The sequence below is a fragment of the Rutidosis leptorrhynchoides genome, chromosome 8, assembly GCF_046630445.1.
Source record: "Rutidosis leptorrhynchoides isolate AG116_Rl617_1_P2 chromosome 8, CSIRO_AGI_Rlap_v1, whole genome shotgun sequence".
NCBI classification, from domain to species: Eukaryota; Viridiplantae; Streptophyta; class Magnoliopsida; order Asterales; family Asteraceae; genus Rutidosis; species Rutidosis leptorrhynchoides.
Genome location: NC_092340.1, coordinates 243,780,425 through 243,852,513, shown reverse-complemented (window position 1 = coordinate 243,852,513; position 72,089 = coordinate 243,780,425). Strand labels below are relative to the sequence as shown.

General features: G+C 35.2%; 2 protein-coding genes across 3 annotated transcripts; one reads left to right on the top strand and one right to left on the bottom strand.

Annotated features, from left to right (window-relative positions):
• The first annotated feature begins 41,685 nt into the window (after positions 1–41,685).
• LOC139863056 (uncharacterized) lies at positions 41,686–49,764 on the top strand. Its single transcript, XM_071851702.1, has 14 exons — positions 41,686–41,935; positions 42,580–42,638; positions 42,850–42,958; positions 43,135–43,241; positions 43,356–43,424; positions 44,407–44,964; positions 45,254–45,801; positions 46,192–46,256; positions 46,334–46,413; positions 47,662–47,766; positions 47,864–48,003; positions 48,076–48,204; positions 48,783–48,935; positions 49,455–49,764. The coding sequence occupies exons 1-14, from the start codon at positions 41,746–41,748 to the stop codon at positions 49,618–49,620; spliced, it is 2,478 nt and encodes an 825-aa protein (XP_071707803.1). The 5' UTR covers positions 41,686–41,745; the 3' UTR covers positions 49,621–49,764.
• An 806-nt stretch (positions 49,765–50,570) lies between these two features.
• Positions 50,571–53,648, bottom strand: LOC139863057 (calmodulin-binding receptor-like cytoplasmic kinase 2). 2 transcript variants are annotated; one of them, XM_071851703.1, is made up of 6 exons: positions 53,344–53,648; positions 52,471–52,715; positions 52,176–52,344; positions 51,637–51,726; positions 51,208–51,509; positions 50,571–51,117 (listed from the first exon to the last, which is right to left on the bottom strand). In XM_071851703.1, exons 1-6 carry the CDS (start codon positions 53,606–53,608, stop codon positions 50,911–50,913), a joined length of 1,278 nt encoding a protein of 425 aa, XP_071707804.1. In that variant the 5' UTR covers positions 53,609–53,648; the 3' UTR covers positions 50,571–50,910. The 2 variants fall into 2 exon arrangements, with proteins under 2 accessions (XP_071707804.1, XP_071707805.1); XM_071851704.1 differs by having other exon boundaries at positions 52,471–52,706.
• Positions 53,649–72,089: the final 18,441 nt, after the last annotated feature.

Genomic DNA, 72,089 nt, shown 5'->3' with positions numbered 1-72,089 from the left:
ACCGAGAAGATCATCCAAATTCAACAACGGTTGAAAACCGCCCAAAGTCGACAAAAGAGCTACGCTGACATTAAAAGAAAAGATATAGAATTTGAAATTGGAGAAATGGTCATGCATAAAGTTGCACCTTGGAAAGGCGTTGTTCGATTTGGTAAAAGAGGGAAATTAAATCCAAGGTATATTGTACCATTCAAGAATATTGATCGTGTCGGACCAGTAGCTTACCGACTTGAGTTACCTCAACAACTCGCAGCTGTACATAACACTTTTCACGTCTCGAATTTGAAGAAATGTTTTGCTAAAGAAGATCTCACTATTCCGTTAGAAGAAATCCAAATCAACGAAAAACTTCAATTCATCGAAGAACCCGTCGAAATAATAGACCGTGAGGTTAAAAGACTTAAGCAAAACAAGATACCAATTGTTAAGGTTCGAATGAATGCTCGTAGAGGACCCGAGTTCACCTGGGAACGAGAAGATCAGATGAAGAAGAAATACCCGCACCTATTTCCAGAAGATTCATCAACACCTTCTACAACTTAAAATTTCGGGAGGAAATTTATTTAACGGGTAGGTTCTGTAGTGACCCGAACTTTTCCATGATTATATATTAAATGAAAACTATATTTGCATCATTAAATGTTTCCAATATGTTAAGCAATCAAACTTGTTAAGACTTGATTAATTGAAATAGGTTTCATATAGACAATTGACCACCCAAGTTGACCGGTGATTCACGAACGTTAAAACTTGTAAAAACTATATGATGACATATATATGATTATATATATATTTAACATGATATTATGATAAGTAAGTATCTCATTAGGTATTTTAACAATGAGTTATATACATAAAATTGAGTTTATTGAATTAAGAAACTCGAAACGATATATATAACGATTATCGTTATAACAACGTCTTACTAAATACATATGAATCATATTAAGATATTGATACACTATGTTTAATCATGATAAATGATAAGTAAACATGTCATTAAATGTATTAACAATGAACTACATATGTAAAAACAAGACTACTAACTTAAGGATTTTGAAACGAGACATATATGTAACGATTATCGTTGTAACAACATTTAACTGTATATATCATACTAAGATATAGTAATATATCATAATATCATGATAATGTAATAATTTAACATCTCTTTAGATATAATAAACAATGGGTTAACAACATTTAACAAGATCGTTAACCTAAAGGTTTCAAAACAACATTTACATGTAACGACTAACGATGACTTAACGACTCAGTTAAAATGTTTATACATGTAGTGTTTTAATATGTATTCATACACTTTTGAAATACTTCAAGACACTTATCAAAATACTTCTACTTAACAAAAATTCTTACAATTACATCCTCATTCAGTTTCATCAACAATTCTACTCGTATGCACCTGTATTCGTACTCGTACAATACACAGCTTTTAGATGTATATACTATTGGTATATACACTCCAATGATCAACTCTTAGTAGCCTATGTGAGTCACCTAACACATGTGAGAATCAACATTTGGCAACTAGCATGAAATATCTCATAAAATTACAAAAATATTAGTAATCATTCATGACTTATTTACATGTAAACAAAATTACACATCCTTTATATCTAATCCATATACCAACGACCAAAAACACCTATAAACACTTTCATTCTTCAATTTTATTCATCTAATTAATCTCTCTCAAGTTCTATCTTCAAGTTCTAAGTGTTCTTCATAAATTCTGTAGGTTCTAGTTTCATAAAATCAAGAATACTTCCAAGTTTGCTAGCTTACTTCCAATCTTGTAAAGTGATCATCCAACCTCAAGAAATCTTTCTTATTTACAGTAATATATCTTTCTAATACAAGGTAATACTCATATTCAAACTTTGTTTCAATTTCAATAACTATAACAATCTTATTTCGAGTGATGATCTTACTTGAACTTATTTTCGTGTCATGATTCTACTTCAAGAACTTTCGAGCCATCCAAGGATCCTTTGAAGCTAGATCCATTTGTCTCTTTTCCAGTAGGTTTATCCACAAAACTTGAGGTAGTAATGATGTTCATAACATCATTCGATTCATACATATAAAGCTATCTTAGTCGAAGGTTTAAACTTGAAATCACTAGAACATAGTTTAGTTAATTCTAAACTTGTTCGCAAAAAAAAGTTAATCCTTTTAACTTTACTTTTAAAATCAACTAAACACATGTCCTATATCTATATGATATGCTAACTTAATGAATTAAAACCTGAAAACACGAAAAACACCGTAAAATCGGACTTACGCCGTCGTAGTAACACCGCGGGCTGTTTTGGGTTAGTTAATTAAAAACTATGATAAACTTTAATTTAAAAGTTGTTCTTCTGGGAAAATGATTTTTCTTATGAACATGAAACTATATCCAAAAATCATGGTTAAACTCAAAGTGAAACTATGTTTTCCAAAATGGTCATCTAGACGTCGTTCTTTCGACTGAAATGACTACCTTTACAAAAATGACTTGTAATCTGTATTTCTGACTATAAACTTATACTTTTTCTATTTAGATTCATAATCTTAAGTTCAATATGAAACCATAGCAACTTGAAACACTCAAAACGGATTTAAAACGAAGAAGTTATGGGTAAAACAAGATTGGATATTTTTGCTTGTTGTAGCTACGTGAAAATTGGTAACAAATCTATATTAATCATATCCTAGCTAACTTATACTATATTATACATGTATTCTAATATATTATAAAATCTTGGGATACCATAGACACGTATGCAAATGTTTTGACATATCATATCGACCCATGTATAAATATTATTTGGAACAACCATAGACACTCTATATGCAGTAATGTTGGAGTTAGCTATACAGGGTTGAGGTTGATTCCAAAAATATATATAATTTGAGTTGTGATCTAGCCTAAAACGTGAATACACTGGGTTGTGGATTGATTCAAGATAATATATATCGATTTATTTCTGTACATCTAATTGTGGACAACTAGTTGTAGGATACTAACGAGGACAGCTGACTTAATAAACTTAAAACATTAAAACGTATTAAAAATGTTGTAAGTATATTTTGAACATACTTTGATATATATGTACATATTTGTTATAGGTTCGTGAATCGATCAGTGGTCAAGTCTTACTTCTCGACGAAGTAAAAATCTGTGAAAGTGAGTTATAGTCCCACTTTTAAAATCTAATATTTTTGATGAGAATACATGCAGTTTTATAAATGTTTTACGAAATAGACACAAGTAAATGAAACTACATTATATGGTGAATGATCGAAGCTGAATATGCCCCTTTTGCTTGGTAACCTAAGAATTAGTAAACCGATCTACTAATTGACGCGAATCCTAAAGATAGATCTATTGGGCCTAACGAACCCCATCCAAAGTACCGGATGCTTTAGTACTTCGATGTTGTTTTTATCATGTCCGAAGGATTTCCCAGAATGATAGGGGATATTCTTATATGCATCTTTTTAATGTCGGTTACCAGGTGTTCACCATATGAATGATTTTTATCTCTATGTATGGGATGTATATTGAAATATGAAATCTTGTGGTCTATTATTATGATTTGATAATATATAGGTTAAACCTATAACTCACCAACATTTTTGTTGACGTTTTAAGCATGTTTATTCTCAGGTGATTATTAAGAGCTTCCGCTGTTGCATACTAAAATAAGGACAAGATTTGGAGTCCATGCTTGTATGATATTATGTATAAGCTGCATTCAAGAAACTTATTTTTGATGTAATATATTCTTATTGTAAACCATTATGTAATGGTCATGTGTAAACGGTATATTTTAGATTATCATTATTTGATAATCTGCGTAATGCTTTTTAAACCTTTATAGATAAAATAAAGGTTATGGTTGTTTTAAAAATGAATGCAGTCTTTGAAAAATGCCTCATATAGAGGTCAAAACTTCGCGACGAAATCAATTAATATGGAACGTTTATAATCAATATGAACGGGACATTTCACAAGGTAAAGGCAGAAGTTATCTGTGGTGAGAAGATTCTTCGTATACCTCGGGAAGATGGTGAGCCATTAATTGTTTACGGAGAGAGATGTAGCCCAAAGCTGAACCTTATTAGTTGTATGAAGGCACAAAAGGTCATGTGAGACACCGCTATTTTTTTTTAATACGTGATGGAAGCATTTATTTATTTATTACCAAATACACTTTATCAGTGTCACATGACAACATCACAAAATACATGTTTTGAATGGAAGAGACGTAATTACATTCGGTTTACAAAAGAACACAGTTCATATGATAAAAGACTCAATCAGAGTTAAACACTGTCAAACATAACATTAGCATGCCCGTCTTTTCCCAAAATCAATATCTACAAAGCTACAACCTGCAGGGAGGAGATGGAGGGGAATTAGCACGAAGCTAAGTGAGTACGACTAACTACATGCCATAGCATACAGAAGTGTTATACTAATCATGTCATATAGTCTAACATACAAACATCACCCAAGTGCCTTCTACAGAGACTCTGGCAGCTCGGCCAAACCATTAACCACCAGCTGATCGGACTGGGGCTTACCAGAAGTTCCTTCACCACCGTGTTGTATATACATAATCCACACGCGACGGACACGTCATTCACATATATATACACCACAATTGTCTAGGCTACCACAGAGGAACCCAACCCGCAGGTTGATCTCTCCTACCGAGGCTACCACATAATAGGGACGGACTGGGCTCCAGCAGACACGCATCAACTAACATGCAGTCATCACCACAGACTAACTAACAGTATCAGTAAGTATATCTAACAAGCATGGCAATCATAATATAACATGCTACTATATACTATATACTCCAGTTAGTCCCACTCACCGATTACCAGTAACTGAGAAGGTGTTCAGCTGTCTAATCACTGAACCTTCTCTTTCTCCTTTTCTCCTGAGAAAGACATATATAAAAGTTAGTTATAATGTCTCGATAATAACCCGACAACAAAACAATAACACTAAATACCAACACTTAAGCATTTAACAACTGGTCTATCAACCGTATGAGTAACACTCTCAATTGTACATTTGAGAACACTCAACCGTACGGGTGACAGATTACTCGTACGTTTGGTCTATGACCAAACATCCTACAGTGACTAATCTGATCCGTACGGTTCATCACACGAGTAACCATTGACTTGTACGAGTCACGTCTCAACCGTACGTACCATCATAATCAAATCATAAGTTTCCATCACCACTCACTCGCACGGTCCACCACACGATTGACTACCTCAACCGTACGAGTGAATGCTCACTCGTGTGAGTGATGAAGAGCTGTAGCAGCAACTATTTTTATGAGTTTCAACCCAAAATCACAATGTCAAACATCAATTCATACACTAAATTAATACCTACAATCATGTAATCACTATATGACAAGTCTACATCATAAGTTCAACCCATAACGACACTCAAAAGCGTGCACAAGAAGGCATACACTTAAAAATCTCTAATTATGACAAAAATTAAATTTGATCTAGCTTCTTAAAACCTTATCATTGCAAAGTAAACTTCAAGACGAGTCCAACGATAGTTTATTCATCAAAAACGGAGTTACGGTTTGAAAGTTACAGCCTTTTCAAGTTTACCAAAATCTGACCAGTGCTCACTCGCGCGGACAAGACCTCACTCGTGCGAGTGAGTCCTCAACCTCGTGGTTGAGCCTCAAACACGTGGTCACACGTACGGGTGACCTGTCAGAAGTGTGGGAGCTGTTAGAACATTCCAGCTCACTGATTTTTGCCATTTTGGCACAAAAACTCGATTTTTACAAGATTTAACACCAAAACCACTCCCAAAACATCATATAAACTATATAAAACATATTTCTAACATCAATTAGGCACAACAAACACTTAAGATTAGGATTCAAGCATCAAAATCTAACTTTTACTCAAGAACATAAAAACTTCATTTAAGCAAGAATCAAGACATGAATCAAAGTGATGCTTACCTTAAAATGATCACAAAATCACAAAGAATAAGAAGATGTGAATAATTTAAGCTCAAGATCAAAGATTAGATTTTAGGGTTTGAAGTAGGTGAAGGAGATGAAGTACGATGTGTGTTTGGGAATAATCTGGAAAGTGAGAGAAATGGCCAGCTCTAGACACTTAATTGTGGATAATTTCCACACTGTGCAACACACGGGTATTTATCAGTTATCTGATATCTTTCGTACATCATTTGGCAACCCAAACGAAGTCCAAATTAAATAAACAAACCTGTTCTATGACCCTTGTCACAAACTGGTCCTAACCACATTATTATTTAATAATAAATATTAACTTAAAATTAAAACATATATTTAATCAACACGAACTTAAGGGTAAATTAGTAATCTTACAGCTAGGCCCGAATGAGGATGTTACAAATCTACCCCCCTTAAGAAGATTCTGTTCTCGTAATCTGGTCAAGGTCAAATAACTGGGGATAGCGCGCCCTCATTAACTCCTCGATTTCCCATGTTAGGTTAGAACCTAAGCTGTGCCGCCACTCCACTAATACCATTGGAATCTGATTCTTTCTTAACTTGGTGACCTTTTTGTCCACTATTCGAATTGGCTCTTCTACTAATTTCTTAGTCAAATCAACTTTCAAATCTTTCAACGAAAGAATCTGACTTTCATCATCTACTTTGCACTTTCTCAGATAACACACATTGAACGTATTGTGAATTCCTGCTAACTCTGAAGGAAGATCTAAAACAACAGTTTGATCATTCAAAATTTCTTTGATCGAAAATGGTCCAATAAATCTCGGCGCTAGCTTACCACGTTTACCAAATCTGATTACCCCTTTCCACGGTGAAACTTTCAAATACACACGATCACCTACATTAAATATCACTAGACGTCTGTGCGGATCAGCATACATCTTTTGTCTATCTCTAGCTGCTTTTAACTTCTCACGTGCAATTTCAATCTTTTCTGCGGTTATCTGAATAATTTCGGGACCTGCAAATTGTTTCTCACCTGCTTCTAACCAACACGTCGGCGTTCTGCACTTGCGACCATACAACATTTCATACGGTGGCATACCGATACTCGAATGATACGAATTGTTGTAAGAAAACTCTATTAATGGAAGATGCGAATCCCAAGAACCACCATATTCTAAGACACATGCTCTCAACATGTCTTCTAATGTCTGAATCGTTCGTTCACTCTGACTGTCTGTCTGTGGATGATATGATGTACTCAGATTTACACGTGTACCCAAATTCTGTTGTAAACTGTTCCAGAAGCTCGATACAAACCTAGTATCTCTGTCAAAAACTATTGACAACAGTACACCATGTCGACTAACGATTTCTTTCAAGTACAACTCTGCCAAATCACTCAACGAAGCTGTTTCACAAGTAGCTAAGAAGTGAGCACTCTTAGTTAGACAATCCACTATCACCCAGATCATGTCGTGACCTTTCTGAGTTCGGGGTAACTTGGTTACAAAATCCATCGTTATATGATCCCATTTCCACTGAGGAATTTCTAACTGTCGTAAAGACCCATACGGCTTCTAATGTTCTTCTTTAACTTGCGCACATATATGATACTTTTCGACGAAACTTGCAACATCTGTCTTCATTGTCGACCACCAATACAGTGTTTTCAAATCTCTTTACATCTTTGTACTGCCTGGATGCACTGTCAGTCTAGATTTATGTGCTTATGTAAGGATTAAATCCCTCAAATCTCCGAGCAAAGGCACCCAAATACGATCATTATAGGTCTTTAATCCTCTAGAATCATTGCATAGGTCAAATTTTCTTTTAGTCATTTGCTCAGTCTTTAGATTTTCATCATTCAAAGCTGCTAACTGAACGGTTTTCAAATGATCGATCAAGTCTGAAACTATCTCAATTCTCAAAAATCTGACATTTTCGATGGTTTTCTTTCGACTCAGAGCATCCACGACCACATTTGCTTTACCCGGATGGTACTTAATCTCACAATCGTAGTCTTTAATTAATTCTAAACATCGACGTTGACGTATATTTAATTCTTTCTGATCTGTATAGATTTCACAATGTGTACCATACAAATAGTGTCTTCAAAGCTTCAAGGCAAACACAGCTGCAGTTAACTCTAAATCATGAGTAGGGTAATTTCGTTCATGATTCTTCAACTGTCATGAAGCATACGCTATAACTTTATTTTTTTGCATCAAAACACAACCAAGACCTGCACGTGACGCATCACAGTAGACCACAAAATCTTCTGTTCCCTCTGGTAAAGCTAAAACGGGCGCTTGACATAACAACTGTTTGAGAGTCAGAAGAGCATTTTCTTGTTCATCAGTCCATCGAAAGGCTACATCTTTTCTGGCTAACTTATTTAATGGGCCTGCTATTTTGGAAAAGTCTTTGATAAATCTGCGGTAATAACCTGCTAAACCCAGAAAACTCTTAATTTCTGTCCGCATTTTCGGCGAGTTCCAATTCATTACAGCTTCTATCTTAGACTGATCCACTTTGATACCCTGTTCACAAATCACATGACCCAGAAACTGTACTTCCCGCAGCCAAAATTCACATTTGGAGAACTTAACGTACAACTGTTCCTGTTTCAGAAGTTCTAACACTAACCTCAGATGTGTAGCATGATCCTTCTCGGTTTTCGAATATATCAAGATATCATCTATGAAGACAATTACAAACTTGTCAAAATACTGATGACACACCCTGTTCATTAAATCCATAAACACTGCTGGCGCGTTGGTTAACCCGAATGGCATAACTAAAACTTCATAATGACCATATCTATTTCTGAACGCTGTTTTCGGTATATCGTTCTCTGCAACACATACCTGATGATACCCTGAACGTAAATCAATCTTTGAAAAATAGGAAGCACCTTGTAACTGATCAAATAAATCATCTATTCTTGGTAACGGATACTTATTCTTGATTGTTCTCTTATTCAAATCGCGGTAATCTATACACATTCTAAGCGACCCATCTTTCTTTTTCACAAACAAAACAGGAGCACCCCACGGTGAAGAACTTGGTCGAATAAACCCTTTATCTAACAGTTCCTGAATCTGAGACATCATTTCTCAGATTTCTGATGGAGCTAATCTGTAAGGAGCTTTTGCAACAGGTGTAGCACCTGGAACTAAATCGATTTTATACTCTACTTTACGTACTGGAGGTAACCTTGGTAGATCATCTGGAAACACTTCTGGAAATTCTGACACAACAGGGATATCGGTCACATGTTTCTTTTCTTTCTTAACATCGATCACGTAGGCTAAGAATGAATCACACCCTTTCGATATTGACTACTGAGCTTTCATTAGGGAAATCATAAGAAAGTTAAATCCACTACGCTCTCCCCTAGCTATCACTCGGGATCCGTCGGCTAAATGGAAAGAAATCATCTTCTTATCACACTTAATATTAGCCCTATTAGCTCTTAACCAATTCATGCCTATGACTACATCAAAGCTAGGTATAGGCATCAACAAACAAGTTAAAGGGAAGGAATGGCTGTCGATTTCGATGGTAATTCCAGACACAGATAATGTGCATGGAACCATTTTACCATCAGCTACTTCTATTCCCAAAGGTGCATCTAACATCTTAACAGGCAACTTTAACTTATCACAGAAGCCTAAGGACATAAAAGAACGATTCGCTCCTGAATCAAACAACACACGAGCTGGCAAGGAATTAACCAAGAACATACCGGTAATGACATCATCGGTAGCGATTGCAGCGTCTACCGTCATCTGAAACGCCCTTGCTTCTGCTGTTAGAGGATTCTTTCTCTTCTGCCCAGCAGTAGAAGTAGAAGATCCCCCAGAAGTTGCTGACCTCGCCCCTGACCCTGCCCCAGAACCGGCTCTTAACGCAGATGGACAATTTGTAGATCTATGCCCCTCTTGATGGCAACTCCAACAAACATTAGACTTAAAAGAACAAGCTGTTGATTCATGATCTAACACTCCACATTTCAAACACCTTCTGGTCATTGGAGAACACGGACCGACATGGGTCGACTTACAAACATTACATCACCCAGACTGAGTTGAACCCGATCCACTAATACCAGACTTACTTTTCTGTTTAAACCCGCCTGAATTTTTACCACGAAAATCGGATTGCTTACTCGACTGCTGAGTCGACTGCCCACCCGATTGACTTTCTGATTTTCCCCTAAAAGATCCACCTCTCGAACTTTCTCTTTTTGCTGCCATTACATCACCCTCGGTAACCTTAGCCATCTCATGAGCCTGCGCCAAGGTTGTTGCAAATCTCGCAACTGTTCTATACTCTAGCTTAATCACCCGCATGAAGTGCTGAATTTTATCCTTCTCAGTCGGTACCCACTGTTGGACGAACCTCAACTTAGATGTAAAGTCTCTGAAAACCTCATCAATCGTCATACTTTTCGTCATCCTCATATTCAGAAACTAGGTTTTCAACCTTTCCATTTCATATTCAGAACAGTACTGCTCACAAACTTTAGCAGCAAATTGTTCCCAGGTTATTTGGCTAATATGTTCCTTGGGTAAATATGCTGTAATCGAGTCCCACCATTCCATTGCCTCACCTTTCAAAAGTCTACTAGCAAACAACACTCTAGACTCAGGCTCATAGAAACACGCTTCTAATGCTCTCTCCACTTCTCTCAGCGAATTAAGGGTCATTATAGGGTTTGTGTGACCATGATATTCTGGAGGTTTGCAATCAAGAAACTGTTTATCGGTACACTTCTTTTTCATCTCGGGAACTTGAAATGGGTACATCATTTGGTTTGGAAATGCCTGGTTAAACAGGAATGGCATTTGGAGGTTTTGATAGGTGGTTTGAGGAAACTGTGACTAAGAACTGCCACCAGCTTGGGTATAAACGTTTGAAGGAAAAGTTGTGTTTAACGCAGTGGTATTGGGGTTCCATTGCACCAGTTCTTGTTCTAATTCCTTAATTTTCTCTTGAGCTTCTAGTAATCGACTCTGAAGGTTTATAACTTCTTGTGAGGTTTCCTCTTCCGATGAAACATGTCCATCTTCCTCGGGAGCTCTGAAAATACCAGTTCCAGGGATAGTGGGGCCAGTATCGTTTGCTTCATTATCTGCCATTACTGCACTACCACAACACTCACACCAAAGCTTAGTATAAACTCTGTTAGTACCATCAACTAACACATAACCTGTCCTAATACTCACTTAACCCATCCCCGGCATGTTATGTTTGACATGACTCTACTAAGTTTGGGAACATGGCATTCAGATCATAATGCGCATGCTGCCAAACCAAGCTCTGATACCAACTTGAGACACCGCTATTTTTTTTAAATACGTGGCGGAAACATTTATTTATTTATTACCAAATACACTTTATCAGTGTCACATGATAACATCACAAAATACATGTTTTGAATGGAAGAGACGTAATTACATTCGGTTTACAAAAGAACACAGTTCATATGATAAAAGACTCCATCAGAGTTAAACACTGTCAAACATAACATTAGCATGCCCGTCTTCTCCCAAAATCAATATCTACAAAGCTACAACCCGCAGGGAGGAGATGGAGGGGAATTAGCACGAAGCTAAGAGAGTACGACTAACTACAGGCCATAGCATACAGAAGTGTTATACTAATCATGTCACATAGTCTAACACACAAACATCACCCAAGTGCCGTCTACAGAGACTCTGGCGGCTCGGCCAAACCATTAACCACCAGCTGATTGGACTAGGGCTTACCAGAAGTTCCTCCACCACCGTGTTGTATATACATAATCCACATGCGATGGACGCGTCATTCACATATATACACACCACGATTGTCTAGGCTACCACAGAGGAACCCAACCCGCAGGTTGATCTCTCCTACCGAGGCTACCATACAATAGGGACGCACTGGGCTCCAGCAGACAAGCATCAACTAACATGCAGTCATCACCACAGACTAACTAACAGTATCAGTAAGTATATCTAACAAGCATGGCAATCATAATATAACATGCTACTATATACTATATACTCCAGTTAGTCCCACTCACCGATTACCAGCAACTGAGAAGGTGTTCAGCTGTATAATCACTGAACCTTCTCTTTCTCCTTTTCTCCTGAGAAAGACATATACACAAGTTAGTTATAATGTCTCGATAATAACCCGACAACAAAACAATAACACTAAATACCAACACTTAAGCATTTAACAACTGGTCTGTCAACCGTATGAGTAACACTCTCAATCGTACATTTGAGAACACTCAACCATACGGGTGACAGATTACTCGTACGTTTGGTCTATGACCAAACATCCTACAGTGACTAATCTGATCCGTACGGTTCATCACACGAGTAACCAGTGACTCGTACGAGTCACATCTCAACCGTACATACCATCATAATCAAATCATAAGTTTCCATCACCACTCACTCGCACGGTCCACCACACGATTGACTACCTCAACCGTACGAGTGAAGGTTCACTCGTGCGAGTGATGAAGAACAGTAGCAGCAACTATTTATACGAGTTTCAACCCAAAAGAACAACGTCAAACATCAATTCATACACTAAATTAATACCTACAATCATGTAATCACTATATGATAAGTCTACATCATAAGTTCAACCCATAACGACACTCAAAAGCTTGCACAACAAGGCATACACTTAAAAAATCCCTAATTGTGACCAAAATAAATTTGATCTAGCTTCTTAAAACCTTATCATTATAAAGTAAACTTCAATACAAGTCCAATGATAGTTTATTCATCGAAAATGGAGTTACGGTTTGAAAGTTACAGCCTTTTCAAATTTACCAAAATCTGACAAGTGCTCACTCGCGCGGACAAGACCTCAATCGCGTGGTTGAGCCTCAAACGCGTGGTTGAGCCTCAAACGCGTGGTCACACGTACGGGTGACTTGTCAGAAGTGTGGGAGCTGTTAGAACATTCCAGCTCGCTGATTTTTGCCATTTTGGCCCAAAAACTCGATTTTTACAAGATTTAACACCAAAACCACTCCCAAAACATCATATAAACTATATAAAACATATTTATAACATCAATTAGGCACAACAAACACTTAAGATTAGGATTCAAGCATCAAAATCTAACTTTTACTCAAGAACACAAAAACCCCATTTAAGCAAGAATCAAGACATGAATCAAAGTGATGCTTACCTTAAAATGATCACAAAATCACAAAGAACAAGAAGATGTGAATAATTTAAGCTCTAGATCAAAGATTAGATTTTAGGGTTTGAAGTAGGTGAAGGAGATGAAGAACGGTGTGTATTTGGGAATAATCTGGAAAGTGAGAGAAATGGCCAGCTCTAGACACTTAGTTGTGGATAATTTCCACACTGTGCAACACACGGGTATTTATCAGTTATCTGATATCTTTCGTATATCATTTGGAAATCCAAACGAAGTCCAAATTAAATAAACAAACCTGTTCTGTGACCCTTGTCACAAACTGGTCCTAACCACATTATTATTTAATAATAAATATTAATTTAAAATTAAAACATATATTTAATCAACACGAACTTAAGGGTAAATTAGTAATCTTATAGCTAGACCCAATTGAGGATGTTACATCATGAGAAAAGGGCGTTTTGCTATTTTGGCGCATGTGAAGAAGTCAGAAACTAAGGAGACGAGCGTGAATGATGTACCGATTGTGAATGAATTTCCCGAAGTCTTTCCAGAAGAGTTTTCGGGATTACCCCCGTCGCGATCAGTGGAATTTCAGATCGATCTAGTGCCAGGAGCTGCATCTGTAGCTCACGCACCTTATCGACTTGCGACTTACGAACTGCAAGAGTTGCAGAGTCAAATACAGGAATTGCTAGACCGTGGATTTATTCGACCGAGTTCATCGCCTTGGGGCGCACCTGTTTTGTTCGTAAAGAAGAAGGACGGATCTTTTCGCATGTGTATCGATTATCGTGAACTGAACAGGTTGACGATTAAGAATCAGTATCCCCTTCCCAGGATTGACGATCTATTCGATCAGCTGCAAGGATCAAGCGTTTACTCCAAGATCGATTTGCGATCAGGTTATCACCAGTTGAGGGTGAAGGAGAGTGATGTACTTAAGACGGCGTTCCGAACTCGTTATGGTCACTATGAGTTTCTGGTGATGCCATTCGGTTTAACTAACGCACCTGCCATGTTTATGGATCTTATGAATCGCGTATGCAAGCCGTACCTAGACAAATTCATTATCGTCTTCATAGATGATATCTTGATCTATTCCAAAAGCGAAGAAGAACATGAGTAACATCTTCGACTCGTGCTTGAACTCTTGAGACAAGAGCAACTTTATGCAAAATTCTCCAAGTGTGAATTTTGGTTGAAGGAAGTTCAATTTCTTGGCCACGTTGTTAATAGCCAAGGTATCAAAGTCGATCCCGTGAAAATCGAAGCCATTAGCAAGTGGGAAACTCCCACTATTCCTACTCATATCCGCCAATTTTTAGGCATCGCCGGTTATTACCGTAGATTCATCCAAGGTTTCTCTCTGATTGCACGTCCTTTGACCGCGTTAACTCACAAGGGAAAGAAGTTCATTTGGGCAACCGAGCAAGAGTCGGCATTCCAAACCCTGAAGCAGAAGTTAACCACCGCACCTATCTTATCCCTTCCCGAAGGCAGTGATGACTTAGTTATATATTGCGACGCCTCGAAACATGGTTTTGGGTGTGTATTGATGCAACGGAAGAAAGTTATTGCTTACGCCTCTCGACAATTGATGATTCATAAGCGAAATTACACGACTCATGGTCTCGAACTTGGAGCTGTTGTCTTTGCACTCAAATTGTCGAGACACTATCTTTACGGAACTAAGAGTACTATCTTCACCGACCACAAAAGCCTCCAACACATATTCGATCAGAAGCAGCTGAACATGAGACAGCGACGGTGGATCGAGACGTTAAACGATTATGATTGCGAACTTCGTTACCATCCTGGCAAGGCAAATGTTGTAGCCGATGCCTTGAGCCGAAAGGAAAGAATGGTACCTCTTCGTGTCCGAGCCTTAAATATCACCATTCACACAAATCTCAATAGTCAGATCCGTGTAGCCCAAGAGGAGGCTCTCAAGGATGAGAATATTTCTCAAGAACGTTTGAACATTCTCGTCTCTCGATTTGAGGTTAAGGAGACTGGACTCCGATATTTCGCTGGAAGAATTTGGGTGCCTAGTTATGGGGATTTACGGAGCCTTATTCTTGATGAAGCCCACAAGTCAAGGTATTCGATTCACCCAGGAGCTGGTAAGATGTACCACGATCTCAAGGAACAATATTGGTGGACAAACCTTAAAAGGGATGTTGCTACTTATGTTGGAAAGTGTTTAACTTGTTCCAAGATCAAAGCCGAACATCAGAGGCCATCCGAATTACTTCAGCAAACCGAAATCCCGCAATGGAAGTGGGAAGGAATAACGATGGACTTCATCATGAAACTACCAAAGACGGTAGGCGGATATGATACCATCTGGGTTATTATTGACCGCCTTACCAAATCTGCTCACTTCCTAGCCATGAAGGAAACTGATAGAAGGGACAAACTTGCACAGCTATACATAAAGGAAATTGTATCTCGTCACGGTGTACCCTTATCGATTATTTCAGACTGAGATGCCCGTTTCGCTTATAGATTTTGGCGTTCCTTGCAAGAAGCTTTGGGAATACGTTTAGACATGAGTACCGCATATCACCCGCAAACCGACGGACAAAGCGAACGCACGATTCAAACCTTGGAGGACATGTTACGAGCTTGTGTTATTGATTTTGGAAAAGCTTGGGAAAAGCATTTGCCTTTGGTAGAATTCTCTTACAACAATAGTTACCATTCGAGCATTAATGCCGCACCTTTCAAAGCTTTATATGGCCGCAAATGCCGTTCTCCTATTTGTTGGGCCGAATAGGTGAAAAGCAAATCACCGGACCTGAAATCGTCCATGAAACAACCAAGAAGATTGTCCAAATCCAAGCAAGGCTCAAGACAGCCCGTGATCGTCAGAAGAGCTATGCCGACCTTAAACGTAAAGATCTCGAATTCCAAGTAGGTGACTGCGTGATGTTAAAAGTCGCACCTTGAAAAGGTGTAATCCGTTTCGGAAAGTGTGGGAAGCTAAATCCACGATATATTGGTCCTTTTGAAATTTTGGAGCGTGTTGGACCCGTTGCTTACCGTTTGGATCTTCCGACTCAATTTAGCTCAGTTTATCCCACTTTCCATGTAAAGAAGTGCCTTGCTAAATCAGAACTTGTCATGCCTCTTGATGAGCTTACGATTGATGATAAACTCTACTTCGTGGAAGAACCTGTTGAGATCATGGACCATGAGGTCAAAACCTTGAAACGCAACAAGATTCCAATCGTCCGAGTCAGTTGGAATGCTAAACGAGGGCCCGAGTTTACTTGGGAGCGAGAGGATCAGATGAAGCAGAAGTATCCTCACCTCTTCACTACTCTACCGTCTACCTCATCTTAAAATTTCGGGATGGAATTTTCTTTAACGGGTGGGTAATGTAAAGACCCGACTTTTTCGACTTATATTTGTACTTTATATTTTCACGAAACTGCGTATTTTTGCGTACTGAGCTATATTATATTCTGGGATCTTAATTCATGTTGATTACTTTCATTTATATTTTAAAACGTGTTAGTAAGTACTTAGTTACTTAACTTGATCCCCGAATGCTTTTATGACCGTTAGTGTCACTTGTCGTTTAAAGCGAGCTACGTACTTGGTACACGTTTAACTTTTATCATAATTTAAATATTATGAATACGTAAAACTAATTGTTATTGTCTAATGACAATTACTTGGCTTATTGGTTGCTTAATTACTCTTAGTAATTTACTAATGCACAATAGTTAGTCTTAATGGACTTTCTACCTTATTGGACTTAGACCCACCCTACTCTAGTTAATGGACCATTAAATTAGCCCAACTTTAATGGATTTATGATCCATTAAGATGTAGGACAAAAACCCATTAATATGAACCAACATACTAGAATTTTTGTTAACCATTACTCCACATGTTGCATGGGATGCCAACAACAAGCACCACCTTTAGACAACCACCATACAAAAATCAAAGTTTGTATCCCCCTTGTCCCCCTAGGCCGTCGGCCAACCCACCACCACCACTATAAATATCACACTTCATTCTTCATTTTAAACTTGATTTCATTCTCATTTTACACACATTTGCTCTCTAATTTTCTCTCTAGTCTTTCTCACATTAAAATTGTAAGTTTTTAAATTTCCTTCTTCTTCTTCTTCTCTTCTTAATCACGACATCATCATCATCATAAGATCAAGCTTTTTAGCTTTTTGATCTTGTTAAATCTTGTAGATTCAAACTTTGATTTGAATCCTTCAAGAACATGAAAGATTCAAGCTTTCTAGCTTTGAATCTTCATTACTTTGTTGGATCTAAATTTTCTAGCTTATGATCTCTTTATTTTTGTTAAAAGATCAAAACTTGTGTTTATGATCTTCATGAAACTTGAAGATCTAACCTTTTGCTTTAAAGATCTTCAAGAACATGAAAGATTCAAGCTTTCTAGCTTTGGATCTTTATTACTTTGATGGATCTAAGCTTTATAGCTTAAGATCACTTTGTTTTTGCTAAAAGATCAAAACTTTTGTTTATGATCTTCATGAAACTTGAAGATCTAGCTTGTTGCTTTAAAGATCTTCAAGGACATAAAAGATTCAAGCTTTCTAGCTTTGAAATCTCATAATTATTGTTAAGGGATCCAAGATTTCTAGCTTAGGGTTTCATTACTTTGTTTGATCTAAGTTATTTAACTTAAGGTCTTGCTTGATTTGAATCAAAGTTTGTAGCTTTAATCTTGAATAGAACTTGTATTTGTGTTAAGACTAAGAACATGATGTAACCTTGGTTCATCATCCTTCTAAAACTCTTAAGTGAGTTGTATTTCTTCTTAGTCTTGACATTGTATGTTGATGGTTGAAACTTGGTCAAAATGATGCTGAAACATCAAGAGTTGTACACTTGAGGATTATACGCATCAAGGATGAGAACGGTGATGAGCATCAAGCACCAAGAAACCCACCGGAGCACTTGTTTTCTATTTTTCGGGGTCTGATCAGACTCCTAGGACTTTCGGAAAGTTGATTTTCAGATAGCTCGGTTCGAGTAGACGACTTTTCGTTCAAGACTCGCCTAAATCCAATATACGGTTTAGGATTTATAGCCTTCCGAAAATCACTACGCCTTCGTAACGACGTGCTGAAATTTCTGACCTACTCGCTCCTGAACCATCGCCACGGTCAAACAAACATCGAGTTAGGATCTGAAAATTGTACAGCGGTAAGAGGACTCACAAACGGAGCCTTGGCCACTGGCCGCGCTTCATTTCAGTTTGTATAGAGGTCGTAGCAGCTGTCCGAAGTCAGCCCTTTGTTTCGATCTCTATTCTTGTTGAAAACTTACTTTATCTTTTACGTAAGATGATGATGATGATGATACTTAAGACTTAACTTATTTACTTTTAAACTTTTGGGGACAACTTACTGACTTAGTAACCTTTGACTTAGGTTGAGGACCTTTCGGACCGACTTACTACTTGCATACTTTTCATATCGACTTTTACCGCACATTACCCTTTTTACTTTAACTATTTTTGGGACTGAGAATACATGCGTTTTTTATGTTTTACATACTAGACACGAGTAATTTTGTAACGACCCGACCAAAACCGTTATCGACGGCTCCGTTAACTTAGGTCCCGTTGCGTGGTCGTAGTCCCTATATGAGACTCGTTTGACCAAAATTATGTCGCATTCATTTGGAAGGTACAAGACTTGCAAGTTTAGTTTACAAAACCGTTCGACAACAAGTCTAAGTTTACAAAAGTCATAAAGTATAAATGAAATAACTTGCGACATAATATAAGTTGAAAAACACAGTTGCTATAAATAGCGTAAGTATGTAAACAAAAGTTTGAATCCAAAAGTGCTATCCCTAGCGTATGTATGTATGTATGCTCGACTCCAAGCAAATAATCAGAGTGTATGCATGTATGCTTGACCCCAAGCAAGTATGAGTGTACGCGGAAGCATGTATCAAATAGCCAAGTATGAACCTGAGAAACATATAGAAAACTGTCAACGAAAAACGTTGGTGAAATCATAGATGTATTTGTAAACGTTATATTTTGAACCACAAGATTTAGTATTTCCATAAATTGATCATCCAAAAGTTGCATTCCAAAAGTTGGTTCGCGAGCACCCAATTATCAAGACTTAACGTTTCCTTCCATAGAACCCCATCACAATAGTGTTAGAACATACACTGTTTCCCGAAAATATATTTCATCCGTAGACGGTAGCGAACCGTCCGTAATGAGGGTTTGTCAAACCCGTATGGCCACACAATATAAGTTCTCGCTTACACCCTGCAAGTGTAACTAATGATAATCGAATTGAGGATTTTTGTTCTAACTCGCTGTGGAATGTTTGTTTTCCTTGTACTTGTGTTCAAAGTATTAAAGCAAGTAGTACAAAATGTAACAAAGTATATGTTTCTCAGCCCACAATTTAAGTATAAAAAGTTGTTGAAAAGGTGGGACTATGATCTCACCTCGAGTGCACGAGTATAAAAGTACTTCACAAAGTAACGTATGCATGAAAGTTGCTTAGCCTTGACCTAAACAAGTAAGTTGTATCAATTAACCGGTTACGACACAAGGTCGGGTGAAATGTGTTCAATTAGTCCTATGGCTCGTTACGACTCGATTAAGTATAGCATGTGAATCACGTTGTCAAGTTTCATACAAGAAACAAGTATAAAAGCATGTTAGAATGATTGTATAAAAGTTTGGTTAAGTTTGACTAAAAGTCAAACTTGGTCAAAGTCAACGAAAAAGTCAACGCGTTCGGGTCGGGTCCCGAACTATTTTTCTATGCTAAATATTCATATACAAGTATATTAAAACAAGTTTCATGTGAATCGGAGGTCGGTAGCTAGTCAAACATTTCGCGTGAAATGTGACAAAGTGAGCAGAATCTGGCCAGGCGATTCTGCGCGCCGCGCGGGGATGTGGCGCGCCGCGCCACTACCTGGGCAGAGAATTCTGGTCAGTTTTTCCAAGTGTGCAAGAACCAAAACCTTTTCCAACCCAATTCTTGACCCGAAAACACTTATAATGCCTATCATATATCGTCGAAAAGGTATTTTGACGAGGAATACAACTAACCACATATCATCAATCAAAAACATCATTTACAATAACCGAAAACTCGTCAATTGATCAAGAAAAGTTTATTTTCAAAGTTTCAAGTTCGTAAAACGTATTTTATGATTCGGGAATCCAATTTACACATACGATATGCCGTTTTGAAGGTAATGAAGCATACATTACAACTAAACACTTACTAATAACATTTCATGGCATTCGAAACATCAAAAGCTCGTTTTAAGTCTATCAAACCCTAACCAAAATCCGCAAAAATCAATATTCATGTTTTTGAAGTTTCCTTAATCAACCTACGCATCAAAACGAAGCTAGTGATACTAGTAACACAATTAAAACATGAACTTTAACAATTTAACAACATTAACTCATCCAAAATCAAAGATTTAGCACACCCATTTCAAATGTTCAAACTAGTTACTCAAAACAACGAATCGAGCAAACAAAACATATATTCATGTTATACACGAGCCATAGACACTAACTAACACCATTTCAAGTCAAAAACACAAATTTAGAGAAATCTAGAGTTTTAGAAATGTTACCCAAAATCAATGAAGTTAGTATCAAATCGTAGAGGATGATGAGAGGATCAAGAATATGTAGTCGGATTTGTTGTGAGCTTCCAAGATTGAATTTAGATGATGAATGAATGGAATGGGTTTGTGTGTGTGTTCTTGAGATGGAGAGAAAAGGGATGAGGGAGATGATGGAATGGATGAAATGGGTTGACTAGTTGACCTAGTCAACTAGTTTACCCATTTGGCAACTCCGGTCCCTCGAGTTTCAAAGCGGGTGCGGGATTTAACCGATCGAATATTTTTAAAACGCAAGTTAACGAGAGATGTTATAATTAAATGACGGAATTATTATGAACGTTAGTCAACAGAAACTACGAATTTAAATAACGAAAGGTATTATTTAAAAGAAAAAGACGGTGTTAAAAATAAATTTAACGGAAAAAGGCGGGATGTTACATTATCCACAACTCAAAAGAAATTTCGTCCCGAAATTTAGTTGGAAGTAGTAGTTGTTGAATCTTCCTCGAGATCTTGCGTTGCCAATTCTACGAGTGAGGGAGAAGTACGTCCTAGGGTATTTCAACGAACTTCGACGGTCGGGATTTTTACGTTGGATTGAAGTTTGGTTTCACGATTCATGGTTTCAACCGGTCCTCCTAGGAATGAAGTTTATCGTCGATAGTAAGCTTATCGAAAAGGAATGACAAGTTCTTGTTTCGCCAAACACGTCTTTGAGTTGATACATCGAATGTAGGATAAACGGAGACCCAAAATGAGTCGGAAAAGTCTAAACGGCTAGCGACGGGTCCAAAACACCCCAAGAATTTAAAGGATCAAAATATCGCAGATTTAGCTTCCTACGTTTTCCCGAAACGGATTGCACCTTTCCAAGGTGCGACTCGTAACGCGACGCGGTTTCCCACGTGGAATTTGAAATGTTTACGTCTAACATTGGCGTAGCTCTTGGTGATTACGAGTCGCGTAGGGTTTTACCTGAATATGAATAAATTTTCTCGGTTGCTCATGAATAACCTCGGCCCCGGTGAATTGATCATCGTTTACTTGGTTCGACAAAGGAGAATGACGTTTCCGGTCACATGTGGTTTCAAAAGGAGTGACGTTAAAACTCGAATGAAAATCATTGTAGTACGAGGATTCGGTTAAAGGAAAATACTTTTCTCAAGTAAATTTGAAGTTGGTAATACAAATTCGTATTATGGTTTCCAAGGTTTAAATCGCATGTTTGTTCGGTCCGTCGGGTTGTGGATGGTACGCGGTACTCATGTCTAAACGCGGTCCCGAGGCTTTTTGTAAGGCACTCCAAAATCTAGAAGTGAAACGAGGATCTCGATCCGAAACGGGGTATATTTCCCTAAGGCATATTGAACAAGTTTGCTAGGAATTGAAAACGTTAGCTAGGACAAGTTTCTCAAGAAAATTCGCGTCGCGGAAGATTTATCGGTTTCCATAAACGTTCGTCGGGGCAAGTTCTCCTCGGTTTCTGAAAGAAAAACGTTCGTCGGAACTATTCACCCTCGAGGTGAATACTAGTATAACGTGGAGAGTCTCTCTCCATTGGGAATTTAGAATAAGGACCTCCTGAACCGGAAGTACGAGGGTGATGCAAGAGAAGTTTCCGCCCCGATATGAGCATAACGAGTAAATTGTAGTTAGTCAATAAGACTGCGCGAGGACGAGCTAGTATACCCGTGTGACATACGGTTGAAGTCGAATGGAATCGGTAATTCATTCGGAAGCATAAATATAATTCAACAATAATTGAAGGTGTGTCCCCGGTATGGTTGTTATAAATATTCTCGGAGTTTTCGGATGTCCAAACCTGAAAGGATGAAGTTATGTACATGGCACATGGTGGTGTTTAGGTTGATCGAGTCTAACCACCATCACGTGTCACTAGAACTTTGGTATGTCTTACCGTAATATAACCACGTTGATCGAGTGTCGTTATATTACGCTAACTCATACCTCCATTCCCACATCACTCTATAGATTCAAGTTCGTGCAATCGTAAAGTTTAAAATAAACAAAGTGTAACAACGTCTCTAACGCGACTCGTATTGAATCGAAAGAATTAGTGCAACTATAAAGAAGCGTTCCCCGAGGGAAGTGTATAAATGATTGTCCACGGCAATGTGGTTCGAGTCAGACAATAAGGTATTCAGGTATGAAAAGGGTAACGAGTCATGATAACGAGTAGCACGCAACCGTAGTGGTAAATGTTGATGACGATACTCACCTAGAGTAGTGATGGTAGTAACACCAAAAGTAGATAGTAAGAAACACCAGTGGGAAACCGATAGTAAGTTGAAACGGTGGCAAATAACAATCCGGGAGACAGAGTTCCCGAACAAGTGTGACTAATGAAGTCGTCGTCATCCATACGTGTATGAATCATGAATTTACGTGTGTTACCAAAAAAAAGTGGCGGAATACGAGTTCGTATGATGAAGGTTGGGTACCATTAAAAAGTTTGCCTAAGAATGATTCAAGTATAATGCACAAGTAGTCAAGTAAGTGCTATCTATAGCAAATGTATGTCAGAATGCAAATGCTAACTATCCGGTTGTAGTCTAGACTCACTAATGCGTCCTAACGACTCCGTTAGACACACTAATGCACGTCCTAGTTCCCTACAACCAACGCTCTGATACCACTTGTAACGACCCGACCAAAACCGTTATCGACGGCGCCGTTAACTTAGGTCCCGTTGCGTGGTCGTAGTCCCTATATGAGACTCGTTTGACCAAAATTATGTCGCATTCATTTGGAAGGTACAAGACTTGCAAGTTTAGTTTACAAAACCGTTCGACAACAAGTCTAAGTTTACAAAAGTCATAAAGTATAAATGAAATAACTTGCGACATAATATAAGTTGAAAAACACAGTTGCTATAAATAGCGTAAGTATGTAAACAAAAGTTTGAATCCAAAAGTGCTATCCCTAGCGTATGTATGTATGTATGCTCGACTCCAAGCAAATAATCAGAGTGTATGCATGTATGCTTGACCCCAAGCAAGTATGAGTGTACGCGGAAGCATGTATCAAATAGCCAAGTATGAACCTGAGAAACATATAGAAAACTGTCAACGAAAAACGTTGGTGAAATCATAGATGTATTTGTAAACGTTATATTTTGAACCACAAGATTTAGTATTTCCATAAATTGATCATCCAAAAGTTGCATTCCAAAAGTTGGTTCGCGAGCACCCAATTATCAAGACTTAACGTTTCCTTCCATAGAACCCCATCACAATAGTGTTAGAACATACACTGTTTCCCGAAAATATATTTCATCCGTAGACGGTAGCGAACCGTCCGTAATGAGGGTTTGTCAAACCCGTATGGCCACACAATATAAGTTCTCGCTTACACCCTGCAAGTGTAACTAATGATAATCGAATTGAGGATTTTTGTTCTAACTCGCTGTGGAATGTTTGTTTTCCTTGTACTTGTGTTCAAAGTATTAAAGCAAGTAGTACAAAATGTAACAAAGTATATGTTTCTCAGCCCACAATTTAAGTATAAAAAGTTGTTGAAAAGGTGGGACTATGATCTCACCTCGAGTGCACGAGTATAAAAGTACTTCACAAAGTAACGTATGCATGAAAGTTGCTTAGCCTTGACCTAAACAAGTAAGTTGTATCAATTAACCGGTTACGACACAAGGTCGGGTGAAATGTGTTCAATTAGTCCTATGGCTCGTTACGACTCGATTAAGTATAGCATGTGAATCACGTTGTCAAGTTTCATACAAGAAACAAGTATAAAAGCATGTTAGAATGATTGTATAAAAGTTTGGTTAAGTTTGACTAAAAGTCAAACTTGGTCAAAGTCAACGAAAAAGTCAACGCGTTCGGGTCGGGTCCCGAACTATTTTTCTATGCTAAATATTCATATACAAGTATATTAAAACAAGTTTCATGTGAATCGGAGGTCGGTAGCTAGTCAAACATTTCGCGTGAAATGTGACAAAGTGAGCAGAATCTGGCCAGGCGATTCTGCGCGCCGCGCGGGGATGTGGCGCGCCGCGCCACTACCTGGGCAGAGAATTCTGGTCAGTTTTTCCAAGTGTGCACGAACCAAAACCTTTTCCAACCCAATTCTTGACCCGAAAACACTTATAATGCCTATCATATATCGTCGAAAAGGTATTTTGACGAGGAATACAACTAACCACATATCATCAATCAAAAACATCATTTACAATAACCGAAAACTCGTCAATTGATCAAGAAAAGTTTATTTTCAAAGTTTCAAGTTCGTAAAACGTATTTTATGATTCGGGAATCCAATTTACACATACGATATGCCGTTTTGAAGGTAATGAAGCATACATTACAACTAAACACTTACTAATAACATTTCATGGCATTCGAAACATCAAAAGCTCGTTTTAAGTCTATCAAACCCTAACCAAAATCCGCAAAAATCAATATTCATGTTTTGAAGTTTCCTTAATCAACCTACGCATCAAAACGAAGCTAGTGATACTAGTAACACAATTAAAACATGAACTTTAACAATTTAACAACATTAACTCATCCAAAATCAAAGATTTAGCACACCCATTTCAAATGTTCAAACTAGTTACTCAAAACAACGAATCGAGCAAACAAAACATATATTCATGTTATACACGAGCCATAGACACTAACTAACACCATTTCAAGTCAAAAACACGAATTTAGAGAAATCTAGAGTTTTAGAAATGTTACCCAAAATCAATGAAGTTAGTATCAAATCGTAGAGGATGATGAGAGGATCAAGAATATGTAGTCGGATTTGTTGTGAGCTTCCAAGATTGAATTTAGATGATGAATGAATGGAATGGGTTTGTGTGTGTGTTCTTGAGATGGAGAGAAAAGGGATGAGGGAGATGATGGAATGGATGAAACGGGTTGACTAGTTGACCTAGTCAACTAGTTTGCCCATTTGGCAACTCCGGTCCCTCGAGTTTCAAAGCGGGTGCGGGATTTAACCGATCGAATATTTTTAAAACGCAAGTTAACGAGAGATGTTATAATTAAATGACGGAATTATTATGAACGTTAGTCAACGGAAACTACGAATTTAAATAACGAAAGGTATTATTTAAAAGAAAAAGACGGTGTTAAAAATAAATTTAACGGAAAAAGGCGGGATGTTACAAATTTAACTTTATATATGTGTGGGTGATATAACGACACAAAATTTCCCCTTAGCTCGGTAACGTTTAACTATTGGTTTATGAACCGGTAGACGCGAATCTTAGATATGGATCCATAGGGTTTGACATCCCCACTCGGGCTAGTCGCGCTAGCATTTAACGGGTGTTAAATACTTCGAGAACATACGCACTCGCCAAGTGTACTTTTAGGGGGTGATATTTATTTTACGTTACGTTAGTTACCGGGTGCCCACAGACAAGCATATACTTTTCATACTGTTTTGAATACGAAATCTCGTGGTCTACATTATATCATTGTTTACAAAAACTATAGCTCACCAACATTCGTGTTGACATTTTAAAGCATGTTATTTATCAAGTGGTTAGACGTTGTTGCTTCCGCTGTTAGACTTGCTATTATATACTCGCTGTGTTAGACTTCCGCTGCATTGTTTAGAGATGTCTCAATCATGGAACTTTTATTTTGCATTCACAACTTATGGTACATTTGAACAATGGCTTTGTAATGACCTTTGTGTCACGTACTTATGTTAATGCTTTCTATTCGTAGAAGCACGTTATCTTTTGTAAAACATTTGACGTTGGTAAAAACGTTACCTTTTCATGAATGCAAAACTTGTTTTAAAACAGCATATGGTATTATACCATGTAATGGACCTGTTATTGATGATCCGTACATGATGGTTTTGTACGGGGCGTCACATCTTATGACACGGTAGACTGGAATTTTCTTCATTCTACTCTTATTTGTTTTGGTTTCCCAATGAAGATGGTTAGGTGGATTATGAAATGTGTTACAACCACGTCGTACTCCATCAATATTAATGGTCAGTTGTTTGGTTTTTTCAAAGGGAAGTGTGGTTTACGACAAGGAGATCCTATGTCCCCTTATCTATTTACGCTTCATGGAAGTTCTTTCGTTAATGATTAAGAGGCATGTTCGAAACTCTAATTCCTTCAGGTACCATGTTCATTGTGAAAAGCTTGAGATTACAAACTTGTGCTTTGCCGATGATCTTTTTCTATTTGCACATGCTTCGGTGGGTTCGGTTAAAGTTCTTCACGATGCCATTGATGAGTTTAAAGAGTGTTCGGGACTTGTTCCGAGTCTTCAAAAGAGCATAGTTTTTTTTCTCTAATGTCTCTACAACATTAAAAGCTCAACTCTTAAATATTATGCCTTTTGATGAATGCACTCTCCCAGTTCGATACCTTGGAGTCCCTCTTGTATCTTCTCGTCTTATGTATCGTGATTGCAAGGTGTTGGTCGAAAGGGTTAAGAATAAGGTGAACGATTGGAAGAACAAATTCTTGTCATTTGCAGGTAGAGTCCAACTTATCTCTTCTGTTCTGACGGCCATGCAAATTTATTGGTGTTCGGTTTGCATTCTCCATGATGCAATTATAAAGGACATAGAAAAATTTTTGTAGGGCTTTCTTTGGTGTCAAGGTGATTTGAAAAGGGGTAAAGCCAAGGTGAGATGGGATGACTTATGCATGCCTAAGGTTGAAGGTGGGCTTGGTATAAAGAGGCTCAAGTATTGGAATATTGCGTTGATGACTTCTCATATTTGTAGCATTATTTCTAATAAGAGTACTCTTTGGGTTCAATGGATAAACGCGTATCGCCTATCTAATAAAACGCGTATCGCCTATCTAATAGACACTTTTGGGATGTTCCTACACCGGCTAATGCTAGTTGGAGTTGGCAAAAATTGTTGAACATTCGCCTTACCATTCGAAGGTTTATATTTCATTCTATTGGTAATGGTCAGACCACTTCTGCTTGGTTTGACACTTGGTCATCAATAGGGCCGATTGCTGAAATGGTGTCTCGAAGGGATATTGCTGCTATAGGTTCTCATCCTAACGCTAAAGTTGCTGAGATAGCTCATATGTCAAACTGGCCAAATTGGTGGATTCACAAATATCCATAGCTAATGAATCTGTCTATTTCTTTAAATGACGCAGGTGATGTTATTTGATGATAAATAGATGACGCTTCGTTACATGTGTTTTCGGTTAGCCTTGTTTGGGATTCTATCCGTCCTTGGGCTAATGAAGTTGATTGGTTTTCGGTTGTGTGGTTCTCCCAATGTATTCCTTGTCATGCGTTTCTAAGTGGTTGCTTATGGGAGAAAGACTAAAGACTCAGGACCGTTTGAAACCGTGGGAAATGCAACAAGGTGCAACGTTGGTATGCCCTCTGTGTAAGAGTTGTGTAGACTCTCACTCTCATTTGTTTTTCCAATGTGTTTATTCGGCGAGTGTATGGGAGAGAGCTAGGAGTATGATTCGGTTGCCGATTAATTCTAACAACTGGCAAATGATAACATCCTCATTGGGTTTATACATCTCATAACTTGTCTCCTATTATAGTGGCAAATCTTGTGTTTGCAGCCTCTGTATATTTCATTTGACAAGAACGAAATAATCGAATTTTCAAGAAGTCTCATAGAACGGAAGTGAAGTTGTTTGATGATATCTACGCTACGGTTCGTTTAAAGCTATTATCCATTCGGTTCAAGTCCTCTAGAGGGGTGGATGATATGAAGATTGACTGGCACATGTAATTCTTTTTTGGTGGATGGCGTGCATGCCTGTTTTTGTTTTCTTTTTTGGTTGTGGCGTTTTCTTTGTCTGTAGCTACTTGGCTTTCTTGTAGCTCCCGTGCCTTACTGTTCTGATTCTATTATTATTCTTAATAATATTCATCGGGGTAATCTCTTTACCCAAAAAAGTAATTTCGTGTAAAATTTTGTATTTTCGGAGTTTATGTTATTGTGTACTCGTAGTTTAAATTATGTAATCGTATTTAGGAAATTATGTAATCGTATCTTTAGAAAATATGTACTTGAAGTTTAAATTTGTATTATTTTAGGTGTGTTATTTTTAATAAAATAAAAATTAATAATAAAATGAATAAATTAACTAATATAAATTGACTAAAAATTTATAAATAAATAAATAAAATAACAAATAATAGATATTTTCATTCTCCATGACACTGAAAACTGATACTAAATGACTTTATCATTTTATCACCAATGTCAGTTTTTCATTGTCAGTCCAGACAGCGTCTAGTCATCAACAAGACACTGAAACTAAAACAGAATAACACAAAATGCTCTTACAATTGTATAAAATCAGAGGTGAAACTTGAAACTTTCCTTAACAAACAAAAGTGATAACATAAATTATGACTATAATTTGGAGGGACTAACATATAAATACTTTTTACCGGTGTATACTATAACGGAGCATCGAGTAATATATATATATATATATATATATATATATATATATATATATATATATATATATATATATATATATATATATATATATATATATATATATATATACACACAAAACCCAATACTACAAAAGTAGAGTATGAGGGAGATAAGATGTTGACAACCTTTCTCCTATCCTAGAATAAAGAGAAGTTATTTTTTTACCCAGAGTGAAACACTCAAGAGTAGAGAGAGTCATTCCTCTTAATGTTATATAAATAAAGTGATTGCTTCTGCACGAACCTCCGGCTAATAAGTATGTTAAAAAATAATAAATAAATAAAAAAAGTATGAGACACCATGAAAATAGTATAATCAAATTTCATGAGTTATAAATTTGTCTGAAGTTCAATTTAAACTTTAAGCGACAGTTAAGTCGCCAATAAATTGACGCTTGCTAATGACAGACAGTCAAGTCGCCAACATCCACCATATATAAATTAAAATTGACGACATCACGATGATGTATTTTGATGTCATCATTCATTTTTTTATTGTTTACCTTTTACATGTATCCATTTTATTAGGGGGATGATTCTTACACACACTTTTTTTATCCCCACACACCAATTGAGTATTATTAGAAGAGTAAAAGGTTAAAATAGGTGTGTAAGGATCAAAAAAGTGTGTGTGAGAATCATCCCCCATTTTATTAATGTTATCATGATGACATCATCACAATGATCTATTGTGGTATCATCATCGATTTTTTTTTCCTATTGTTTACCTTTTATTTACATGTATTCATTTTAGTCATGTTTACTTTTTTTTACTCCTCATTTTTTATATATTTTTTAATACACTTAAGAATATATGATAATTTTTTAATAAAAATTAGATGACAAATCAATTTGTATTTAGTTTTATATTTTAAATTAAAATGAACGATCTTTTAGATAAGGGAGATGATTCTCACACACTACATTTTGGTCTATGTACACCTAATTACCTAATCTACCCTTAATTATACTTATAATAATAATATAAGTTCAACTTTCTAGGGGCATAACTGTCAACCTATGAGACAAAAGTGTATAGGGATCAAAAAGTGGTGTGTGAGAATCATCTCCCGTTAGATAACAGGGGGTTAAAAAACTAATTGCTTGTATTAATACTTAGTGTGAAAATTTAGAGGAAAAATTAGATGAATGTTTCATGTTTAATTGTAACGACCCGGAAATTTTCGACCAAATTTAAACTCTAATCTCTATATGGTTCCGACACGATAAGCAAAAACCCTAAAGTTGACCCACACTTTTTTCGATCATTCTATACTTATAAGATTAATATTTACATAAATTAAACCTTACCAACATGATAAGCAATCCCAAATTGTTGAGATTTATGTTTCCGAAAAGAGTTTTACACAACGTTTGACCGTCTAGTTTGACCGATGATATCACGAACTATACAATATATGATAATTATACGTTTGTATATATATATGTATATATATACATATTTAACATGATTTAAGAATGTTTTAATATCTCATTTTGTATTAATAACAATAAGTTATAAGTATATTTTGAAACTACTAACTTAAGTTTTCAAAACGATAACCATACGTAACGTTATTTGACATAAATACTTATAACCTATAATGTTTATACATATATCGTATAAGTAATGTATTTAATCACTTTTAAGAACTTAAATACATAAAACAATATAAGTGTATTTACAAAAGATAGCTATATTTGAATCTTCGTTCCGTTTTCCCAAAGATTTCTATACGTATACCTAGGGTATATGTACCCGTATCATACGCAGCTTCTAGATGTATTTACTATTGGTATATACCAATAAAAATCTGCTCCTCAGCAGCCTTAAATGATTAAGAAACATGTGGAACCAACCATTTGTCAAGTAGCATGAATTATTTAGCAAGAAAACAAAGTTAGGTATCTTTTTTTTCCTTTATAACCTAAAAACATTTTTATGCATGCACACCATTTCTTCACCCCATTTTCTCATACTTACACTTCCATTTCTCTCTTAAAATACTCTTAACATCATACTTGATCATCTCCAAGCATTTTCCCCATGAATTAGCTTCAAAAACCTTACTTAAACACCATAAGAAAACCATACAAAAACACTTCAAGAAATCCTTCCAAGAACACAAACTTACTTCCAATCTTTCATCCAATTCCATCATCCTTTTGGTTCTAGCTTTTTACTCCTCTTTTACAGCAACCTTGTCCAAGGAACTTGAGGTAGTATCTATGTTCATAACCTTATTCGATTCATATATATATAGCTATCTTATTTTGTGGTATAAAAATTTAACAACAAGAACATAGTTTGAAAGTTTTCAAACTTGTTTGCAAACTAAATAGATCCTTCTAACTTAACTTTTAAAATACTTCAAGACCTGTAATATAACTTAATTATATGTTAATTTAACAAGGTATAACTTGGTTTTTCAAAGAATATCTTAAAAACTGTTTTTACGACGTCGGAGTGCAACCGGGGACTGTTTTGGGTTGGATAATTAAAAACTATCTTAAACTTTGAATTGGAGGTTTATCTTCTGGAAAAATGATTTTTACTATGAATATGATAACACATAAAAATTTCATGATTTAATTCAAAGTATAAGTATTTTTAGAAAAATAATCATTTAAGGTTGTTTAAATAAAGGAAAATGTTTAACTTCATAAGTTTCACTAAAGTTTCACCTATGCCGTGTGATTTTGAATACAAACCAAGGTATTTTCAGTTCATAGTCTTAAAGAGGGACTCGATCCAAGGAGATGGCAAGTTGAATCAACGAAAACGGATTTGTAACGAAGAAACTATGACCGAAACAAAATTGGTTATCCAAGACTTGTTTAACTTCGGGATTAATTGGGAAAAATTAAATAAAATCACATCTTTCTAAGATAACATGATATTTTATATATATGTACTTATAATTCAATTTTATATGGTTCAGGATTACCCGTAAACAACACGAGAAGATTAATCATAAGATCCCATGATTGTACGCAACACGTCATTTGACAACACCGGTACTTTATGTACGCAACACGTCATTTGACAACACCGGTACCGTGGGTCAAGATTAATCTCGACCAATACATATACGATGGGGTTTTATTTATTTCGTTGGGGGTTTTATTTATTTCATTGCGGGTATATTAAACATCTAAAAATGAACCATTAAAAATTGAATTACTAACAACGAACTGCTAACTACGGACTAAGGAATTATTCAAAGTATTAAAAGTATAACAAGTATATATATGTGACGTTTGTTTAAAAAGAAAAGGTATTGATATATTATATATGGATAGGTTCGTGATATCAACCAGAGACCAAGTCAAATTATATATATCTTCAAGACGAAAGTGAGTATATAGTCCCACTTTTAAACTCTAAATATTTCGGGATGAGAATACATGTATTTTATGTTTTACGATATGGACACAAGTAACTGAAAAATATATTCTACGTTGAGTTGTACCACTGGCATACTTCCCTGTAGCTTGGTAACTGTTATTTACAGCGGTATTGTAAACGCGAATCCTGTTGATAGATCTATCGGGCCTGACAACCCCAACCGGACTGGACGACCAGTATTCAACGGTTGCACAGTACTTCGTTTCGTGACTACACTTGGTACGGTGTAGTAAGATTTCATATTAAAGGGAATATGCGACGTGATTAATTGTTAAGTATGGTTACCAAGTGCTCAACCACTTAGAATATTTTTATTGAAATGTTTACATACGAAATCTTGTGGTCTATATATATATATTGCTGCCGGCATTAAACTTATATCTCACCAACTTTATGTTGACATTTTAAAGCATGTTATTCTCAGGTATGAATTAAGTCTTCCGTTGTGCATTAGCTCGTACTAAGGATACTACTTGAGGCCATTAAGGACTTTTATCATAAGGCGTTGCATTCGAGTCATTGAAGTTCATAGAGACTATTATTAAGTAAATGGCGATTTAGGTCATTTGAATATTATGAAATGTCAGGCGAATATGTCAATTCTGGATGTAACTATAGATTGCCTTATAAGAATAAATGCAACGTTTGAAATATGTATCATATAGAGGACAAGTACCTCGCAATGTTATCAACTATTGTAATTCGTTTGTAATCAATATGGACAACGTCCGGATGATTAGTTTCGGATCCTTTCAGTTGGTATCAGAGCGTTGGTCTTAGCGAACCAGGCCTTGCATTAGTGTGTCTAACTAGTAGTTGTTAGGATACATTAAGTGAGTCTGGACTTTGACCGTGTCTGCCTGTCAAAAGTTTTGCTTATCAATCCTAGTCGGAAATCATCTGCTTATCATCCTTAGGGAACTGCCTGCTTATCATTCTTAAGTCTAGACACGTCTTACTGCATTTAGTGCATCGATAGTGTATAGACAAAAATTCATATCCTAGCGTATCTGTTACTCTAGACATTGCCTGACGTATTTCAAAGATTCTCCGTAATTCATGGGATTTTGATATTATATATATACATATGTAAATTATGTATTGAAGAGTACCAAACCCAACTCCTATAATCTATTCCAAACCAAAAATTCATTTCTCCGACCATACAAGATGGATTCTTCATCCAGCTCAAATTCCTCCGACTTCGATAGCTTCGCCGATATGGATTTCCATTCGAGCTCCGAGAACAGCGTTACCGGAATGGATCAACCAATTTCCCATCATCTATTCTGGATGAATTGGGGATGGGTTCGTAATATACTAAATTTCTGGAGGCAAGAAGAAGGTGATCCATTCCATCCACCAAATTGTCCTCTTAACGATGAACCTGAAGCACTTACCGGCGAACCTATTCGAAACACCATTTTCTCGCTCATTTCTAGAGTATCTCGTCATGATTACATACTATCCCATATTTCAAATCTTGTTCATTCGCTCGTTCCAACCGTCAATCATCCCGGTATAATAGAAGAAGTCAACGAACTCCGTGCTCGGGTAGTGGTTTTGGAGAATATGGTGCGAAGGTTACAAACACCAACAGCAGCACCAGCAGCATAATCCGTACTACCATCGTCAACGCCGACAGTACCTTTATCACCCCAATCACAACCGCGCCTTAAATCTCAACATCACAATCTGTATCTCGAATATCAACATCACACGACTCAATATCTGTACTTCGAGTATGATCTTCATTCTATATATCGTTCTACATCGATTATCTTCGCTTTACGTATCGTATGACGATTATGTAATTTCTAAAGTCTTAGAGATTATGTAATCTAGAATTAACGATAAATCAAATGAGTTTAATATCTTATTGACTCATTAAATCTATGATTATCTCTGAAGAAAATATATATGCAAGTATATTTTCATAAAGATAGTAATTAAAAATTCCTTCGTACAAACTATTAATGATGAAAATATTTTAACGGGTGGGTAGTACCCGAGGAATATTTAGAATTCACATTAATAAGTTATATTGTACATTCTTGAATCTGATTCAACAGTTATTTATTATCTTACTTACAACCACCGATATTCGTATCCACTCACCCCAGAATAACCATTTTCAATCAAATTTCATATTCGGATTTTGACCTACCAAAATCCAACAAGTGGCATAAAGAAGAAAACATTGGACAATTAAAATGAATTAAAATGTTGATTGTAACATATGAAACTAAACAATTCTTCAAGCTTGCCACTTGATTTTATCTTAAACCTCATTCGTAACTTGACGATTACAATTCGCATTCAAATCCTTTCATGATTCCTGAAAACACCTCGACCGAGAAATTGAACCAGCCGCACCTCGTCTATGGAAGAAAGATTCCTGCATACAATTATGCACTTGAGAAACCTTCGAAACCAAAGTTATAAACTTATCCGCGTTGAATTCCTTATCATTCCTTGGTAAAAACAATCATACGATTCCTTTTCAATTAGCTAATTTTGTCACAGCTCCACTTTGACTTCTCAATGAGACTACTCCTATTATAACCTCGATATTTATACCTTGTCCTTTTGACGTCGTTACCAGAAAATCCTTTATATTTCACGACATCATCAGCAAATGTACCAGCAGATCGTCCACCCTTTGGCGAAATCCGCAATTAGCATTTTGAAAATTTTGCAGAACTTCCCCAGTTATACCTATAACATTTATTCCTAAGAAATTTCATACTTCGAATGTGAAGTTTCTGAAAACACCCTGAACTATGAAGTAGCTCTTGAAATGCTGATGAAGCAGCAAAAACTGTAAACGACTTTAACAATCAAAAGATTGATGATAAAGAATGGTATGGTGGTAAAGCTGAGAAAAAGAGAAGGTTTGGAACTGGAAAACGGATTGAGCAAAGTATGAAGGAGGCCGTGAACAAATCATGAAAACAGAACCTGCCTTCAAAGGATCCAAATGATCCAGTGCCTGCTAAAACTGTTAGTAAGAACACTGCTCCTTATTCTAAACTTTTTAAGATGATATTCTTCACCATCATTTTATCTTAGATATTATAAGATATCTTCATTCGTTATACATATTTTTCATATTTCTGGAGATATTTTTACAACTATTCCTATCTACGATCATTTAACTCTCCGTAACATCTGCGCTACAATATAAAAGAAACTGTGTTAGTTTCTAAATTCTGAAATCTCTAAGTTTAAAAATATGAATGTTTTGAAGTAGTGTTGGGAACTGATACATGAATTAGTATAATATAATGAAACTTGATCAACTTCATTATATTACAGTAAGTCATGTTAAGTTTCTAATGGAATGTGATGATTCACAGTACCGTCATCATGTGCCATGTTACACGGCTCTTACATTCTATCAAGTCTCCAAACATATTAGAACGTATCACCTTGATAGTTCTATTTTTTTCGGAATATTCGAGTAATTTAACGAATCAAGATCGTGCCATTACAATTTCATTCTAAAACCAATAGCAAGGTTCATTCAAAATTTGCTACCTACGAATTTCGTACCGTTGTTCGCTTGGCTCGAGGACGGGAAGAAGAAATGAAGGGACAAAACCTCAGAATAGAAATAGGAACATAAACCACAGCAAATAAGAGAGAGCATTAATTGTGGATGACAATGATTTTAAGGGACGGGAGTAGGAACATCGAAATATAAGGGAAGGTATAAAACCTAACAACAACCCCGAAACTACAAACCGTGCATATCAATACGTATTGCAACGTAAAGGCACGAGAGAATTAAAAACATTATAATTCCAAGGAAAGGATAAAAGAGAATAGATTCTTCTGGTGATAGATGAAAAAGAAGAATGAAAGATATGAAAGTTAGAAATATAACAAGGGTTAGAATGGGATGGAGCATATTAGCGAATGTCTTAAAGTAGGAACTAAAGAGAAAGAATAGAAGATGTGGGAAGAAAGAAAGGGAAGGAGGTAAATTTATAGTGAAATATTCGACAAAGAAATCAAAACAGATTGCCGCGTTAAATCAAAGAAGATCCTGATCGCCGCAAAACTAAATCTTATTACATAAGATTTTCTTTAAAACCCTTAAATCCCGGAAATCGATCATAATCACGTCATCGGTTACAACAAATCTATATTTACTCATTTCACTCTTTTGTGATAGCTTCGCTCGTGCGTCTCACATAACCAAATCGTTTTATCTAAATCTTTCAATAATGATAAAATTTCATTATTACCTCATATTCGTCATGAAAACATTCCTATTGTTGTTTATGACAACCTCTACCAAATTTCGAGGACGAAATTTCTTTAACGGATGGGTACTGTAACGACCCGGAAATTTCCGACCAAATTTAAACTCTAATCTCTATATGGTTCCGACACGATAAGCAAAAACCCTAAAGTTGACCCACACTTTTTTCGATCATTCTATACTTATAAGATTAATATTTACATAAATTAAACCTTACCAACATGATAAGCAATCCCAAATTGTTGAGATTTATGTTTCCGAAAAGAGTTTTACACAACGTTTGACCGTCTAGTTTGACCGATGATATCACGAACTATACAATATATGATAATTATACGTTTGTATATATATATGTATATATATACATATTTAACATGATTTAAGAATGTTTTAATATCTCATTTTGTATTAATAACAATAAGTTATAAGTATATTTTGAAACTACTAACTTAAGTTTTCAAAACGATAACCATACGTAACGTTATTTGACATAAATACTTATAACCTATAATGTTTATACATATATCGTATAAGTAATGTATTTAATCACTTTTAAGAACTTAAATACATAAAACAATATAAGTGTATTTACAAAAGATAGCTATATTTGAATCTTCGCTCCGTTTTCCCAAAGATTTCTATACGTATACCTAGGGTATATGTACCCGTATCATACGCAGCTTCTAGATGTATTTACTATTGGTATATACCAATAAAAATCTGCTCCTTAGCAGCCTTAAATGATTAAGAAACATGTGGAACCAACCATTTGTCAAGTAGCATGAATTATTTAGCAAGAAAACAAAGTTAGGTATCTTTTTTTTCCTTTATAACCTAAAAACATTTTTATGCATGCACACCATTTCTTCACCCCATTTTCTCATACTTACACTTCCATTTCTCTCTTAAAATACTCTTAACATCATACTTGATCATCTCCAAGCATTTTCCCCATGAATTAGCTTCAAAAACCTTACTTAAACACCATAAGAAAACCATACAAAAACACTTTAAGAAATCCTTCCAAGAACACAAACTTACTTCCAATCTTTCATCCAATTCCATCATCCTTTTGGTTCTAGCTTTTTACTCCTCTTTTACAGCAACCTTGTCCAAGGAACTTGAGGTAGTATCTATGTTCATAACCTTATTCGATTCATATATATATAGCTATCTTATTTTGTGGTATAAAAATTTAACAACAAGAACATAGTTTGAAAGTTTTCAAACTTGTTTGCAAACTAAATAGATCCTTCTAACTTAACTTTTAAAATACTTCAAGACCTGTAATATAACTTAATTATATGTTAATTTAACAAGGTATAACTTGGTTTTTCAAAGAATATCTTAAAAACTGTTTTTACGACGTCGGAGTGCAACCGGGGACTGTTTTGGGTTGGATAATTAAAAACTATCTTAAACTTTGAATTGGAGGTTTATCTTCTGGAAAAATGATTTTTACTATGAATATGATAACACATAAAAATTTCATGATTTAATTCAAAGTATAAGTATTTTTAGAAAAATAATCATTTAAGGTTGTTTAAATAAAGGAAAATGTTTAACTTCATAAGTTTCACTAAAGTTTCACCTATGCCGTGTGATTTTGAATACAAACCAAGGTATTTTCAGTTCATAGTCTTAAAGAGGGACTCGATCCAAGGAGATGGCAAGTTGAATCAACGAAAACGGATTTGTAACGAAGAAACTATGACCGAAGCAAAATTGGTTATCCAAGACTTGTTTAACTTCGGGATTAATTGGGAAAAATTAAATAAAATCACATCTTTCTAAGATAACATGATATTTTATATATATGTACTTATAATTCAATTTTATATGGTTCAGGATCACCCGTAAACAACACGAGAAGATTAATCATAAGATCCCATGATTGTACGCAACACGTCATTTGACAACACCGGTACTTTATGTACGCAACACGTCATTTGACAACACCGGTACCGTGGGTCAAGATTAATCTCGACCAATACATATACGATGGGGTTTTATTTATTTCGTTGGGGGTTTTATTTATTTCATTGCGGGTATATTAAACATCTAAAAATGAACCATTAAAAATTGAATTACTAACAACGAACTGCTAACTACGGACTAAGGAATTATTCAAAGTATTAAAAGTATAACAAGTATATATATGTGACGTTTGTTTAAAAAGAAAAGGTATTGATATATTATATATGGATAGGTTCGTGATATCAACCGGAGACCAAGTCAAATTATATATATCTTCAAGACGAAAGTGAGTATATAGTCCCACTTTTAAACTCTAAATATTTCGGGATGAGAATACATGTATTTTATGTTTTACGATATGGACACAAGTAACTGAAAAATATATTCTACGTTGAGTTGTACCACTGGCATACTTCCCTGTAGCTTGGTAACTGTTATTTACAGCGGTATTGTAAACGCGAATCCTGTTGATAGATCTATCGGGCCTGACAACCCCAACCGGACTGGACGACCAGTATTCAACGGTTGCACAGTACTTCGTTTCGTGACTACACTTGGTACGGTGTAGTAAGATTTCATATTAAAGGGAATATGCGACGTGATTAATTGTTAAGTATGGTTACCAAGTGCTCAACCACTTAGAATATTTTTATTGAAATGTTTACATACGAAATCTTGTGGTCTATATATATATATTGCTGCCGGCATTAAACCTATATCTCACCAACTTTATGTTGACATTTTAAAGCATGTTATTCTCAGGTATGAATTAAGTCTTCCGCTGTGCATTAGCTCGTACTAAGGATACTACTTGAGGCCATTAAGGACTTTTATCATAAGGCGTTGCATTCGAGTCATTGAAGTTCATAGAGACTATTATTAAGTAAATGGCGATTTAGGTCATTTGAATATTATGAAATGTCAGGCGAATATGTCAATTCTGGATGTAACTATAGATTGCCTTATAAGAATAAATGCAACGTTTGAAATATGTATCATATAGAGGACAAGTACCTCGCAATGTTATCAACTATTGTAATTCGTTTGTAATCAATATGGACAACGTCCGGATGATTAGTTTCGGATCCTTTCATTAATTTATACGTATGGTCCCTATGTGATACTTCATATATTGTAAAGAGATGTAATAGCAAGGTTGTAAAAGTCGCGAGTCGGGGACGCATCGGTCGAAACCTAAAAAGGACGCGTCGGCCGAGTTGGGGGACGCGTTGTGGACGCATCGGTTGTTAACCAACGTTGACTTTATTAATAAATTCTTATATATATATATATATATATATATATATATATATATATATATATATATATATATATATATATATATATATATATATATATATATATATATATATATATATATATATATATATAAAATAGTTGATTATGTACTATTTCTTAAATAAGAACTTGAATTAAAAAACAATCAAACTTCAAACTCAATTAATGTTACCGAGTACATAATCAATAAGGACACAGAGAAAAGAGCGGCTCAAAAAATGAAAACAAACCCTAATTTTAAAATATATCAGATTTTGACAAAAATTTGATTGACTTTGATCGTTTTTGACCAACTTTGACCTTCTTTGACAGACTTTGACCGAACTTTTAGCTTTAACCGTCTTTTGAGTCGTTTTCAGAAAAAACGGAACGGAGAACCCAAAAGAACGACGCATCGGCCGACGCGTCGGCCAAGTCGGCCGACTTTTACAACACTGTGTAATAGTAATCTTAAAATCATGAGTTTTTGTGATTACCTTATATAACATGTTATAACGTTACAAACATATCACAAATACTTTCCGCATCAATGCGCGGCTCAATCACACTCGTTATAACTATTATACTGATCATCCGAATGATTTGGGCAAAACCCATTGTATCCGATCGTTAAATGTAGCACCGACCATGTTTGACCCATGAACTAGTTTTGTAGGGTAAATAAAAACTTACATGTTTATTCACTTTTTAAGGGTCGTCATTAAGGTGTACAACACTTTTATAAAATTTTATAACCGCTACTGAAATTAAATAAATAATGGATATGTAAAATTGTTTATTCACGTTAATGACAATGTTTAAGGCCTTTATCAAAAAAAATTTAATTTTTTTTTTCTCTTAAAAATTAAAATAATTGAAAATAATGTATAACACCGGGAGTGATTTTTATAGACCTATTTTTACCAATACATAAATTTTTTCATTAAACTTCTAATTATATCTTTAGATTAATTCAAAAAATTGAACTACATAAGTAAAATAAGTAAGTAAAATAATTAAGTGTATAATACTACTAAGTTTATGTATATGGACTAAAATGATCGTATGTATGTAACGGATTTCAGAAAGGGTGATGATATGTACATAACCATTTTTTACACATACACAACCAAACATACTTTACAGTGTTATACAATACAATACTTTAAAGCATATTTAGGTGTGTACGTGTAAAAATCTGTATACATATCAATCCGTTTTCAGAAAACGGAGGTTAAGAACGAGTCAATGTCACTCTGAGTCAATATGACTCACTCAATAATTTATTTAATTGATTTCTTTCAAGGGTTTTCACACAAAATTCACACCAAACTCAAATTTTAAACACTTTTATATATCTCATTTATTGATGATTGATTAACACACGAATGTATTTTTATGTATCTATCATTAGATTGTATTATCAATTAAGTTAAGAGAAAAATAGTACATTCCTTAAATGGTTGCTACCCATTTCTCAATTTTGTAAAAGAATCAGCTGAAAATAGATTCAAAATGGATAATAAATCCAATTATTCGATCCTTGGTTGTCATTATTCGAATCAAGTTTGCTTTTTTATTTGTTTTTGTTGTTGTTGTTGTTGTTTTTACGATATTTATGCTGTTCCGTACGATTCTTTCACTATTTCAAGCTTTACTTATGGTAGAACTGTCCTCAAACCTTATGATTGGCGATATATTAGAGGTAATTTTTTACTTAATAACTTTTTTTTTTTTAATTATTTGATTGTTTGATCAGTTAACTTGTGAGTCAAATTTATATTTATGAAATTGAAAATGGAATTGCTTTGATTTTTGTGTGTTTTGCATTTGGGTTGATGCTTAGTATCAATTTAAGCTATGGGTTATGAATTGTTCAATAAAAGTAATCATCTTTGTAATCAATTGAATATTAGTTCTTGATTTTAATGATGATAGACATAGACATGGTAAGTTCAAAGTCAAATTTTGAATTTTTCAAGTTAAAGTTTTAGCTTGATATGATTTGCCCTTTGATCCTTATACTTTATGATTTCAGCTGCAGTCCTGTGCTTATTGAAAGAATACAACTATTCAATAGTTTTTAAAGAACTAATAACCATTTGCTATTAATCCTTAATGTATTAAACCTAGAGTGTGAGCTGTTACACAACCAATCGTGCTTTACAGTATTGTACTGTACAACACTATAAAGCACGATTGGTTGTGTACGTAACAAAAATGGTTGTGTACATATCACTTCCCTAAGTTTAATGATGAGAGTTTCTGTTAACTTAGTTTAATTCACAATATTTAATCTTTGTTTTAGTTTTATTATATTTATGATTATCCTCGTGTTTATTACTGCAGTTGATTTGCCAACTGGTTTCTCTTCAATGACTGTATCGTTAGAATCGGATGTACACCTTGTAAGTATGATCGGCTGTATGAGTACATTACCAAAAGCGCCTATCTTGTAGGTTCCATATTTATTTCTTGTTTACATCAAGTAAACATTCCCTGCAATGGCATTTGTGTTTCGTATATTAATAGACATATAAACAATGCTAACAAAATGTAAGTATTAAATGGCTTTAACGTATAAGATTTGCTTACTGTTATTGTTTAAATGGTTTTCAGGATACAAATAGTATAATGATGTCAGATAAAACGAATCTACCGATGATATGTGCTCGTGAAGGCAGCCTTCCTTCGCCTGATACATATAATACTTCTTTTATTGGTTTAGGTACAACATTAGTATTGCCTTGTTTTTGTTTAAAATGCCCAATCGTGTTTTCATTTACTCTCAAGTATATGATTGTTAGATGGTTAAACAAATGCATAGTCAAAATGTTCATCAAGCTCGAATGATTTTTCAATTTAGAATTCTATTAACATGTTCTTTTATTTGTTTGCTATCAGTGTTGGGTCCCATTTTAAATGGATCTTTGGCAATGGAAGGTCTTCAGTTTGCAGAGAAATGTTATCCTATGCAGAAAAATATTCTGATAAGACTAACAAACGAGCAGGTCAACTTCTCTGTCTTTGTTTTCACATTTGGAATATAATTGTATTTGTATATAATTAAAAATAAATATACTATTTATTCTTAGTTGGTAACAAAACTCGAAATTTTTCTACAGATTTCTCCGGGAGTGTGGTACTTTGGTTTATTTAATGGCATTGGATCTGCTAGGACTCAATCAAAGATGGTAATCAATATTATCTCAAATAGTTGACTGCTTTATGTGTGAAATATTGAACCGTACAAGTACACAATACAGTGGCGGATCTAGGATTCATAGTCATTGGTGTCACTAGTTAAAAGTACAAAAAAATTTACACTATCCAGTGGTGTCACACAAAAAAATTTACACTATTCAGTGGTATCACTAGTTAAAAGCCCAAAAAAATTTCCACTGCAACGCGTATATCATTCTTAGCCCATGCTACCACGGAGTGTAAATAGGTCCGCCCTTCACACAATACTAATCCAACTTTTGAGTAAGCTATTTACGAGTTGTATACATGTATGCATAAAACAATCTCAAGATAGTCTAGTGGTTGAGGTCCTAATATCCTTAGGTCCTGGGTTCAAACCTCGGGTTGGCCACATAAAGGGTCGGAAACTGTCACAAGATAACCTGATTAGGTCGCTTACATTTGAGTAAATATACTCGCCCTCCCTAGGTAGCCTGAAGATGGAAAATCATATTCAAATACATGTATGCATAAGATACAATTTTGTTTATTTGGGTGACACTAATCTGTTTGAAAGATTGCCTTAATCAAAAGTATTAGTTACAAGTTTGTGCACCAAATTGAATCAACAAAATGCCACCTTATTATGCCATTGTTTTTGTGAAGTGGCCCATGAATTTGCAAGATATACTAAAAGACAATAAAATCCGTCAGAAGTCAACTTTTTAAAAAAAGCATATTCGCATAAAAATCAACTTTCGTAAAATAAACAAATCGACTTGGAAAAAATTTATCGAGGTAATCCCATTTCCCCTTAAAAAAGTATTTCTCACGTATTATCATTTAAGTTACTACACAATGTATAAGTTGTACAAATTTGACCACCGTGCATCATATAAAAAGGACGGTGTTGCTCATTTTGAGACGCAATACTTTAAAAAATGGATCATGATTAATTTCAATTATAATCATGTCTTGGTCTTGTCGTTGCAGATAAATCGAGGTTCGGGGTATTCATTTAGTGGGAATGTGAGTGTTGAAGGTTGTTTTAGCCCGTTCGTCTCGGGTGAGTTCTGCAACCAGACAATCGAGCATCTTTCGTGCGTTGACCAAAATTCAACTCAAGGAATAATCACGTCTTGTACAAATGATGGTGCAAGTTCTTGTTTTCACACCAATGAATCTAAATTCTACTCTTTGGACTTGTTTGGAGTTTCGGAAGAGATCATGATATCCGCAAGCAACGTTACGTTCAACCAAACGCAATCAAACGGTACAAATAATGGTAGTAAAATTATATTAATGTGTTATGCTCGATATGGTGGTATATCATCATCATTCACACATGATTATTCGGGTGATATAAATAGTTCGCCTTTGGTAATACGATCCCCAAAGGTTGGTCAGTGGTATATTACCATTATACCCCTCAGCCACTCAAACAACTCATTAGTGAACATGAATGTATGCTACTCATTGGAGTTGAAGTTGCTACGTTGCCCTATAGACAAGGCTGGATTAAATTGTACGTGGGAGAGGTACATGCTTCAGGTTAGTTAATTCTCTATCGATCAAGTTATTTAATCATGAAATCTTAATTTTAAAAATATAAATATAACGAATATTCATTGTCACTGAATTATGTGCTTTATGCCAATTTGGAAATAGTTGTTAGTTAAAAAAGTTCATTAAAAGTGGCTCTTTTGACCCAATTATTAATAAATGGTTGAATTCGGGTTATGCTGATGGGTTTACGAAATATAAAATGGGACCCACATCTAATTCCTCGGTCATTTGTTCTTTTTAATTGATTCTTACAGAAGATGCATGGAATATGCAGACAATTCTAAGGAAGAGTTCCTCCGTACCTTTTGAATCGTATTATTTACCCATCAGCGATAAAGTTACGTCAAACACTGCAAATTTCCTTCTCGAACCGCTCCTTGGCAACTCGTCACTTGCTCAAAATCAAAGTCAAAGTCAAAGTTTTGCTTGGACGTATTTCCTGGTAGACATCCCTGCAGGTGCATCTGGAGGAAGTATTCACGTTCGTTTAAATTCTGATACGAAAATAACTCATCAAATATATACATCATACGGTGGACTACCGTTTGAAGATAAATGGGATTATTTTTATGCAAACTCTACGAGCAATAGTAATGGTTCTATGTTCTATAAGTTGTACAATTCAGATGAGAAGACTATTAGTTTTTATATCCTGTATGTTAGAGGAGGAACATGGAGTTTTGGTGTTAAACATTTGACATCTGAGAGTCAAAGTCAAAGTCAAACTACCATGTCAATTTCAGTTGAAAGATGTCCAAAAAGGTGCTCGTATCATGGAACATGTCAAAATGTTGTTGAAATGAGTGGGTTATCTCTATACAGGTATCAATGTTCATTTTTTTCCATAGATTTTAAAATTATATGCTAAATTAATACTCCGTATTTTTTAACTAACAAGTTAAAGCGTCAAGTTGGTTGAACTTGCAACTGTCAAACGGTTAAAAGTCTCACAAAGCGTATTTTAGAATGCATGCAACCTCTAACTTTTCTTTAATCCAAATTTTGGCTATTATTGTGTCGAAGTTATATAGGTTTTTCATTAAATTCAAAATGTTAAGAAAAAATAAAAGGTATTTGTGGGTCATCTTGTGGGTCATCTTGATCGATATCAACCAGAACTAAGACGTTTTCCTTTTTGGCTCGTCACCTAAAACACCCACCAGTTCATTCTGCAGTAACTTAGATTTTGACATGCTGCTGCATTTATGTCAGCTATTGTTCATGTGATCGTAACCATGGTGGATTTGATTGCAGTGTTGAAATCGTCTCACATCGGGGTAAACGTCATTTAATCATCCTTATCCTTATGGTTTTTATTTTATATGCAACTAAAAAGCGTGCACCTTTTTTGTAGGCCATATATGGCAATCGGTTTCCCTTATTGCGTCAAATGCCGCGTTTGTATTTCCGGCATATTGGGCTCTCCGGAAGAAGGCAAGTATATTATGACTATTTGTTAAATAATAGAATTCCCCGTGGGTATAACGTATTATTAATCAACATATATAGAGTACAATGAATCCCTAAACCTAATTAAATCGTAATGGACCGATCCCTAAACCTAATTAAACACATATAGGAATGAAATTGGTGGGAAGTTTTAGGAAGATATGGGGGAAAAAAATATAGTATATGGAAATAAGAATTCTCCTTTTATTAATAAAGTAACAACCAAGAAACAATTACGTAGTAAGCTAGAGAGCTTTTTATTTTGGTAAAGATTTGGAAAATAAGAAGGTAGAGGGTGATAGGAATTACTATATAGAAAGAATTCTAGAATATCTAGATCAAAAGAAAAAAGATTTAGAAAAGGAGGAGAAAAAATTGAAGATGGTTGCATAAAGTCGCTGGTCGGAGCATGCGACGGCACAAATTATCGTGTTTCTTTCTAGTCGGAAACGAAAATACATTGAAGATAGCTAAGAACACGTGGATGTAGTTGAGTTCTTTTTTTTTATATATAGAAAGAATAAGGGATACGTGTTTTGTATCAATAAATTGATGATACGTTTGATGTTTTGGAAAATCAACAACCAAGGAGGACATGTGATGATTTTTCTTTAAAAGTTTGTAAGGGATCGGAAGTTCATAATGAAACGGAAGTCGTACTTTTGTTTGTTTTTTTTTTTTTGAAAGAAATATTGAAGAAAGTTTGTTATTGATAATTCACGGATGGAGAGCGCGTAAAGAAAGAGAGTAAGAAAAGCGGCGACAGACCGTTATGCGGTGGCGGCGGCAGACCAGATTTGGTGGCTGCGGCAATCTGATACCATGTTAAATAATAGAATTTCCCGTGGGTATAACGTATTATTAATTACCTATATATATAGAGTACAATGAATCCCTAAACCTAATAAAATCCTAATGGACCAAGCCCATATATGTAAACGGGTTGGACCATATTTACATTCTAATACTATTGAGAGCATAAGACACGTTATTCATGTTCAAATTTGTTACTAGTTCTATCCTTAGAATGATGTTTTACTTGCACACCAAATTACGACAAAAAGAAACTTTTTATACTTATGTCAATTTACATCATTCCAGTCTGGGAAGGTTACAATTCACTTGTGTGTACCAGTCCATAGCGTTTCAACGACCCATATTGAATCTCCAGTTAAAAGTTACATTTTGACTTTTTATTTAAGAGTATGATTTGAACATATAATGTTGCTGCAGGCATTTGCTGAGTGGGTGTTATACACATCTAGTGGAATTTCGAGTGGGTTATATCATGCATGCGATGTCGGCACGTGGTGTGCTTTATCATTCCATGTCCTGCAGGTACAATTTTTATTTTATTTTCTCTAAATAATATTTGTCATTGGTTCTGTATCAAGTAATCAAGTAATTGACTTTGTATATCGGTGTATTTATTCAGTTCATGGATTTTTGGCTTTCATTCATGGCTGTGGTAAGCACTTTTGTATACTTAGCTGATATTGATGAAGGGTCAAAAAGGACAATTCATACAGTTGTTGCCATTCTTACGGCTCTTATGGCTGAAAACGGAGCTACCAGGTAATTTTTCACGTGCATACGCTTTTTTTGCTTCTATGATTTCAATCGGTTTTAATACTTACGTTTTCGCAGATCCTCCAACATTATCCTTGTTATAGCAATTGGAGCAACGGGTCTTTTTGTCGGATTTTTAATAGAGTTTTTTAGGCATTATAGGAGGTTTTCCTTTTCCGTCGAACTCTTCCTAAATCTACTTCATAGGTGAGATTTTATATCCATTTCCGATTTTCGTTAATAAAATAATTTGATATTTCATGGGGGAAACGTGGTAGCTTTCAGATTCAAAATTGGTATGAATTATGTTCAAGGTTGTAATAGTTGCGAGTCTGGGACAAGTTGAACGTTGACCAACGTTGACTTTTAATTGAATTAATTGAACGTATATATATTAGACATAAATATAGCAAATATAAAACATTATTATTTCAAATATAGATATAGGGCACAAAATCTAATTTTTAAAAATATTAAATGTGTGACAAACTTTGACTTAGACCCAACGCAGCCCGACTCAGTCCGACTTTGACCCGACTTTTTAGGCGTTTTTGGGCAAAACAAGACGAGTTTGTTTCCAAACCGACAAGTTGGCCGACTTTTACAACAGTGATTATGTTATCTAACTTCATTAACTTTCTTTTGCAATTTCTTCTTTAGTTCTTTTCTTCTTCTCTTTCACGTGTGTGAAAACAAATGTAGTTGATCAAATTCTGGCGCAAGCTATAAGGTTTGATATAAGTTCAAAGCTTAAAATCAGCACGTATTACATATTAATTTTGCAGGTGGCAAACGATAAAAGAATGGTGTCGTAATATAATAAAAACGATTCTTAAACGTTTTCGGTGGGTGTTTGTGGTTGCCGGATTTGCTATATTGTCAATGGCTGCCATAAGTTGGCACCTAGAATCAACCAATAGTTATTGGTTTTGGCACAGGTGAGTTTATGACTACTTTTAAGTAATTGCAGTTAATACATTTAAGGCTAAACCCTCATCCGTTTACCCGTTTACTTATGAGAAGTGTTGTAAAAAACGGCCGAGGCGGGCGTTGCGACGGGTTTACTTGCGTACCATCGCATCGGATCTAGAAACGGGTAAAAAAAGGTCAACGATTTAACAACGGTCAACAACGGGAAAAACGATAAAAAAAGGGTCAAATACCTTAAAAAACGGTTGAGACGTGGTCGAGACGGATTTTGACCAAAATTGACTTTTAATATATATTTTAAACATAAACATTAAAAAGTTAACGTTAGTCAGCATCCGTCTCTACCCCGTCTTGACCGTTGCAACGCTCCAAGGTCCCGACCGTCTCGGCCCCGTCTCACGTCTTTTACAACCTTGCTTATAAGGCTAAAGCCTCATCAGTTTACGCGTTCAACATTTGTTCGTTTACCGTTGTCCGTTTATTTTTTAGGCCAATTTAATGTTTTGACTGCACAATTTGTGTTGCAGTATGTGGCATGTATCGATATACACTTCGTCCTTCCTTTTCCTCTGCTCAAAAGTAAATGCAATCACTTGTGCAAACCAAGAAACTCGAAACAACAACTACGAGTTGACTAGACAAAACTCCCTCTCAACAAGTCAAGACCAACCAGAAACTAGCCAAGTTAGGTAGATGTATAATTTATCAAAATTTTTTCTTCATGTTGATGTTGTTGTGCGAGGTAAGCTAGACATGTAAATGTAAGGTTCAGTGAACATGATACAACAAGTTACAATATCTTTTTGGGGGTGATTTATGTAAACTAGGTATAGTGAATTCACAACTTCATATTACTATATATAGTTGGTTTACATGGTACATTAACACATACTTTGAAATTAGAACACTTAGAATGATAAAAGTTATGTTTGGTTTATCTAACGAGCAGGGGCGGAGGGGGCGGAGGGAGGGGGGTCAAGTGGGGTCAGCCGCCCCCGACGATTTCGAAATTTTAGTGTAAATTTTTTCGGTTTTTCGATTTTGCCAAAGGTGGAATTTTTTTTTTTTTTTTGCCCCAAACCCTTCATATTTTGCCCAAAAGCCTTCATATTTTTGTCCTAAAACCTTCGTATTTTGCTCAAAAGCCTCTAAATTTTGCTCAAAAAACTCTATATTTTGTCCCAAAACCTTCATATTTTGTCAAAAAAAAATAAAAATTCCTTACGTTTTAAAAAAAAAATTGCCTCCGGTGAAATTTTTTTCTGGATCCGCCACTGCTAGCGAGAATTAAGGCCCTATAGTCTAATGTACTCAGCTTATACATATTACTCTCTGACTATTTCTAATCCATCTCAACCATAAAATTTGAACATGAGAAAGAGCTCTAACGATTGAGTTGTCTTGTTTAACACTCGAATGATTACAACTATGGTAATTATTTAATTAGAATATATACATGGCTTCTAATACATGACAAATGTTATAGCATAGAATGTATCTAAACCTTGATTAAAAATTTGAACTTTCAATATTTTTATTATAAATATATCAATATAACATATCAATTTACTGTTCACAACATTAAAATAATGGTGAAAGGGTAGTTTCGTCTTTAGACATCAATCTGATTGCAATCAACCATATAAAAGCTAAATATGAATATTATCAAATTCAATATATTCAAGTTTTAGTGACCATAAAATATGTAGTTATGTACAAAGAATGAAATTTATGTTTGCTTTTTTGAGTATATACCTCAATCAAGCCTCAACAAAACAAAAAAAAAAAAAAAAAAAAAAAAAAAAAAGACATGCAAAAACCCCTGACCAATTTATGAAAATGTTTGAGGCAGCTACACCTCCATTCGTCTATGACTATGCTATTGTTTTGTGACGACTGCCATATAAAGACGTGATCGACAAATTCAACAAACAGATCCGCGAATGTTTGGCACCTTCGCAATAAAGAAAGAACAACACCGTATCAAACCAACAATTCTCTGTACTCCTTTCGAATGTTCCACAAAACCTCAGCACATCTCCTCATGCTCGGCCTGTTCTGTCGATGAGACGCAACACACTGTAACGCAAGTTCTAAAATCTTCTCGAGAGCCAAAAAATTAGCATCCGAATTTTCAAGTTTTGGATCCAATACCGATATTGCATCCCCATCTGTAAACTTCTTCATTGCCTATCATATCCATCAATATATTTAAAAACAGCAAACACTACAAAGTTCTAGTATCAAAGAAAGGGCAGTTTAGTCTTTTTGAGTACATACCCATTTAGCCGTTACACGCTCATTAAGTTCCCGTTTAGCTTCAATAGGTCTTCGACCAGTGACTAGCTCCACAAGCAATATACCAAATGAATAAACATCACTTTTTTCGGTAAGTTGATATGTCCTGAGGTATTCAGGATCTAAGTACCCTGCAGTCCCTTTAACCTGAGTGGATACATGGGTCTGACCCAATTCAGCATCGGCTGCTAGCCGTGCAAAACCAAAGTCAGCAACCTTGGCTCGTAGTTTTTCAGTCAGTAGGATATTTGAAGACTTGATATCCCTATGGATTATAGGATGATCTGCATTCAAGTTATCATAATCATATATTCCGTATCAAGGACTTGTAAACTTTGTTCAACATATATTATCAATCGTTTGAAGTTATAGACCAAATAAATGTGTCGGATATATGGAGACAAGAACCACCTGTGTACGTGTGCAGATAAGTAATAGCGTGAGCTACATCTATAGCAATATCCAGACGAGATCCAAAACTAAGAACATTTCCGTATAAACCTGCATTTGTTAAGAAGTTTGAAAATATTATTTATGTAATTTAATCTTTAGTTATTAGTCCTTAAAGCGAACATATAACAGATTTAACTAATAGATAGATTGCAATAATCAAGTTCTTACACCAAACGCTATAAGATATTTCCTGTAAAGGATGACGAGTATTTATACTCTAAAGTACGCGATCTAACTGAATTATCCAATGACTATTTCCGACCCTTTTCATGACCATTCCAGTATACGCTACTAGTGAGGTTTGAACGAGAGACATCTAGTGAGGATATCATAACCCCAAACACTAGGCTATCTTGGGATGGTTAATCATGATCTTACACCAAAATTAACTAAAGATTAAATTACAAAGTGAAACTTAAAATCATAATTTGGGTGTATCAAGTTCTTACACCAAAAATACGATTTTGAGTTTCATTTACAAGTAAGAAACAACTCACATTCTAAGTGTTCCCGAAGTGTCCCATTAGGAACGTATTCAACAACGATGATTCTTTCATCTACGTGGTGCAAGTATCCGTAACATTTTACAAGATTCAAATGCTCCACCTTTGTTAAGGCCTGGACTTCACTCTGGAACTCACCTCCTAGATTCTTGTCATAGATACTCTGCACATAAATCAAAACGAAGCAAGTAACAAATACTATAATTTACGTCAATTTTCACCAGTTATCTTAATTGTACCCTAAATGCTCATCGTATGAAGATGTATGTATTGCATTGTATTATCTGACCTTTTTGGCACGTTTCACAGCAACTAATGTTCCATCTTGAAGCTGACCTTTATACACGGTCCCAAATCCGCCTTGTCCAACTTTAAGAACAGGAGAAAAATTCTTTGTTGCCTTATGAATTTCAGCCATAGTGAACTTTGTACTTCCAGGCTCTTTCATGTGTGTTGAATCATTCTTGGTTGCATATATGCTACGATGCGTTCCTTGTTTCTTTCCTTCTGTAGAATCAGAAGCCCCTGAAACATCTATCAAATCAAACAATTTAACTCTATGGCTATATTTGATTGCCTTTGAGTGATTTCTTTTTTAGATCAGTATGTTAGGGGTCACTGACGGGTTCCACACTATGCGGAGTACCAACCACCCGATCTTATCCTTTAACATCTGCTAGGGTACCTATTCAAATCGAATACGGGTCACGTATTTCGAGGGAAGTAAAACCCCTGGTGAGAATCAAACCCGGTCATGATCTTCGATTCTCCCTTGGATCCGGGACACGTATTCTAAGACCGAATACCACTCAGCTAACTGTTCGGTGGTATTGCCTTTGAGTGATTGAGGCATTCAGATTTTGAAATATTCAACACTTATTACATTATGCATAACAACTTAATCCGTATTATAACTTCTTATATCCGTTCTGTTCATCTTTAACATGTGTGACAAATAATTAAATATTTATAAACATGAACAACTTAAACAAAACTATATACTCACATTTTACTTGTAGAAAAAGCATTCAAATGATATTATTGAATTTATATTTCAACAGTCAATATTTAATGTTTTACATGATATAACTTTTACTGCAAAAAGTACAAGTGATCAACATATAATCACAAGATTAAAATTAGATCTCTTAATTATAGTCACCTGATGTTGAAGTGAAGGCATCTGAGCCACCAAAACCCGAAGAGCTATGATGACGTGTCTCTTTCTCCGGTGGAGTAAAACACGCGACAAAAACTTCGGCTACGGATCTGGCAGCAACTTTGACTCGGTTCCGGTGAGAAGTTGACTTTTCCGATGATAATTCAGTCGAGTTAGTTGAGTAACTGGAGCTACGAGACGGCGATGGAGGATAGTTGAAACGGTCAGGTGTAGACATGTCGGAGCTATCTTTCCGGCGACCGTACATTATATGTGGAAGAGAGAAAAATGGCGGGTAGATGTGGTAATGTATAGACGCTGATTGATATGCGAAGACTTTAATTTTTTTAAGTAACGTGTGGCTTGGTAAACGCTGACGTGGATTGTCAAGCTGGATATTAACATCCCACTTGCTATTTATGTTCAAACAAATAAATAAATAAATTTAAATAAATTACATTATACGAGGAGTATTTCAATTTCAATATAAATTACTGTAATTAGGTTTTGACTATGTTAACCAAATCCTAGTTTTAATTCTGTTTATATTCTATAACAATAATATATAACATATTTATCTTTGAAATCATTAAATTTATATATTGTTATATTATTTATTATTTACGTATGATATCTAAGCTTCATTAAATGTATTTAACTTATGCTTGTAAGCTTGTAAAACATAAGTTAAAATATTTTTGAAACTATTTATAAGAGAATATATATGATATCACCAGGCTTTACAAATTGCACATTCACAAAAAATAAATAATTATAAGGAAAATAAAAAGGGCCAAAGCTTTAACATTATTAGATAGTTTTACAAGTATAACAATGATTAAAAAGTTAAAACTTTTTGGCAATATGATATATGATCGGCTAACTCTGTGATTTAAGCAACATGTAGGTTTCTCACACCAAAGAAAGGTTAATGAAGTCATATTCAAAATTTGGTAAGTTTAGAGATTCTTACATGCCACTTCAGTTAATAAAAATTTGGTTGCAACATCTTAGTCAAAATACATAAGTGGCCCACACAGACGTGCATAACTTGGTGGTACAGTATAATAAAACACTGCATTAGAATTTACAAAATCCATCATAGTGTCGGTGTATTTCAGTTATCAGATAGTTGGGGAATTTTAAGACAGTTAATTAAGTCTTAATCATTGATTCATATGTGATATGATGCTTAATCTTAAAACCAGGGCAAACAACATACTTTGAAAGGCAAACACCATAATGAGTTAAAATAGTGAAAAATACTGTGGTTAGCAGAAATAGCACACTAAACATCACACATCATACATAGACGTCCGAGATTATAAAATTTTAAAACATGATTAACAAGATACTATAGCAAAAGAAAAACTTGAGTTAGTAATAAAGACAAGTTATTTTAATGAATTGTGAACAATGAATTGCAGATAAATGTTAGCCCATATTTATTATTAGCTCATGTTTTGTATGTGTTGGGTTCAGCCCTCTAGATATTGTTAGGGTTATCATTTATTTATACATATGTACTGTACAATGATTTGGCAATGAAATACAATCAATTTAATCTTCAACATGGTATCGAGCCTGATTATTTAGGTTTTTTCCCCCCTCTTTTTTGCCGATCTTCCAAATAATCGGCTACCACCGATAACATCAATCACTCACTGAAACTTCTTCTGCTATTTTTTTCTTCACTCTCAATTTCAATTGCACAGCTTCTCAATTAATTATAATCCACGTGTTTGATTTTTGGGGCTCACATCTCATATTTGCTGACACATTCTTCGTGGCTCTACAAACCTATAACGATAAATAAGGATGGGTAGAAGCCACGTAGCATTGCAAAAAGGTCATATTTATTCAAGTTAAATTCATCTCACGCAAATATGAACGTTTCCGACAATAGCAGTTGTAGATCTACCAACTCAGAAGCCCAATTACTTGAAGTAATTCAGGCCCAAAATCGTATTATATCCCAACAACAGGCCTAATGCCTTTACACAGCCTATCCCACTTGATCTACTGATTATGGTGCTACCGGGTGGCACATGGACACGGGTGTGTCTTCACATCTTACCTCTTGTATTAATAATCTTAGTACTTTTTTAATAATTGTAAATATTCATCTGTAGCCGTTGGTAATGGGAACACCATTCCCGTCACTAACACCGGCCATAGCTTGTTACCCATTGTCCACCGTCCGTTACATTTAAATAATGTACTTGTAACCCCTAGCATCATTAAAAACCTCATATATGTTCGTCAATTTACACGTGATAATCTTGTTTCTGTTTAATTTGATCCTTTTAGTTTTTCTGTGAAAGATTATCTAACGCGTCGTCTGCTTTTCCGATGTGATAGCACCGGGGATCTCTACCTACTTACATCACCCACCTCTCACTCTTCTCAGCAAGCTTTTCTCACCAGTCCGATTACATGGCATCAGCGTCTCGGACATCCCGGACATGATGTTTTACGAAGACTCATTTCTAATAAAGATATTATTTGCAATAAATCGTCGTCCCTTGTTCTTTGCCATGCCTGTCAACTTGGCAAACACGTGTGACTCCCTTTTTCCGTTTCTAGCTCTAATGTTAATGCTACTTTTGATATTATCCATTCGGATTTATGGACATCTCCTTTTCTAGTCTTAGTGGTTTAAAATATTATATTATATTTCTTGATCAATTTTCGCATTATGTATGGGTTTTTTCGTTACGTAATAAATCTGATGCGCTTAACACGTTCATACCGTTTCGTACATTTGTTCGTACTCAATTTAACAAAGAAATCAAAGCTTTTCAATGTGATAATGGGGTGAATTCGATAACACTGCTTTCCATCAACTTCTTCAAACTAATGGTATTCAATTCCGATTCTCCTGCCCCCACACCTCTCAGCAAAATGGAAAATCCGAACGCATGCTCCGCACCATTAATAATCTCATCAGCACGAACCTCTTTCAAGCTCATCTTCCACCCACTTACTAGATGGAAGCCCTCTACATGGCAGCTTACCTATTTAACATTCTTCCCTCCTCTGCCATCAATCACGACATCCCACACTTTCGTCTCTACAAACATGTAAGACCCTGATTTTCGTTTCAGAAATAACGCGCGCCGCGCAAAACCAGCTGGCAGAACTGGTTCGTCATTTTCAAGTTTTTAAAGGGGCAATTGGGTCATTTCACTTGAGGGTCGGTTTTGAGCCATAAAACTGATCCATGGATCATCCTTATCCTCATTTCACACCACAAACACTCATCTTCAAATCCTAGAGAGAGGAAGAGTTTTAGAGAGATAAAGCTCCATTTGGAGAAGAAGGAGGTTGAGTCGGGTTAAGGTGCAAGAGGCAAGGTTGTTCATCTCGTCAACGGCAACATTGTGGTGGTATTGGTAAGTCTCAACTCCGAATTTCATTTTGTTGATTTGATATTCAAGTTAGGGTTTGAGCTTGTATTGTTGAGAAACCCATTTAGATGACGAAGTGGGTTTATGGTGACTAGTTATTTTTGATACTTGGCAGGTTTTGGGTTGGTTGGCGCTCTGGCCATGATTAGGCTTTGATTTTGGGTGTAATCACTTAGTTTAGTGATTATGGAAGCATTGGAACCCATTTGGGTGTATTTGGTTGACTAATTTTGAAAAGGGTCAAAATTAGGGTTTATGTGTCAAATTGGGTAAGATAAGTGTTTAACACTTATGATCAGGTTTGATTGACGTTATTGGAACCATTATCACTCTAGTTAGTGATTATTGGCGAGATTGGGTATGAATCGTGCTTGGAAGTGCAATTGGGTCAATATGGCACTAGGTTTCATGTTGGGTTGGTTTGTAATCCACCCTAATTGTGTTATTTGTTATGTGTTAAATGGAATAAGTACTTTCCATTGGCGATTGCGGATTTTGGTATTGCATTCATCACAGCGCTAAGGTGAGTGTAGATATATTATATGCGTATGTATGTATAGGATGGGTGCGGCTCGGTAGAGTGATCCTTGCTCAGATTCACTCTACATGTGATGGGAAGATGGATTCTTGGAGTTTTGAGTCCATGTTGTACGCTTATGCGTTTGGGTTACCACCCTTGGGGGTAGTGAGTCTTTGGAGTATACGGATTCACGTTGGCATGTGGGCCAACCCCGTCGATGTTGATGATGTTGAAGAGATGAATCTCGGGTAGTTCGGGTTCACTATGACACGGGTAGTTCGGTCATCCCTATTGATGAGGTGGTGAATCTCGGGTAGTGCGAATTCACTAAGGCACGGGTAGTTCGGCCAACCTCGATTGTTGATGCGATGAAGGTAGTGAATCTCGGGTAGTGTGAATTCACTATGGCTCGGGTAGTTCGGCCAACCTTCAGGTGTTTAAGGTTAAGGGGTTAACCTTGTCTTATTGGTTATATATTGTATATGCGTATATATACTTATTGTATGTTGTAGTTAATCTTGCGGAATTGACTTGGTGGTACGTTATGTATAGCTTTGCTTAGTTATACTTGGAATGCGGTATGTGATTACTATATGTGTTGGTTGTACGTATTCATTTTATGCATATGTATGTATATAGTATGTTTATGCTCACTAAGCTTTCATAGTTTACCCTTTCGTTGTTTACATTTTTATAGATTCGCGTGGAGGTGGTGGCTCGGGTAAGCGTTGGAACTAGTGGACTTGCGTAAGTTTCTTTAGAAGACGTGCTTTTGGATTTATTAGGATTGGGTAGTGTATCCCCAATCACCATGCCCGGTCTTTGTTTTGTGTTAAACTAAAACGGGTCGAGATTGTCACTTTCACGTATTTATGGATCGTTGGAGTCCCAAAGGTTGTAATGTACTTATGTTGATTAAAAACCCAGTTGTTTAATGTTTGAAAAGTTTTGGGATTGGTTTTGGAGTTAAACGGATCTCGGGTTGGGCGAAAGTGGTTTTTCATGCTTAAAGTGGGCTGCAATGTTTTCCCAGCTGTAAAGCGTGCCGCGCTTGGCCTTGTGCGCCGCGCAAATAGCCACTTGCTGGTGGTCTGTCCAGTTACCAAGTTCTGTCTTCGTTTCGTGTTGTAGCGCGTGTTGCGCAACCCAAATGCGCACCGCGCATTTGGTCAGGCTGAATCTTTTGTTGTTTAAAAAAAAAGCGTGTTTTCTCATAAAGAGTTTTGGGATGTTACAAGTGGTATCAGAGCATGGTCTAAGGGATTTAGGTGACTTGAGATAGGTGCCTAGACTTAGACTTTTATGTGTGCTTATTTGCTGAGGGCCTTGTAGGAGTACGGGTCGGAATGAGAATTTGGTTAGTGCCTTAGCGTGTAGGTGAACTAACTAGGATTGTAGCTTGTATCGTGATATTACTCTTGCGTGTGTTTATATTGGGTTGTATTTGCGTTTGTGAATATCATCGAGCAAGATAGTCGTTGTACTAACGAGTTGAGACGGTGTGTGCACGTAATAATGACTAGCTACCATTGTTACGAGTACAAATCGTGTCTAACCAGTGATGTAAGACGATTTTTGAGCAAGATGGGGCGATGTTGCGTCTGTGGTTTTACGCGTTCGTTGTTTAATCATTTGCATTCTTTAGAATGAATACGAGGAGCGGGACTTCAAGGGCGAATCAAAGCGAAGATGATGAGTTTAACGCTAGAGTTGCGGCCGCCGTTGCGAAGCAATTGGGAGCGTTACGAGAAAAAATGGATAGGAAGTATTCCGAATTTCAAAATAGTGGTGAAATGGAGCATTGTCATAAGAGATTCATGAGGACCAACCCTCCAATGTATGACAGGAAACCGAATCCTTTGATAAGAACAACATGGATCTCGGACGTCGAAGGGTGTTTTCGCACTATTGAATGCCCTCCCGAGAAGAGGAAAAAACTCGCTGCTAGCTTGTTGCTGGGTAGGGCGAAGGATTGGTTGGATGGTAAAATTGATATTCTTGGTGACGAATCGTTTATGGGATTATCGTGGGAGGGTTTTAAGAAGGAATTCTTCGAGGAGTTCCGGACACAAGCTGATTTGTCGGATTTGCATGATGAGTTGCGAAATTTACAACAAGGATCTATGGACTTGAATACTCTCAAGACGACCTTTATGGCAAAGGCTCATTTTTGCCCGGAGTATATCGGGAATGATCGTATGTTGATGGGAGATTTCTATCGAACTTTGAACGATGACATGTGGAAAAAAATTAGCAGAGGTCAGGTGAATTCGTTTGCGGAGTTATTCGCCTTGGCTAGGGGTTTCGAATCACATTCGCGATCGATGGTTAGTAAACCTTCAAGTAAGAGAAGGGTTGATTCGTATGGTGCTCCAAGTAAGAAAACTAAGGGCGTAAGTGCGAGTACGAGTAATGTGGGGAAAGGCACGATGAGTTCTCGTGCACCTAGTTGTTTCAATTGTGGTGTTAGGGGCCACCAGTTATGGGAGTGCACAATGTCGAGAAGTGATGAAAGAATTTGCTACTATTGTCATAAAGAGGGACATCGCAAGCCGGATTTTCCCGAGTTGGCGGCGGCGAATGCCGCGATGAGACATTAAGGTACTTTTCGTTTTTAATGAATATGTCCTTGATTATTTATTGTGTACCGACGAGTTCGGGTTTGTTGAATACATTGTGTTGTGCGAATTATTGTTATGGGTGACATTCCTAATGGAAATTACCCTATCGTGACATTTTGATTAACGGATGAAGGGCGTAACACTTGGTGCAACCAAACGTTCCTTAGTGTATGGGAAAGTGTTTCTACCAAGCCATGGAAACGGGCATTGGTGTTCGGATGTTAGCGCTGTTCGCTCTCGTGTTGAAATTGATGAACCATGAGGTTCGTCGGGTGGATGGAACCCTTGAGATCGAGTGTTTTGATCTCGATGAATGTTGGTAATGGAGTATACGGGACGCAATGATAGGTGCCTCTTTCATACCTACTAGCGTGGTATTCGACTCCGATGGTGTTGCGGTTACATTGAACTTAGGGTACCGACAAGAAACCCTTAGGTGCTTGAGTGACGGTGTGGAAGTTACAAGTGATAGCAACTCAATGATTGCTAGAGTAACACTTGTACGGTTTGGTAAAGTACTTCGGTTGATGTAGCGAAGGATAATCTGAAACCCTTCGTATGCTCAAGGATAGAGCAAGGTATTGTGAGGTGAATATCATGGGATACAAGACGGTTGGATCTTGTCTCTCTTTAGCGTGTTGGTTGTATGATTCTCTGTGAGACGGAGACGAACTTGACGGTTAGCTAAGTCAAAGAGGAGTGGATAGTAATTTCGCGGGATACTTTTATCTCAATGATGTGGTTATGGAACGGAGTTCTAAGTGGGGGAGTCTGTACTCCCGCACGAAGAGATTTTTAGTGAGTTGATGTTGGTCGGAGCCCGTATAGATTCGGGGCTAGTGTTGACATCTACGTTGGTCGATTGTGGTAAGAGTACGATTTGGATTAAATTGTACCTATTAAGTTGGATTTAAATTATCACCGAGGTGGTAATATGGTGAACATCATTGAGAGATAATGGACGTGTTCAACGAGCAAGGTGAGATCCCCGGTTAAGGGATGTGCGTGTCGGATTCTCTTCTAGAGAATTATTGTTTTGTGCCTATGTGCGATATAGGTGGTTCTTGCTCGATTATGATGGCGTTGTGCACACGTACGTATGATGCGTGTGCAAAGATTCCTAGTGAGTGGAATGTTTCTAAGTATGCGTATATACTTGTTTCTTGGGGTGGATGGTTAGTGTATTCCGTTATGATTCACTATGGTGTGTGTGCAGTGCGCGATGCTACACTACTCGTTGATTGAGGCCAAAAGAGCGTGTGTGAGATTGCTGAGTTGCGGTCGTTGACTCGGTCCACTAACTTCATGTTGGGAGTAGTGTTATACCGGCATGGTATGAAATTATCGGGAAATGAGAGTACCGGTGGGAAATGAGAGTACCATTCCTTGTGTTGTGTTGGGAGTAGTGTTATATCGGCATGGTATAACATTATCGGGAAATGAGGGTACCAGTGGGAAATGAGAGTACCATTCCTTGCGTTGTGATTTGGGACGTGAATATCGGGTCGTTCGTATTCACAATATTTCGGGTAGTACGATTGTCCCTTTTGGTTGGACTCATAGTTTGAGGTAGTGAATGTCGGGTTGTTCGGATTCACTAAGGCTCGGTTTGCACGGCTATCCTCAGTGATACTATGTAGTGAAGGTAGTGAATATCGGTTTGCGCATATTCACAATGACTCGGATTGTTGCGGTCATCCCTTTTGTTGGAAATATGGATTGGGTTGGTGAATTTTGGGTTGTTGCGAATTCACTAAGGTTCGGGTTGTTTCGACCATCCTCCATATATGTTTAGGTTCGGGTTGTTTCGGCCATCTTTGGTGTGATTAGTGATGCGATGGTCGTGTTTCGCTCACATGATTGTTGAGGGTGTGACAATAGTCGTTTTTGTACACCTTGAGACTTGCGTTGCCATAGCCATTGGGACGCTAGCGGATTTAGCCGCTGCTTACGATTTTACGATAGTTGCGTAATAGCCGTGTTTGTGCACTACAAAGGATGTTAAGTGGTAAGTGTTATCCGTAAGGATTCGCTTTTATTCGGTCTTCATCGTTTGGGTTGTTGACCTTATTTTGGGACGTGGTTACTATTAGCATTTTACTTGGTAAGGGGTACGCTAAAGGGTTGATATCTCGGTACGAGATTGGTTGAGTTTTTTCCCGACGTGAGGGATTGAGCAAGTTTTATTGCTCGGGGTCGTGGATTTGATAAATCGCGGGCGACGATTTAGCTGTTAAAGGTGATTCATTGAGAAGAATTGCCTAGAGAAGTTGGAAGGACACAAGATGATTCCACATATGCTAAGTGATCGTAGTAGACTTCGAATGTGTTGTGCATTGCATGTCTCGGAATGCGTGCAAGTGTGTATTTGGTAATTGGAACAATCTTCGAGATTAATGATAAACGTGGTGGAAGTCGGACCGGAACGTACGTTTGAGGACCATTGAGGGTGGGTCCGGTTGGTTAAGTGGCGGAGATCACAGGGACGTGATCCATCTTAAGTGGGGGAGAGTTGTAAGACCCTGATTTTCGTCTCAGTAGTAACGCGCGCTGCGCGCCTGGTTGCGTGCCGCCAAAACCAGCTGGCAGAACTGGTTCGTTATTTTAAAGTTTTTAAAGGGGCAATTGGGTCATTTCACTTGAACGTCGGTTTTGAGCCATAAAACTGATCCATGGATCATCCTTATCCTCATTTCACACCATAAACACTCTCATCTTCAAACCCTAGAGAGAGGAAGAGTTTTAGAGGGAGAAAGCTCCATTTGGAGAAGAAGGTTGTTGAGTCGGGTTAAGGTGCAAGAGGCAAGGTTGTTTATCTCGTCAATGGCAACATTGTGGTGGTATTGGTAAGTCTCAACTCCGAATTTCATTTTGTTGATTTGATATTCAAGTTAGGGTTTGAGCTTGTTTTGTTGAGAAACCCATTTAGATGACGAAGTGGGTTTATGGTGACTAGTTATTTTTGATACTTGGCGAGTTTTGGGTTGGTTGACGCTCTGGCCATGATTAGGCTTTGATTTTGGGTGTAATCACTTAGTTTAGTGATTATGGAAGTATTGGAACCTATTTGGGTGTATTTGGTTGACTAATTTTGAAATGGGTCAAAATTAGGGTTTATGTGTTAAATTGGGTAAGATAAGTGTTTAACACTTATGATCGGGTTTGATTGGCGTTATTGGAACCATTATCACTCTAGTTAGTGATTATTGGCGAGATTGGGTATGAGTCGTGCTTGGAAGTGCAATTGGGTCAATATGGCACTAGGTTTCATTATGGGTTGGTTTGTAATCCACCCTAATTGTGTTATTTGTTATGTGTTAAATGGAATATGTACTTTCCATTGGCGATTGAGGATTTTGGTATTGCATTCATCACGGCGCTAAGGTGAGTGTAAATATATTATATGCGTATGTATGCATAGGATGGGCGCGGGTCGGTAGAGTGATCCTTGCTCGGATTCACTCTACATGTGATGGGAAGATGGATTCTTGGAGTTTTGAGTACATGTTGTACGCTTATGCGTTTGGGTTATCACCCTTGGGGGTAGTGAATCTTTGGAGTATACGGATTCACGTTAGCGTGTTGGACCAACCCCGTCGATGTTGATGATGTTGAGGAGATGAATCTCGGGTAGTTCGGGTTCACGATGACACGAGTAGGTCGGTCATCCCTATTGATGAGGTGGTGAATCTCGGGTAGTGCAAATTCACTAAGGCACGGGTAGTTTGGCCAACCTCGGTTGTTGATGCGATGAAGGTAGTGAATCTCGGGTAGTGCGAATTCACTAAGGCTCGGGTAGTTCGGCCAACCTTCAGGTGTTTAATGTTAAGGGGTTAACCTTGTCTTATTGGTTATATATTGTATATGCGTATATATACTTATTGTATGTTGTAGCTAATCTTGCGGAATTGACTTGGTGGTACGTTATGTATAGCTTTGCTTAGATATACTTGGAATGCGGTATGTGATTACTATATGTGTTGGTTGTACGTATTCATTTTATGCATATGTATGTATAGAGTATGTTTATGCTCACTAAGCTTTCATAGCTTACCCTTTCGTTGTTTACATTTTTATAGATTCGCGTGGAGGTGGTGGCTCAGGTAAGCGTGGGAACTAGTGGACTTGCATAGGTTTCTTTAGAAGACGTGCTTTTGGATTTTTAGGATTGGGTAGCGTATCCCCAGTCACCCCATGCTCGGTCTTTATTTTGTGTTAAACTAAAATGGGTCGAGATTGTCACTTTCACGTATTTATGGGTCGTTGGAGTCCCAAAGGTTATAATGTACTTATGACGATTAAAACCCGGTTGTTTAATGTTTGAAAAGTGTTGGGAATGGTTTTGGAGTTAAACGAAACTCGGGTTGGGCGAAAATGGTTTTTCATGCTTAAAATGGGCTGCAGTGTTTTCCCAGCTGTAAAGCGCGCCGTGCTTGGCCTTGTGCACCGCGCAAAAGGCCACTTGCTGGTGGTCTGTCCAGTTGCCAAGTTCTGTCTTCGTTTCGTGTTGTAGCGCGCGCCGCGCAACCCAAATGCCCACCGCGCATTTGGTCAGGCTGAATCTTTTGTTGTTAAAAAAATAGCGTGTTTTCTCATAAAGAGTTTTTGGATTTTACAAAACAAAAACCCAACTATACCACTCTTCGTGTCTTCGGATGCCTCTACTATCCTCACCTCTCTACTCCTCATAAACTTGCTCCTCGTTCTACTCCCTGCATCTTCCTTGGGTACCCCTCAAACCATCGGGGTTACTGATGTCTTGACCTTACCACCAACAAAATCATCCTATCCCGACACATCACTTTTGACGAGTCTTCTTTTCCATTTGGCTCCATGACACCCACCCAGCCACCATCCTATGAATTTCTAGATCCACCACCAAATCTGTTTTCCCAATCATTTCACCTCTCCTCCACTCTCTCTAATCCGTCCTCGGAGACACAGCCTCCTCCTACTAAGGCTACCTTCACTGCACCTACGCTAACCCCGGAGACACAGCCACCTCCTGTTGAGGCTACCGTACCACCTCAAAATCTTACCCCGGAGACACAGCCTCCTCATACTGAGGCTACATCTTCATCCACCTCCACTCACCCCATGATCACCCGTACTCGCCTTGGAACCACCAAACCTGTGCAACGTCACAACCTTCACACTACGGTCATTTCTCCCATTCCTCGTACATATCCCGAGGCCCTTCACGACCCTAATTGGAAACAAGCTATGACTGATGAATATAATGCTTTGATTAACAACAGTACTTGGACACTTGTGCCTCGCCCATCAGACATGAACATAGTTCGCTCCATGTGGTTATTTAAGCACAAGTTTAATTGTGACGACCCAGAAATTTTCGACCAAATTTAAACTTGATCTTTAATTGTTTCTGACATGATAGACAAAGTCTGTAATGTTGATTCTCAAAATTTTTGAACTGTTTCATATATGCATTTGCCCTTTTACCATTTCCGACGATTCACGAACAATTGATTGTAAATAAATGTAAGTATATGTATATTAATTTGAAATTATAAAATATAATTTAAGCATTAGAATTAAATATGTAAAATAGGATAAAAAATAATTAAGTGTAAATTTAAAATGAATCTATATATAAATGTATATGACTTCTATGATTAATTATTATTACATGTATATTGTAATATATATATATATATATATATATATATATATATATATATATATATATATATATATATATATATATATATATATATATAAATAGTAAATATTCAATAAAGGTTATCATATTATATATGATTATATTACATAATTAATAATATACAATACAATTTAAAATATAGTTGTTGTATTAATATTAATACTTTCATTATCATTATGAATATTAATATTAATATTAATATAAATATCAACATCATTAATAACATTATATGAAATTTGATACAATTGATTTATTACATTATTATTAATATTATTATCATTGTCAATTGTAACAACCCGGAAATTTCCAACCAAATTTAAACTTTAATCTTTATATGTTTTCGACACGATAAGCAATATTTGTTAAGTCAAATTTCAAGAATTTTAAACTATGTTCATACATTCATTCAACCTCGACCAAGTTCCAACGATTCACGAACCATTAAACGAATATGATTATATATGTATATGTGTATATATATTATAACTTGAAACGTAAACAAAATATTAGATTAAATACTTTATATGATTGTATCTGTTTCAAAATGTTTATCAATGGAATTAGAAGATAAGATCAAATGATTGAATTATCAGATATATTGAATTATGATTACAAGTCTCTGTTGAAAGGCCCACGTTGATTTGAGAAATCTTTCCATTTTAACAATATTCGGAAAATGGTAAAGTGATTTATAAATAAGAACAAATTGTCAATCATTGAGAACTAGACAAAGGATAGTGGAAGATTGAATCTCATAAAGACTCGATTGATCTATTTAGTTTCAAACGTACAAAAACATTTTCAGTTTAAAAAGAACTTTATTATTAAAACGTATATAACTTTTATAAATATCTAGAACCACTTTTGACAACTCGTTACTTAACTAGTATGATAAAGATGACGATATTTATATTTTATTTTATTAAATATATATAACGATTTAAATTAATATTATATATATTTATACGCGTATTATACGTACATAGTTTTATACTTTTACTATACTTAAACTTTACCTTTACTTTACTTTAACTTTAATAATTCACTTTAATAATTCATACTTTAATAATTCACTTTAATAATTCATACTTTAATAATTCACTTTAATAATTCATACTTTAATAATTCACTTTAATAATTCAAAAAAACTATTATAAATAGAATTCAATAGGTTTCATTATTTCATAGAAACTTGAAAATATTTTTCTCCAAACTCTCTCAATCGATTTACATATATATATTTACTCCGTATTATTTCAAGATATTATTAGTATACATAAAATATTACGACGGAGTGCTGTCCGAGTGGTTTCGAAATTGTTTTTCGAGTAGGATAGGATTAAGGAAATTATGGGTTATAGCTATGGAGGTGATTGAGTATGGTTCATGGGTATGCTCGTGAGGTCAATATAGTGTTTATCATTTCCGTTGCGTCTACGTACCTTTCCTGCAATATTGAATCTCAATATTGATACGTGAGTACTCATAATTTAACTTTTACATACTAATAGTGTATCCCTGACTAGTGCTCGAGTATTTAGGATTATGCATGCTTGTACTTTTGATATTGCCCTTAGACAGGTTAGGTTGAATCTTGAATTAGTTACACTTGCGGTTGAGATAAGGTATAAGATATGCATGTCCTTGGAAAGCTAGCGAAAAATTAAGAACTTTTCCTTTAGATATCGAATGGTTTCGATGAACGGATTAGAAGTTATAATCAATTGAATTTTCGATATTTTTATTAAAAATGATTATTATTATCGTCATTTTTATCGTCGTTCTAGTTTTATCTTATTATTATGATTATTATTATCTTTATCAATAAAAGGGATTTATCATTAAAAATTGTTATTTTTTTATTATTACTATCGTTATTATCGTTAAAGTTATCATTAGTATTATTATTATTATCCAATTATTATTATTTTTATTATTATTATTATTATTATTATTATTATTATTATTATTATTATTATTATTATTATTATTATTATTATTATTATTATTATTATTATTATTATCATTATTATGAATACGATATAAAAGATGATTAAAAGCTATTAAACGAAACGATTAGGAAATAATGAGTAAGAGTATCATGATGAAATTGAAATATTATAAGATATTGATTTAGATAAAATTATCGTTCTTATTATTTTTATCATTACTATTATTATTAAAAGTATCGTTAGTATTAAAACTATCATTTTAACAAAAATTATCATTTTAATAGAAATGTCATTATTACTATAAAATATCATTATTATTATTATTTTAAATAGAATTATTATTTTAAAGATAATATTAAAAATTATCTTAAATATTAAAGTTATCATAATTAGAATTATCGTTTTATCATAATGTCATCTTAGTAATTATAAATATTGATATTTTTATAATAATAATTATTATTACAAAATAATACAACTTTTACTTACTATCATTATAGATATTATTTTATCAAATAAATATGTGATACAAACATATTTTACTACGTGTAATAACTTACTTTAATAATACCTATCATATTATCTTTTTGATATTAAATGAACCCTATAAATTTTATTACTTAATATATATAAAAGTATATTTTATTATATAAATTTAATATAAAATTTTATTTATTAATAAATAAATTATATTATTTACTCTAATAAATCTTTTAAAAATATTTAAAAATATAAAACGACGATATTTAAACTATATATTAATCATGTATAGATTTTTGGAAATTATTTTGAGTCAAATTTACTTTTGTTGACTTTTGCATATTAGTCTCGAGCATTAGGATTGTGGTACACTATGACTTGACCTAATTTGTTAGACAAATATTGACCAACACATAAATATATATAATTAATTTAGGTTCATGAATCCGAGGTCAACCTTGCACTTGTTCAATGACGTTATATGTATTTTTACTACGAAATACAGTATGGTGAGTTTCATTTGCCTTTTTACCCTTTATATTTTTGGGACTGAGAATACATGCGCTTTTATAAATGTTTGACGAAATAGACACAAGTAATTGAAACTACATTCTATGGTTGAATTATTGAAATCGAATATGCCCCTTTTTATTAAAGTCTGGTAATCTAAGAATTAGGGAACAGACACCCTAATTGACGCGAATCCTAAAGATAGATCTATTGGGCCTAACAAACCCCATCCAAAGTACCGGATGCTTTAGTACTTCGAAATTTATATCATGTCCGAAGGAGGATCCCAGAATGATAGGGGATATTCTTATATGTATCTAGTTAATGTCAGTTACCAGGTGTTCACCATATGAATGATTATTTTTGTCTCTATGCATGGGACGTATATTTATGAGAACTGGAAATGAAATTCTTGTGGTCTATTAAAATGATGGAAATAAATGATTATGATAAACTAATGAACTCACCAACCTTTTGGTTGACACTTTAAAGCATGTTTATTCTTAGGTGTTAAAAAAATCTTCCGCTGTTCATTTGCTCATTTTAAAGATATTACTTGGAGTCTTTCATAGCATATTTCGAAGAACGTTGCATTCGAGTCATTGAGTTCATCAAAGATTATTATTAAATCAATTTATAGTTGGATAGTGGATATTATGAAATGGTATGCATGCCTGTCAATTTTCGATGTAAAGAAAGTTTGTCTTTTAAAAACGAATGCAATGTTTGTAAAATGTATCATATAGAGGTCAAATACCTCGCAATGTAATCAACTATTGTGAATCGTTTATAATGTATATGAACGGGTCCTTTCATCAATAACATTATTATTATAATTAGTAGTAAAATTTTAATTTTAGTTATTATGATTTATAGAAATATAAAAATTTAGTACTCATTATGATATAATACATATTATATAGCCATATTATATTTAAGTGCAAGATTGAAAATAATTGTTATATTAATATTATTATCATTACTTTTATAAATATTAAAATTTGTATAATTAATAGCATTATTTTTAATACAAAATATATATATAAAAATTTGATATGTATAAGTTATTATATTATTATATTTATCATTAATAATATTAATATTATCATAACTAGTATTATTATTAGTATCATTAATAAGATTATTATTATCATTTTTATTATTGTCATTTTTATTAATTAAATTTATTAAAATTATCATTTTTGTTATCATATTATTATTTATCGTTTATTATTACTAGTATCTTTATCATTAATATTACTACTATTAATATCATTATTAACAATATTATTAAAAATTATAATTATACCTGATATTAATAGTATTATTATTACTATTTTTAGTATTATTATTATTATTTTTAGTATTATTAATATATTTATATTTACTAAATATTAGTATTAATTATGTAGTTATGAAATAAGATAAATTAGGGTAAACTGGTGCAGATCGCTTTCAAATTTTATAAATTTTGTTTCTTGTTCTGAATCTGTCACATATCGAATCAAACGTACGATTTTGTTATCAGTCACACTCTACTGTTATTATTTTTTTTTATCTTCTTCCTGGAACGAATATTTCATGTCGACCTTTTCAATCCATAAATCAAACCCATTTACTCCATGAATGAGACAGAAATCTATTCAAATATTTTCCTACGCTTATCATATATCAACTACATTTGTTTTTCTTTTTGTTTATTTATTTCTTTCCTGATTAAATCAATTCAACAAATAATAGAATGTTTTCGTTTAAGTTTCGCATCCGAATTCAAATTTTTTATACTTGTTATGGATATTGGGTCTCTGGTCGTTTGTATCCTGATGAAGGAGAAGGGAACAGAAACAAACAGTTTAAATGAATTTCAAATCTAAATAAAACAAGAAAGAATCGGACAGAGTGATGGTTAAGTGTGTTTGCGTGTGAGCAGGATGTCACGGGTTCGAGCCTCGTTTAGGGTATTTCTTTTTAGAAAAACACTTACAAGGGTATACACTTTTAATTTAATTTCTATTATTATTATTATTATTATTATTATTATTATTATTATTATTATTATTATTATTATTATTATTATTATTATTGTTATCATTAATTATTGTTATTATTATTATGTTAACATAAATATTATGGTTAATAATATTATCATTTTTGTTATTAAGAAATATCACTAGGTATTATTATTAGTATTATTATTAGTAAAAATACTATTATTATTAATAATATCATTAACATTATTATTATCACAAATATTAGTAATATTATTAACATATAACATTTTTATTTATTTTTAGTAGTATTATCATTATTATTAATATTAAAAGCATTTTCATTTTTATTAACATTATTATTATTATTATTATTAGAATCATCATGAATTTTATCATAATTAGTATTATTTTTATATAACAAATTATTGATATAATGTTATCAATCTATAAATATATTAATATAACTATATATATAAATATTAATATACAAGATAAATATATATATAACCTTTAAAATAACAAATATATTACTAAATTAAATTAAGAATATATATAAACTGGTTTGATTATTATTACATGTTAATTATATGTTTTAATATATATATAACTTATATAGGTTCGTGAATCCGAGGCCAACCCTGCATTGTTCAATATCGTCATACGTATTTTTACTACAAAATACAATATAGTAAGTTTCATTTGCTCCCTTTTTAAATACTTTTGCAATATATATTTTTGGGACTGAGAATACATGCGCTTTTATAAATGTTTGACAAAATAGACACAAGTACTCGAAAATTACATTCTATGATTGAATCATTATACCGGATATCACCCTTTCAGCTTGGTAGCCTAAGAATTAGAGAACAGACCCCCTAATTGACGCGAATCCTGAAGATAGATCTATGAGTCTAACGAACCCCATCCAGTTTATGGATGCTGATGTGTGCAGCAGCGTATACGAAATAGTTATATTTTTATTACGAAATACTATTAAATACGATACAATTTTACACAAGTTATTTATTTATTATTAGAGTGGATATACCTAAACCTTGCTACAACACTATAGGCAGTGTACCTAATCATACAGTAGTGTAGTTTTTAGTAAGTCCAGTTCGTTCCGCAGGGAGCTAGCCAAGTTTAACGCTATATTTTTTTAAAACTATATATATATATATATATATATATATATATATATATATATATATATATATATATATATATATATATATATATATATATATATATATATATATATATATATATATATAAGGAGTATTATTATTATTATAAAATGGGGGTTTTTACCGTTTAATAACCGGTTTGTCGATTTTATGTCTTAAGTCATTTTTAAAACCTAATGTAAAATATTAAAAATAAATATAACTTAATTTAAAGCGTAAAGTAAATGACAATAATTAAAGTGTGATAAATTAAAGTGCGATAAATAAAATGACGATAAATAAAATTGCGATAATTAAAAAGTACGATAATTAAAAGTGCGATAAGATATAAAATAAAGGAATTATGCTTATTTAAACTTCCGTAATCATGATGTTCGACGGGGATTATAGCCAAA

Bases quoted from the DNA above. Each gene is read 5' to 3' on its own strand.
- LOC139863056 (XM_071851702.1), top strand. From the start codon at position 41,746: ATGGATAATAAATCCAATTATTCGATCCTTGGTTGTCATTATTCGAAT. The intron at 43,242-43,355 runs GTCAACTTCTCT...ATTTTTCTACAG, and splicing joins TAAGACTAACAAACGAGCAG to ATTTCTCCGGGAGTGTGGTA. The intron at 46,257-46,333 runs GTAAACGTCATT...CCTTTTTTGTAG, and splicing joins TGAAATCGTCTCACATCGGG to GCCATATATGGCAATCGGTT.
- LOC139863057 (XM_071851703.1), bottom strand. From the start codon at position 53,608: ATGTACGGTCGCCGGAAAGATAGCTCCGACATGTCTACACCTGACCGT. The intron at 52,716-53,343 runs GTGACTATAATT...TTGATTTGATAG, and splicing joins TGCCTTCACTTCAACATCAG to ATGTTTCAGGGGCTTCTGAT. The intron at 51,118-51,207 runs GTATGTACTCAA...TGGATATGATAG, and splicing joins AGCGTGTAACGGCTAAATGG to GCAATGAAGAAGTTTACAGA.